The following is a 72,089-nucleotide window of genomic DNA, read 5'->3' as shown; positions in this document are numbered from 1 at the left end:
GATTGTAATAGACCTGGTCTTTATTATAAAAGACCTGACCTGTATTTTGCTAGACCTGGCCTGATGACCTGACCCGTATTATAATATACCTGGTCTGTATTATAATATACCTGGCCTGTATTATAATAGACCTGGCCTGTATTATAATCGACCTGGTCTGTATTATAACAGACATGGGCTGTATTATAATAGACCTGGTCTGTATTATAATAGACCTGGCCTGTATTATAATCGACCTGGTCTGTATTATAACAGACATGGGCTGTATTATAATAGACCTGGTCTGTATTATAATATACCTGGCCTGTATTATAATAGACCTGAACTGTATTATACTAGACATTGTCTGTATTATAATAGACCTGGCCTGTGTTATAAGAGAACTGGCCTGTAGACCTGGCCTGTATTATAATAAACCTGGCCTGTATTATTATTGACCTGGTCTGTATTATAATACTCCTGGCCTGTATTGTAATAGACCTGGTCTTTATTATAAAAGACCTGACCTGTATTTTAATAGACCTGGTCTGTTTTATAATATACCTGGTCTGTATTATAGTAGACATGGTCTGTATTATAAAAGACCTGAACTGTATTATACTAGACCTGGTCTGTATTATAATAGACCTGGCCTGTATTATAATAGACCAGGCCTGTATTATAATAGACCTGGCCTGTATTATAATAGACCAAGCCTGTATTATAATAGACCTGGCCTGTATTATAATCGACCTGGTCTGTATTATAACAGACATGGGCTGTATTATAATAGACCTGGTCTGTATTATAATATACCTGGCCTGTATTATAATAGACCTGGACTGTAATATAACAGACCTGATCTGTAGACCTGACCTGTATTATAATAGACCTGGCCTGTATTATAATAGACCTGGCCTGTATTATAATAGACCTGGCCTGTATTATAATAGACCTGTTGTGTAATATAGTAGACCTGGCATGTATTATAATAGACCTGGCCTGTAATATAATAGACCTGGCATGTATTATAATAGACCTGGTCTGTATTATAATATACCTGGCCTGTATTATACTAGACCTGGCCTGTAGACTTGGAATGTATTATAATAGACCTGGTTTTGTATTAAAATATACCTTTCCTGTATAATAATAGACCTGGCCTGCATTATAATAGACCTGGTCTGTATTATAATATACCTGGCCTGTAATATACTAGACCTGGCCTGTAGACTTGGAATGTATTATAATAGACCTGGTTTTGTATTAAAATAGACCTTTCCAGTATAATAATAGACCTGGCCTGTATAATAATAGACCTGGCCTGTATTATAATAGACCTGACCTGTATTATAATATACCTGGTCTGTATTATAATAGACCTGACCTGTATTATAATATACCCGGTCTGTATTATAATAGACCTGAACTGTATTATACTAGACATGGTCTGTATTATAATAGACCTGGCCTGTGTTATAATAGAACTGTCCTGTAGACCTGGCCTGTGATTTAATAGACATGGCCTGTATTATAATAAACCTGGCCTGTATTATTATTGACCTGGTCTGTTTTATAATATACCTGGTCTGTATTATAATATACCTGGCCTGTGTTATAATAGAACTGTCCTGTAGACCTGGCCTGTGATTTAATAGACATGGCCTGTATAATAATAGACATGGTCTGTATTATAATTGAACTGGCCTGTATTATACTAGACCTGACCTGTATTATAATATACCTGACCTGTATTATAATATACCTTGTCTGTATTATAATATACCTGGCCTGTATTGTACTAGACCTGGCCTGTAAACCTGGCCTGTATAATAATAGACATGGCCTGTATTATAATAGATCTGGCCTGTAGAACTGTCCTGTATTGTAATGTCCCTGGTCTGTATTATAATAGACCTGGCCTGTATTATAATAAACATGGTCTGTATTATAATAGACCTGGTCTGTATTATAATAGACCAAGCCTGTATTATAATCGACCTGCCCTGTATTATAATATACCTGGCCTGTATTATAGTCGACCTGGTCTGTATTATAACAGACATGGGCTGTATTATAAGACCTGGTCTGTATTATAATAGACCTGGCCTGTATTATAATAGACCTGGTCTATATTATAATAGACCAGGCCTGTATTATAATAGACCAGGTATGTATTATAATAGACCTGGTCTGTAATATAACAGACCTGGGCTGTATTATAATAGACCTGGTCTGTATTATAATAGACCTGGCCTGTATTATAATAGACCTGGCCTGTATTATAATAGACCTGGCCTGTATTATAATAGACCTGGTCTGTATTATAATAGACCTTGTCTGTAATATAAAAGACCTGATCTGTAGACCTGACCTGTATTATAATAGACCTGGCCGGTATTATAATAGACCTGGTCTGTATTATACTAGACCTGGCCTGTATTATAATAGACCTGGCCTGTATTATACTAGACCTGGCCTGTAGACCTGGCCTGTATTATAATAGACCTGGTTTTGTATTAAAATAGACCTTTCCAGTATAATAATAGACCTGGCCTGTATTATAATAGACCTGGTCTGTATTATAATAGACCTTGTCTGTAATATAAAAGACCTGATCTGTAGACCTGACCTGTATTATAATAGACCTGGCCGGTATTATAATAGACCTGGTCTGTATTATACTAGACCTGGCCTGTATTATAATAGAACTGGCCTGTATTATACTAGACCTGGCCTGTAAACCTGGCCTGTATTATAATTGACCTGGTCTGTATTATAATAGTCCTGGCCTTGATTGTAATAGACCTGGTCTTTATTATAAAAGACCTGACCTGTATTTTGCTAGACCTGGCCTGATGACCTGACCCGTATTATAATATACCTGGTCTGTATTATAATATACCTGGCCTGTATTATAATAGACCTGGCCTGTATTATAATCGACCTGGTCTGTATTATAACAGACATGGGCTGTATTATAATAGACCTGGTCTGTATTATAATAGACCTGGCCTGTATTATAATCGACCTGGTCTGTATTATAACAGACATGGGCTGTATTATAATAGACCTGGTCTGTATTATAATATACCTGGCCTGTATTATAATAGACCTGGCCTGTATTTTAATAGACCTGGTGTGTAATATAGTAGATATGGCCTGTATAATAATTGACCTGGCCTGTATAATAATTGACCTGGCCTGTATAATAATTGACCTGGCCTGTATTATAATAGACCTGGCCTGTAATATAATAGACCTGGCATGTATTATAATAGACCTGGCCTGCATTATAATAGACCTGTCCTGTATTATACTAGACCTGGCCTGTAGACTTGGAATGTATTATAATAGACCTGGTTTTGTATTAAAATAGACCTTTCCAGTATAATAATAGACCTGGCCTGCATTATAACAGACCAGGCCTGTATTATAATATACCAGGTGTGTATTATAATAGACCTGGTCTGTAATATAACAGACCTGGGCTGTATTATAATAGACCTGGTCCGTATTATAATAGACCTGGTTTTGTATTAAAATAGACCTTTCCAGTATAATAATAGACCTGGCCTGTATTATAATAGACCTGGCCTGTATTATAATAGACCTGGCATGTATTATAATAGACCTGGTCTGTATTATAATATACCTGGCCTGTATTATACTAAACCTGGCCTGTAGACTTGGAATGTATTATAATAGACCTGGTTTTGTATTAAAATATACCTTTCCTGTATAATAATAGACCTGGCCTGCATTATAATAGACCTGGTCCGTATTATAATAGACCTGGTTTTGTATTAAAATAGACCTTTCCAGTATAATAATAGACCTGGCCTGTATTATAATAGACCTGGCCTGTATTATAATAGACCTGTTGTGTAATATAGTAGACCTGGCATGTATTATAATAGACCTGGCCTGTAATATAATAGACCTGGCATGTATTATAATAGACCTGGTCTGTATTATAATATACCTGGCCTGTATTATACTAAACCTGGCCTGTAGACTTGGAATGTATTATAATAGACCTGGTTTTGTATTAAAATATACCTTTCCTGTATAATAATAGACCTGGCCTGCATTATAATAGACCTGGTCTGTATTATAATATACCTGGCCTGTAATATACTAGACCTGGCCTGTAGACTTGGAATGTATTATAATAGACCTGGTTTTGTATTAAAATAGACCTTTCCAGTATAATAATAGACCTGACCTGTATTATAATATACCTGGTCTGTATTATAATAGACCTGACCTGTATTATAATATACCCGGTCTGTATTATAATAGACCTGAACTGTATTATACTAGACATGGTCTGTATTATAATAGACCTGGCCTGTGTTATAATATAACTGTCCTGTAGACCTGGCCTGTGATTTAATAGACATGGCCTGTATTATAATAAACCTGGCCTGTATTATTATTGACCTGGTCTGTTTTATAATATACCTGGTCTGTATTATAATATACCTGGCCTGTGTTATAATAGAACTGTCCTGTAGACCTGGCCTGTGATTTAATAGACATGGCCTGTATAATAATAGACATGGTCTGTATTATAATTGAACTGGCCTGTATTATACTAGACCTGACCTGTATTATACTAGACCTGGCCTGTAGACTTGGAATGTATTATAATAGACCTGGTTTTGTATTAAAATAGACCTTTCCAGTATAATAATAGACCTGGCCTGCATTATAACAGACCAGGCCTGTATTATAATATACCAGGTGTGTATTATAATAGACCTGGTCTGTAATATAACAGACCTGGGCTGTATTATAATAGACCTGGTCCGTATTATAATAGACCTGGTTTTGTATTAAAATAGACCTTTCCAGTATAATAATAGACCTGGCCTGTATTATAATAGACCTGGCCTGTATTATAATAGATCTGGCATGTATTATAATAGACCTGACCTGTATTATAATATACCCGGTCTGTATTATAATAGACCTGAACTGTATTATACTAGACATGGTCTGTATTATAATAGACCTGGCCTGTGTTATAATAGAACTGGCCTGTAGACCTGGCCTGTGATTTAATAGACATGGCCTGTATTATAATAAACCATGCCTGTATTATTATTGACCTGGTCTGTTTTATAATATACCTGGTCTGTATTATAATATACCTGGCCTGTGTTATAATAGAACTGTCCTGTAGACCTGGCCTGTGATTTAATAGACATGGCCTGTATAATAATAGACATGGTCTGTATTATAATTGAACTGGCCTGTATTATACTAGACCTGACCTGTATTATAATATACTTGACCTGTATTATAATATACCTTGTCTGTATTATAATATACCTGGCCTGTATTGTACTAGACCTGGCCTGTAAACCTGGCCTGTATAATAATAGACATGGCCTGTATTATAATAGATCTGGCCTGTAGAACTGTCCTGTATTGTAATGTCCCTGGTCTGTATTATAATAGACCTGGCCTGTATTATAATAAACATGGTCTGTATTATAATAGACCTGGTCTGTATTATAATAGACCAAGCCTGTATTATAATCGACCTGCCCTGTATTATAATATACCTGGCCTGTATTATAGTCGACCTGGTCTGTATTATAACAGACATGGGCTGTATTATAAGACCTGGTCTGTATTATAATAGACCTGGCCTGTATTATAATAGACCTGGTCTATATTATAATAGACCAGGCCTGTATTATAATAGACCAGGTATGTATTATAATAGACCTGGTCTGTAATATAACAGACCTGGGCTGTATTATAATAGACCTGGTCTGTATTATAATAGACCTGGCCTGTATTATAATAGACCTGGCCTGTATTATAATAGACCTGGCCTGTATTATAATAGACCTGGTCTGTATTATAATAGACCTTGTCTGTAATATAAAAGACCTGATCTGTAGACCTGACCTGTATTATAATAGACCTGGCCGGTATTATAATAGACCTGGTCTGTATTATACTAGACCTGGCCTGTATTATAATAGACCTGGCCTGTATTATACTAGACCTGGCCTTTAGACCTGGCCTGTATTATAATAGACCTGGTTTTGTATTAAAATAGACCTTTCCAGTATAATAATAGACCTGGCCTGTATTATAATAGACCTGGTCTGTATTATAATAGACCTTGTCTGTAATATAAAAGACCTGATCTGTAGACCTGGTCTGTATTATACTAGACCTGGCCTGTATTATAATAGAACTGGCCTGTATTATACTAGACCTGGCCTGTAAACCTGGCCTGTATTATAATTGACCTGGTCTGTATTATAATAGTCCTGGCCTTGATTGTAATAGACCTGGTCTTTATTATAAAAGACCTGACCTGTATTTTGCTAGACCTGGCCTGATGACCTGACCCGTATTATAATATACCTGGTCTGTATTATAATATACCTGGCCTGTATTATAATAGACCTGGCCTGTATTATAATCGACCTGGTCTGTATTATAACAGACATGGGCTGTATTATAATAGACCTGGTCTGTATTATAATAGACCTGGCCTGTATTATAATCGACCTGGTCTGTATTATAACAGACATGGGCTGTATTATAATAGACCTGGTCTGTATTATAATATACCTGGCCTGTATTATAATAGACCTGGCCTGTATTTTAATAGACCTGGTGTGTAATATAGTAGATATGGCCTGTATAATAATTGACCTGGCCTGTATAATAATTGACCTGGCCTGTATTATAATAGACCTGGCCTGTAATATAATAGACCTGGCCTGTAATATAATAGACCTGGCATGTATTATAATAGACCTGGCCTGCATTATAATAGACCTGTCCTGTATTATACTAGACCTGGCCTGTAGACTTGGAATGTATTATAATAGACCTGGTTTTGTATTAAAATAGACCTTTCCAGTATAATAATAGACCTGGCCTGCATTATAACAGACCAGGCCTGTATTATAATATACCAGGTGTGTATTATAATAGACCTGGTCTGTAATATAACAGACCTGGGCTGTATTATAATAGACCTGGTCCGTATTATAATAGACCTGGTTTTGTATTAAAATAGACCTTTCCAGTATAATAATAGACCTGGCCTGTATTATAATAGACCTGGCCTGTATTATAATAGACCTGGCCTGTATTATAATAGACCTGACCTGTATTATAATATACCCGGTCTGTATTATAATAGACCTGAACTGTATTATACTAGACATGGTCTGTATTATAATAGACCTGGCCTGTGTTATAATAGAACTGGCCTGTAGACCTGGCCTGTGATTTAATAGACATGGCCTGTATTATAATAAACCATGCCTGTATTATTATTGACCTGGTCTGTTTTATAATATACCTGGTCTGTATTATAATATACCTGGCCTGTACTATACTAGACCTGGCCTGTAAACCTGGCATGTATAATAATAGACCTGGTCTGTTTTATAATATACCTGGCCTGTATTATACTAGACCTGGCCTGTAAACCTGGCCTGTATAATAATAGACATGGCCTGTATTATTATAGACCTGGCCTGTATTATACTAGATCTGGCGTGTAGAACTGTCCTGTATTGTAATGTCCCTGGTCTGTATTATAATAGACCTGGCCTGTATTATAATAAACATGGTCTGTATTATAATAGACATGGTCTGTATTATAATAGACCTGGTCTGTATTATAATAGACCTGGTCTGTAATATAATAGACCTGGCCTGTATTATAATCGACCTGGCCTGTATTATAATAGACCTGGCCTGTATTATAGTCGACCTGGTCTGTATTATAACAGACATGGGCTGTATTATAAGACCTGGTCTGTATTATAATAGACCTGGCCTGTATTATAATAGACCTGGTCTGTATTATAATAGACCAGGCCTGTATTATAATAGACCTGGTCTGTATTATAATAGACCTTGTCTGTAATATAAAAGACCTGATCTGTAGACCTGACCTGTATTATAATAGACCTGGCCGGTATTATAATAGACCTGGTCTGTATTATACTAGACCTGGCCTGTATTATAATAGACCTGGCCTGTATTATACTAGACCTGGCCTGTAGACCTGGCCTGTATTATAATAGACCTGGTTTTGTATTAAAATAGACCTTTCCAGTATAATAATAGACCTGGCCTGTATTATAATAGACCTGGTCTGTATTATAATAGACCTTGTCTGTAATATAAAAGACCTGATCTGTAGACCTGACCTGTATTATAATAGACCTGGCCGGTATTATAATAGACCTGGTCTGTAGTATACTAGACCTGGCCTGTATTATAATAGAACTGGCCTGTATTATACTAGACCTGGCCTGTAAACCTGGCCTGTATTATAATTGACCTGGTCTGTATAATAATAGTCCTGGCCTTGATTGTAATAGACCTGGTCTTTATTATAAAAGACCTGACCTGTATTTTACTAGACCTGGCCTGATGACCTGACCCGTATTATAATATACCTGGTCTGTATTATAATATACCTGGCCTGTATTATAACAGACATGGGCTGTATTATAATAGACCTGGTCTGTATTATAATAGACCTGGCCTGTATTATAATCGACCTGGTCTGTATTATAACAGACATGGGCTGTATTATAATAGACCTGGTCTGTATTATAATATACCTGGCCTGTATTATAATAGACCTGGCCTGTATTTTAATAGACCTGGTGTGTAATATAGTAGATATGGCCTGTATAATAATTGACCTGGCCTGTATAATAATTGACCTGGCCTGTATTATAATAGACCTGGCCTGTAATATAATAGACCTGGCATGTATTATAATAGACCTGGCCTGCATTATAATAGACCTGTCCTGTATTATACTAGACCTGGCCTGTAGACTTGGAATGTATTATAATAGACCTGGTTTTGTATTAAAATAGACCTTTCCAGTATAATAATAGACCTGGCCTGCATTATAACAGACCAGGCCTGTATTATAATATACCAGGTGTGTATTATAATAGACCTGGTCTGTAATATAACAGACCTGGGCTGTATTATAATAGACCTGGTCCGTATAATAATAGACCTGGTTTTGTATTAAAATAGACCTTTCCAGTATAATAATAGACCTGGCCTGTATTATAATAGACCTGGCCTGTATTATAATAGACCTGGCCTGTATTATAATAGACCTGACCTGTATTATAATATACCCGGTCTGTATTATAATAGACCTGAACTGTATTATACTAGACATGGTCTGTATTATAATAGACCTGGCCTGTGTTATAATAGAACTGGCCTGTAGACCTGGCCTGTGATTTAATAGACATGGCCTGTATTATAATAAACCATGCCTGTATTATTATTGACCTGGTCTGTTTTATAATATACCTGGTCTGTATTATAATATACCTGGCCTGTACTATACTAGACCTGGCCTGTAAACCTGGCATGTATAATAATAGACATGGTCTGTATTATAATAGAACTGGCCTGTATTATACTAGACCTGGCCTATAGACCTGGCCTGTATTTTACTAGACCTGACCTGTATTATAATATACCTGACCTATATTATAATATACCTGGTCTGTTTTATAATATACCTGGCCTGTATTATACTAGACCTGGCCTGTAAACCTGGCCTGTATAATAATAGACATGGCCTGTATTATTATAGACCTGGCCTGTATTATACTAGATCTGGCGTGTAGAACTGTCCTGTATTGTAATGTCCCTGGTCTGTATTATAATAGACCTGGCCTGTATTATAATAAACATGGTCTGTATTATAATAGACATGGTCTGTATTATAATAGACCTGGTCTGTATTATAATAGACCTGGTCTGTAATATAATAGACCTGGCCTGTATTATAATATACCTGGTCTGTATTATAATATACCTGGCCTGTATTATACTAGACCTGGCCTGTAAACCTGGCCTGTATAATAACAGACATGGCCTGTATTATAATAGACCTGGCCTGTATTATACTAGATCTGGCCTGTAGAACTGTCCTGTATTGTAATGTCCCTGGTCTGTATTATAATAGACCTGGCCTGTATTCTAATAAACATGGTCTGTATTATAATAGACCTGGTCTGTATTATAATAGACCAGGCCTGTATTATAATCGACCTGGCCTGTATTATAATCGACCTGGCCTGTATTATTGTCGACCTGGTCTGTATTATAACAGACCTGGTCTGTATTATAATAGACCTGGTCTGTATTATAATAGACCTGGCCTGTATTATAATAGACCTGGTCTATAATATAATAGACCAGGTATGTATTATAATAGACCTGGTCTGTAATATAACAGACCTGGCCTGTATTATAATAGACCTGGCCTGTATTATAATAGACCTGGTCTGTAATATAAAAGACCTGATCTGTAGACCTGACCTGTATTATAATAGACCTGGCCGGTATTATAATAGACCTGGTCTGTATTATACTAGACCTGGCCTGTATTATAATAGACCTGGCCTGTATTATACTAGACCTGGCCTGTAGACCTGGCCTGTATTATAATAGACCTGGTTTTGTATTAAAATAGACCTTTCCAGTATAATAATAGACCTGGCCGGTATTATGATAGAGCTGGCCTGTATTATAATAGACCTGGCCTGTATTATACTAGAACTGGCCTGTAGACCTGGCCTGTAGACCTGGCCTGTATTATAATAGACCTGGGCTGTATTATAATAGACCTGGTCTGTATTACAATAGACCTGGCCTGTATTATAATAGACCTGGTCTGTATTATAATAGACCTTGTCTGTAATATAAAAGACCTGATCTGTAGACCTGACCTGTATTATAATAGACCTGGCCGGTATTATGATAGAGCTGGCCTGTATTATAATAGACCTGGCCTGTATTATAATAGACCTGGCCTGTATTATACTAGAACTGGCCTGTAGACCTGGCCTGTAGACCTGGCCTGTATTATAATAGACCTGGTCTGTATTATAATAGACCTGGCCTGTATTATAATAGACCTGGTCTGTATTATAATAGACCTTGTCTGTAATATAAAAGACCTGATCTGTAGACCTGACCTGTATTATAATAGACCTGGGCTGTATTATAATAGACCTGGTCTGTATTATAATAGACCTGGCCTGTATTATAATAGACCTGGTCTGTATTATAATAGACCTAATCTGTAATATAAAAGACCTGATCTGTAGACCTGACCTGTATTATAATAGACCTGGCCGGTATTATAATAGAACTGGTCTGTATTATACTAGACCTGGCCTGTAGACCTGGCCTGTAGACCTGGCCTGTATTATAATAGACCTGGTCTGTATTATAATATAACTGGCATGTATTATACTAGACCTGGCCTGTAGACCTGGCCTGTATTATAATAGACCTGGTTTTGTATTAAAATAGACCTTTCCAGTATAATAATAGACCTGGCCTGTATTATAATAGACCTGGCCTGTATTATAATAGACCTGGCCTGTATTATAATAGACCTGGCCTGTATTATAATAGACCTTGTCTGTAATGTAAAAGACCTGATCTGTAGACCTGACCTGTATTATAATAGACCTGGCCGGTATTATAATAGAACTGGTCTGTATTATACTAGACCTGGCCTGTAGACCTGGCCTGTAGACCTGGCCTGTATTATAATAGACCTGGTCTGTATTATAATATAACTGACATGTATTATACTAGACCTGGCCTGTAGACCTGGCCTGTATTATAATAGACCTGGTTTTGTATTAAAATAGACCTTTCCAGTATAATAATAGACCTGGCCTGTATTATAATAGACCTGGCCTGTATTATAATAGACCTGGCCTGTATTATAATAGACCTGGCCTGTATTATAATAGACCTGGCCTGTATTATAATAGACCTGGCCTGTATTATGAAAGACCTGGCCTGTATTATAATAGACCTGACCTGTATTATAATATACCTGGTCTGTATTATAATCTAACTGGCCTGTAAAGCTGGCCTGTATTATCGTCGACCTGGTCTGTATTATAATAGACCTGGCCTGTATTATAATAAACATGGTCTGTATTATAATAGACCTGGTTTGTATTATAACAGACCTGGTCTGTATTATAATAGACCTGGCCTGTATTATAATAAACCTGGTCTGTATTATAATAGACCAAGCCTGTATTATAATAGACCTGGCCTGTATTATAATCGACCTGGTCTGTATTATAACAGACATGGGCTGTATTATAATAGACCTGGCCTGTATAATAATTGACCTGGCCTGTATAATAATTGACCTGGTCTGTATTATAATAGACCTGGCCTGTAATATAATATACCTGGCATGTATTATAATAGACCTGGTCTGTATTATAATATACCTGGCCTGTATTATACTAGACCTGGCCTGTAGACTTGGAATGTATTATAATAGACCTGGTTTTGTATTAAAATAGACCTTTCCAGTATAATAATAGACCTGGCCTGCATTATAATAGACCTGGCCTGCATTATAATAGACCTGGCCTGTATTATACTAGACCTGGCCTGTAGACTTGGAATGTATTATAATAGACCTGGTTTTGTATTAAAATAGACCTTTCCAGTATAATAATAGACCTGGCCTGCATTATAATAGACCAGGCCTGTATTATAATATACCAGGTATGTATTATAATAGACCTGGTCTGTATTATAATAGACCTGGCCTGTATTATAATAGACCTGGTCTGTATTATAATAGACCTTGTCTGTAATATAAAAGACCTGATCTGTAGACCTGGCCGGTATTATAATAGAACTGGTCTGTATTATACTAGACCTGGCCTGTAGACCTGGCCTGTAGACCTGGCCTGTAGACCTGGCCTGTATTATAATAGACCTGGTCTGTATTATAATATAACTGCCATGTATTATACTAGACCTGGCCTGTAGACCTGGCCTGTATTATAATAGACCTGGTTTTGTATTAAAATAGACCTTTCCAGTATAATAATAGACCTGGCCTGTATTATAATAGACCTGGCCTGTATTATAATAGACCTGGCCTGTATTATAATAGACCTGGCCTGTATTATAAAAGACCTGGCCAGTATTATAATAGACCTGACCTGTTTTATAATATACCACGTCTGTATTATAATCTACCTGGCCTGTAAAGCTGGCCTGTATTATCGTCGACCTGGTCTGTATTATAATAGACCTGGCCTGTATTATAATAAACATGGTCTGTATTATAATAGACCTGGTTTGTATTATAATAGACCTGGTTTGTATTATAATAGACCTGGCCTGTATTATAATAAACCTGGTCTGTATTATAATAGACAAAGCCTGTATTATAATAGACCTGGCCTGTATTATAATCGACCTGGTCTGTATTATAACAGACATGGGCTGTATTATAATAGACCTGGCCTGTATTTTAATAGACCTGGTGTGTAATATAGTAGATATGGCCTGTATAATAATTGACCTGGCCTGTATAATAATTGACCTGGCCTGTATTATAATAGACCTGGCCTGTAATATAATAGACCTGGCATGTATTATAATAGACCTGGTCTGTATTATAATATACCTGGCCTGTATTATACTAGACCTGGCCTGTAGACTTGGAATGTATTATAATAGACCTGGTTTTGTATTAAAATAGACCTTTCCAGTATAATAATAGACCTGGCCTGCATTATAATAGACCTGGCCTGCATTATAATAGACCTGGCCTGTATTATACTAGACCTGGCCTGTAGACTTGGAATGTATTATAATAGACCTGGTTTTGTATTAAAATAGACCTTTCCAGTATAATAATAGACCTGGCCTGCATTATAATAGACCAGGCCTGTATTATAACATACCAGGTATGTATTATAATATACCTGGTCTGTATTATAATATACCTGGCCTGTATTATACTAGACCTGGCCTGTAAACCTGGCCTGTATAATAATAGACATGGTCTGTATTATAATAGAACTGGCTTGTATTATACTAGACCTGGCCTATAGACCTGGCCTGTATTTTACTAGACCTGACCTGTAATATAATATACCTGACCTGTATTATAATATACCTGGTCTGTATTATAATATACCTGGCCTGTATTATACTACACCTGGCCTGTATTATACTAGATCTGGCCTGTAGAACTGTTCTGTATTGTAAAGTCCCTGGTCTGTATTATAATAGACCTGGCCTGTATTATAATAAACATGGTCTGTATTATAATAGACCTGGCCTGTATTATAATAGACCTGACCTGTATTATAATATACCTGGTCTGTATTATAATCTACCTGGCCTGTAAAGCTGGCCTGTATTATCGTCGACCTGGTCTGTATTATAATAGACCTGGCCTGTATTATAATAAACATGGTCTGTATTATAATAGACCTGGTTTGTATTATAATAGACCTGGTTTGTATTATAATAGACCTGGTCTGTATTATAATTGACCTGGCCTGTATTATAATAAACATGGTCTGTATTATAATAGACCAAGCCTGTATTATAATAGACCTGGCCTGTATTATAATCGACCTGGTCTGTATTATAACAGACAAGGGCTGTATTATAATAGACCTGGCCTGTATTTTAATAGACCTTGTCTGTAATATAAAAGATCTGATCTGTAGACCTGACCTGTATTATAATAGACCTGGCCTGTATTATAATAGACCTGGTTTTGTATTAAAATAGACCTTTCCAGTATAATAATAGACCTGGCCCGTATTATAATAGACCTGGCCTGTATTATAATAGACCTGGCCTGTATTATAATAGACCTGGCCTGTATTATAATAGACCTGGTCTGTATTATAATATACCTTGTCTGTAATGTAAAAGACCTGATCTGTAGACCTGACCTGTATTATAATAGACCTGGTCGGTATTATAATAGAGCTGGCCTGTATTATAATAGACCTGGCCTGTATTATAATAGACCTGGCCTGTATTATACTATAACTGGCCTGTAGACCTGGACTGTAGACCTGGCCTGTATTATAATAGACCTGGTCTGTATTATAATTTACCTGGTCTGTAATATAACAGACCTGGCCTGTATTATAATAGACCTGGTCTGTATTATAATAGACCTGGCCTGTATTATAATAGACCTTGTCTGTAATATAAAAGACCTGATCTGTAGACCTGACCTGTATTATAATAGACCTGGGCTGTATTATAATAGACCTGGCCTGTATTATAATAGACCTTGTCTGTAATATAAAATACCTGATCTGTAGACCTGACCTGTATTATAATAGACCTGGCCGGTATTATAATAGAACTGGTCTGTATTATAATAGACCTGGCCTGTATTATACTAGACCTGGCCTGTAGACCTGGCCTGTATTATAATAGACCTGGTCTGTATTATAATATAACTGGCATGTATTATACTAGACCTGGCCTGTAGACCTGGCCTGTATTATAATATACCAGTTTTTTTATTAAAATAGACCTTTACAGTATATTAATAGACCTGGCCTGTATTATAATAGACCTGGCCTGTATTATAAAAGACCTGGCCTGTATTATAATAGACCTGACCTGTATTATAATATACCTGGTCTGTATTATAATCTACCTGGCCTGTATTATACTAGACCTGGCCTGTAAAGCTGGCCTGTATTATCGTCGACCTGGTCTGTATTATAATAGACCTGGCCTGTATTATAATATACCTGGCCTTTATTATAATAGACAAGGCCTGTATTATAATATACCAGGCCTGTATTATAATAGACCTGGTCTGTAATATAACAGACCTGGGATGTATTATAATAGACCTGGTCTGTATTATAATAGACCTGGCCTGTATTATAATAGACCTGGTCTGTATTATAATAGACCTTGTCTGTAATATAATAGACCTGGTCTGTAGACCTGACCTGTATTATAATATACCTGGTCGGTATTATAATAGACCTGGTCTGTATTATAATACACCTGGTCTGTATTATAATACACCTGGCCTGTATTATAATAGACCTGGTCTGTATTATAATACACCTGGACTGTATTATAATACACCTGGCATGTATTATAATAGACCTGGCCTGTATTATAATAGACCTGGCCTGTAAAAAAATACACCTGGCCTGTATTATACTAGACCTGTCCTGTATTATAATAGACCTGGCCTGTAATATAATAGACCTGGCATGTATTATAATAGACCTGGCCTGTATTGTAATAGACCTGGCCTGTATTATAATAGACATGGCCTATATTATAATAGACCTGACCTGTATTATAAAAAACCTGGTCTGTATTATAATAGACCTGAACTGTATTATACTAGACCTGGTCTGTATTATAATAGACCTGGCCTGTATTATAATATAACTGGCCTGTAGACCTGACCTGTATTATAATGGATCTGGCCTGTATTTTAATAAACCTGGGCTGTATTGTAATAGACCTGGTCTTTATAATAAAATACCTGACCTGTATTTTTATAGACCTGGTCTGTTTTATAATAGACCTGGCCTGTATTATAATAGACCTGACCTGTATTATACTAGACCTGGTCTGTATTATAAAAGTCCTGACCTGTATTTGACTAGACCTGGCCTGATGATCTGTCCTGTATTATTATGGACCTGACCTGTATTATAATATACCTGGCCTGTATAATAATAGACATGGCCAGTATTATAATAGACCTGGTCTGTATTATAATAGAACTGGCCTGTATTATACTAGACCTGGCCTGTAAACCTGGCCTGTATTATAAATGACATGGTCTGTATTATAATAGTCCTGGCCTGTATTGTAATAGACCTGGTCTTTATTATAAAAGACCTGACCTGTGTTTTACTAGACCTGCCCTGATGACCTGACCTGTATTATAATATACCTGGTCTGTATTATAATATACCTGGCCTGTATTATACTAGACCTGGCATGTATTATAATAGACATTGTCTGTATTATAATAGAACTGGCCTGTATTATACTAGACCTGGCCTGTAGACCTGGCCTGTATTATAATAGACCTGGCCTGTATTATACTATACCTGGCCTGTAGAACTGTCCTGTATTGTAATGTCCCTGGTCTGTATTATAATAGACCTGGCCTGTATTATAATAAACATGGTCTATATTATAATAGACCTGGCCTGTATTATAATAGACCTGGTCTGTATTATAATAGACCTGGTCTGTATTATAATAGACCAAGCCTGTATTATAATAGACCTGGCCTGTATTATACTAGACCTGGCCTGTAGACCTGGCCTGTATTATAATAGACCTAACCTGTAGACCTGGTCTGTTTTATAATAGACCTGGCCTGTATAATAATATACCTGACCTGACCTGTATTATGATAGACCTGGCCTGTATTATGATAAACCTGGTCTGCTTTATAATAGACCTGGCCTGTATAATAATATACCTGACCTGTAGACCTGACCTGTATTATAATAGACCTGGCCTGTATTATAATATACCTGGCTTGTAGACCTGACCTGTATTATGATAGACCTGGCCTTTATTATGATAGACCTGGCCTGTATTATAATATACCTGGCCTGTATTATAATAGACCTGGTCTGTATTATAATAGACCAAGCCTGTATTATAATAGACCTGGCCTGTATTATAGTCGACCTGGTCTGTATTATAACAGACCTGGTCTGTATTATAATATACCAGACCTGTATTATAATAGACCTGGTCTGTAAAATAACAGACCTGGGCTGTATTATAATAGACCTGGGCTGTATTATAATAGACCTGGTCTGTATTATAATAGACCTGGCCTGTATTATAATATACCTGGCCTGTATTATAATATACCTGGCCTGTATTATAATATACCTGGTCTGTATTATAATATACCTTGTCTGTAATGTAAAAGACCTGATCTGTAGACCTGACCTGTATTATAATAGACCTGGTCGTTATTATAATAGAGCTGGCCTGTATTATAATAGACCTGGCCTGTATTATAATAGACCTGGCCTGTATTATACTAGAACTGGCCTGTAGACCTGGACTGTAGACCTGGCCTGTATTATAATAGACCTGGTCTGTATTATAATTTACCTGGTCTGTAATATAACAGACCTGGCCTGTATTATAATAGACCTGGTCTGTATTATAATAGACCTGGCCTGTATTATAATAGACCTTGTCTGTAATATAAAAGACCTGATCTGTAGACCTGACCTGTATTATAATAGACCTGGCCTGTATTATAATAGACCTTGTCTGTAATATAAAATACCTGATCTGTAGACCTGACCTGTATTATAATAGACCTGGCCGGTATTATAATAGAACTGGTCTGTATTATAATAGACCTGGCCTGTATTATACTAGACCTGGCCTGTAGACCTGGCCTGTATTATAATAGACCTGGTCTGTATTATAATATAACTGGCATGTATTATACTAGACCTGGCCTGTAGACCTGGCCTGTATTATAATATACCTGGTTTTGTATTAAAATAGACCTTTACAGTATAATAATAGACCTGGCCTGTATTATAATAGACCTGGCCTGTATTATAAAAGACCTGGCCTGTATTATAATAGACCTGACCTGTATTATAATATACCTGGTCTGTATTAGAATCTACCTGGCCTGTATTATACTAGACCTGGCCTGTAAAGCTGGCCTGTATTATCGTCGACCTGGTCTGTATTATAATAGACCTGGCCTGTATTATAATATACCTGGCCTTTATTATAATAGACAAGGCCTGTATTATAATATACCAGGCCTGTATTATAATAGACCTGGTCTGTAATATAACAGACCTGGGATGTATTATAATAGACCTGGTCTGTATTATAATAGACCTGGCCTGTATTATAATAGACCTGGTCTGTACTTTAATAGACATTGTCTGTAATATAATAGACCTGGTCTGTAGACCTGACCTGTATTATAATATACCTGGTCGGTATTATAATAGACCTGGTCTGTATTATAATACACCTGGTCTGTATTATAATACACCTGGCCTGTATTATAATACACCTGGCCTGTATTATAATAGACCTGGTCTGTATTATAATACACCTGGACTGTATTATAATACACCTGGCATGTATTATAATAGACCTGGCCTGTATTATAATAGACCTGGCCTGTAAAATAATACACCTGGCCTGTATTATACTATACCTGTCCTGTATTATAATAGACCTGGCCTGTAATATAATAGACCTGGCATGTATTATAATAGACCTGGCCTGTATTGTAATAGACCTGGCCTGTATTATAATAGACATGGCCTATATTATAATAGACCTGACCTGTATTATAATAAACCTGGTCTGTATTATAATAGACCTGAACTGTATTATACTAGACCTGGTCTGTATTATAATAGACCTGGCCTGTATTATAATAGAACTGGCCTGTAGACCTGGCCTGTATTATAATGGATCTGGCCTGTATTTTAATAAACCTGGGCTGTATTGTAATTGACCTGGTCTGTATTATAATAGTCCTGGCCTGTATTGTAATAGACCTGGTCTTTATAATAAAATACCTGACCTGTATTTTTATAGACCTGGTCTGTTTTATAATAGACCTGGCCTGTATTATAATAGACCTGACCTGTATTATACTAGACCTGGTCTGTATTATAAAAGTCCTGACCTGTATTTGACTAGACCTGGCCTGATGATCTGTCCTGTATTATTATGGACCTGACCTGTATTATAATATACCTGGCCTGTATAATAATAGACATGGCCAGTATTATAATAGACATGGTCTGTATTATAATAGAACTGGCCTGTATTATACTAGACCTGGCCTGTAAACCTGGCCTGTATTATAAATGACATGGTCTGTATTATAATATACCTGACCTGACCTGTATTATGATAGACCTGGCCTGTATTATGATAGACCTGGTCTGCTTTATAATAGACCTGGCCTGTATAATAATATACCTGACCTGTAGACCTGACCTGTATTATAATAGACCTGGCCTGTATTATAATATACCTGGCTTGTAGACCTGACCTGTATTATGATAGACCTGGCCTTTATTATGATAGACCTGGCCTGTATTATAATATACCTGGCCTGTATTATAATAGACCTGGTCTGTATTATAATAGACCAAGCCTGTATTATAATAGACCTGGCCTGTATTATAGTCGACCTGGTCTGTATTATAAAAGACCTGGCCTGTATTATAATAGACCTGACCTGTATTATAATATACCTGGTCTGTATTATAATCTACCTGGCCTGTATTATACTAGACCTGGCCTGTAAAGCTGGTCTGTATTATAATAGACCTGGCCTGTATTATAATATACCTGGCCTTTATTATAATAGACAAGGCCTGTATTATAATATAACAGGCCTGTATTATAATAGACCTGGTCTGTAATATAACAGACCTGGGATGTATTATAATAGACCTGGTCTGTATTATAATAGACCTGGCCTGTATTATAATAGACCTGGTCTGTACTTTAATAGACATTGTCTGTAATATAATAGACCTGGTCTGTAGACCTGACCTGTATTATAATATACCTGGTCGGTATTATAATAGACCTGGTCTGTATTATAATACACCTGGTCTGTATTATAATACACCTGGCCTGTATTATAATACACATGGCCTGTATTATAATAGACCTGGTCTGTATTATAATACACCTGGACTGTATTATAATACACCTGGCATGTATTATAATAGACCTGGCCTGTATTATAATAGACCTGGCCTGTAAAATAATACACCTGGCCTGTATTATACTATACCTGTCCTGTATTATAATAGACCTGGCCTGTAATATAATAGACCTGGCATGTATTATAATAGACCTGGCCTGTATTGTAATAGACCTGGCCTGTATTATAATAGACATGGCCTATATTATAATAGACCTGACCTGTATTATAATAAACCTGGTCTGTATTATAATAGACCTGAACTGTATTATACTAGACCTGGTCTGTATTATAATAGACCTGGCCTGTATTATAATAGAACTGGCCTGTAGACCTGGCCTGTATTATAATGGATCTGGCCTGTATTTTAATAAACCTGGGCTGTATTGTAATTGACCTGGTCTGTATTATAATAGTCCTGGCCTGTATTGTAATAGACCTGGTCTTTATAATAAAATACCTGACCTGTATTTTTATAGACCTGGTCTGTTTTATAATAGACCTGGCCTGTATTATAATAGACCTGACCTGTATTATACTAGACCTGGTCTGTATTATAAAAGTCCTGACCTGTATTTGACTAGACCTGGCCTGATGATCTGTCCTGTATTATTATGGACCTGACCTGTATTATAATATACCTGGCCTGTATAATAATAGACATGGCCAGTATTATAATAGACCTGGTCTGTATTATAATAGAACTGGCCTGTATTATACTAGACCTAGCCTGTAAACCTGGCCTGTATTATAAATGACATGGTCTGTATTATAATATACCTGACCTGACCTGTATTATGATAGACCTGGCCTGTATTATGATAGACCTGGTCTGCTTTATAATAGACCTGGCCTGTATAATAATATACCTGACCTGTAGACTTGACCTGTATTATAATAGACCTGGCCTGTATTATAATATACCTGGCTTGTAGACCTGACTTGTATTATGATAGACCTGGCCTTTATTATGATAGACCTGGCCTGTATTATAATATACCTGGCCTGTATTATAATAGACCTGGTCTGTATTATAATAGACCAAGCCTGTATTATAATAGACCTGGCCTGTATTATAGTCGACCTGGTCTGTATTATAACAGACCTGGTCTGTATTATAATATACCAGACCTGTATTATAATAGACCTGGTCTGTAAAATAACAGACCTGGGCTGTATTATAATAGACCTGGTCTGTATTATAATAGACCTGGCCTGTATTATAATATACCTGGCCTGTATTATAATATACCTGGCCTGTATTATAATATACCTGGTCTGTATTATAATATACCTTGTCTGTAATGTAAAAGACCTGATCTGTAGACCTGACCTGTATTATAATAGACCTGGTCGTTATTATAATAGAGCTGGCCTGTATTATAATAGACCTGGCCTGTATTATAATAGACCTGGCCTGTATTATACTAGAACTGGCCTGTAGACCTGGACTGTAGACCTGGCCTGTATTATAATAGACCTGGTCTGTATTATAATTTACCTGGTCTGTAATATAACAGACCTGGCCTGTATTATAATAGACCTGGTCTGTATTATAATAGACCTGGCCTGTATTATAATAGACCTTGTCTGTAATATAAAAGACCTGATCTGTAGACCTGACCTGTATTATAATAGACCTGGCCTGTATTATAATAGACCTTGTCTGTAATATAAAATACCTGATCTGTAGACCTGACCTGTATTATAATAGACCTGGCCGGTATTATAATAGAACTGGTCTGTATTATAATAGACCTGGCCTGTATTATACTAGACCTGGCCTGTAGACCTGGCCTGTATTATAATAGACCTGGTCTGTATTATAATATAACTGGCATGTATTATACTAGACCTGGCCTGTAGACCTGTCCTGTATTATAATATACCTGGTTTTTTATTAAAATAGACCTTTACAGTATAATAATAGACCTGGCCTGTATTATAATAGACCTGGCCTGTATTATAAAAGACCTGGCCTGTATTATAATAGACCTGACCTGTATTATAATATACCTGGTCTGTATTATAATCTACCTGGCCTGTATTATACTAGACCTGGCCTGTAAAGCTGGCCTGTATTATCGTCGACCTGGTCTGTATTATAATAGACCTGGCCTGTATTATAATATACCTGGCCTTTATTATAATAGACAAGGCCTGTATTATAATATACCAGGCCTGTATTATAATAGACCTGGTCTGTAATATAACAGACCTGGGATGTATTATAATAGACCTGGTCTGTATTATAATAGACCTGGCCTGTATTATAATAGACCTGGTCTGTACTTTAATAGACATTGTCTGTAATATAATAGACCTGGTCTGTAGACCTGACCTGTATTATAATATACCTGGTCGGTATTATAATAGACCTGGTCTGTATTATAATACACCTGGTCTGTATTATAATACACCTGGCCTGTATTATAATACACCTGGCCTGTATTATAATAGACCTGGTCTGTATTATAATACACCTGGACTGTATTATAATACACCTGGCATGTATTATAATAGACCTGGCCTGTATTATAATAGACCTGGCCTGTAAAATAATACAACTGGCCTGTATTATACTATACCTGTCCTGTATTATAATAGACCTGGCCTGTAATATAATAGACCTGGCATGTATTATAATAGACCTGGCCTGTATTGTAATAGACCTGGCCTGTATTATAATAGACATGGCCTATATTATAATAGACCTGACCTGTATTATAATAAACCTGGTCTGTATTATAATAGACCTGAACTGTATTATACTAGACCTGGTCTGTATTATAATAGACCTGGCCTGTATTATAATAGAACTGGCCTGTAGACCTGGCCTGTATTATAATGGATCTGGCCTGTATTTTAATAAACCTGGGCTGTATTGTAATTGACCTGGTCTGTATTATAATAGTCCTGGCCTGTATTGTAATAGACCTGGTCTTTATAATAAAATACCTGACCTGTATTTTTATAGACCTGGTCTGTTTTATAATAGACCTGGCCTGTATTATAATAGACCTGACCTGTATTATACTAGACCTGGTCTGTATTATAAAAGTCCTGACCTGTATTTGACTAGACCTGGCCTGTAAACCTGGCCTGTATTATAAATGACATGGTCTGTATTATAATAGTCCTGGCCTGTATTGTAATAGACCTGGTCTTTATTATAAAAGACCTGACCTGTGTTTTACTAGACCTGCCCTGATGACCTGACCTGTATTATAATATACCTGGTCTGTATTATAATATACCTGGCCTGTATTATACTAGACCTGGCCTGTAAACCTGGCCTGTATAATAATAGACATGGCATGTATTATAATAGACATTGTCTGTATTATAATAGAACTGACCTGTATTATACTAGACCTGGCCTGTAGACCTGGCCTGTATTATAATAGACCTGGCCTGTATTATACTATACCTGGCCTGTAGAACTGTCCTGTATTGTAATGTCCCTGCTCTGTATTATAATAGACCTGGCCTGTATTATAATAAACATGGTCTATATTATAATAGACCTGGCCTGTATTATAATAGACCTGGTCTGTATTATAATAGACCTGGTCTGTATTATAATAGACCAAGCCTGTATTATAATAGACCTGGCCTGTATTATAGTCGACCTGGTCTGTATTATACTAGACCTTTCGAGTATAATACTAGACCTGGCCTGTATTATAATACACCTGACCTGTATTATAATATACCTGGTCTGTATTATAAAAGACCTGGCCTGTATTATAAAATCCCTGGCCTGTAGATCTGGTCTGTATATCTGGCCTGTATTACAATAGACCTTGCCTGTATTATAATAAACCTAGCCTGTATTATAATGGACCAGGCCTGCATTATAGTAGACCTGGTCTGTATTATAATAGACCTGGCCTGTATTATACTAGACCTGGCCTGTAGACCTGGCCTGTGTTATAATAGAACCGGTCTGTATTATAATAGACCAGGCCTGTTTTATAATAGACCTGGCCTGTATTATAATAGACCTGGCCTGTATTAAACTAAACATGACCTGTAGACCTGGCCTGTATTATAATAGACCTGGACTGTATTGAAATAGACCTGTTCTGTATTATAATAGACCTGACCTGTATTACACTAGACCTGGCCTGTAGACCTGGCCTGTATTATAATAGACCTAACCTGTAGACCTGGTCTGTTTTATAATAGACCTGGCCTGTATAATAATATACCTGACCTGACCTGTATTATGATAGACCTGGCCTGTATTATGATAGACCTGGTCTGCTTTATAATAGACCTGGCCTGTATAATAATATACCTGACCTGTAGACCTGACCTGTATTATAATATACCTGGCCTGTAGACCTGACCTGTATTATGATAGACCTGGCCTGTATTATGATAGACCTGGCCTGTATTATAATATACCTGGCCTGTATTATAATATACCTGGCCTGTATTATAATAGACCTGGCCTGTATTATAATATACCTGGTCTGTATTATAATAGACCTGGCCTGTATTATAATAGACCTGGTCTGCTTTATAATAGACCTGGCCTGTATAATAATATACCTGACCTGTAGACCTGACCTGTATTATAATAGACCTGGCCTGTATTATAATAGACCTGGCCTGTAGACCTGACCTGTATTATGATAGACCTGGCCTGTATTATGATAGACCTGGCCTGTATTATAATATACCTGGCCTGTATTATGATAGACCTGACCTGTATTATAATAGACCTGGCCTGTATTATGATAGACCTGGCCTGTATTATAATATACCTGGCCTGTATTATAATAGACCTGGCCTGTATTATAATATACCTGGTCTGTATTATAATAGACCTGACCTGTATTCTACAAGACATGGCCTGTAGACCTGGCCTGTATAATAATAGACCTTACCGGTATTAAAATAGACCTGGCCTGTATTAAAATATACCTTTCCATTATAATAATAGACCTGGCCTGTATTATTAAAGACCTGACCTTTACTATAATATACCTGGTCTGTATTATAATATACCTGACCTGTATTACACTAGACCTGGCCTGTAGACCTGGCCTGTATTATAATAGACCTAACCTGTAGACCTGGTCTGTTTTATAATAGACCTGGCCTGTATAATAATATACCTGACCTGACCTGTATTATGATAGACCTGGCCTGTATTATGATAGACCTGGTCTGCTTTATAATAGACCTGGCCTGTATAATAATATACCTGACCTGTAGACCTGACCTGTATTATAATATACCTGGCCTGTAGACCTGACCTGTATTATGATAGACCTGGCCTGTATTATGATAGACCTGGCCTGTATTATAATATACCTGGCCTGTATTATAATATACCTGGCCTGTATTATAATAGACCTGGCCTGTATTATAATATACCTGGTCTGTATTATAATAGACCTGGCCTGTATTATAATAGACCTGGTCTGCTTTATAATAGACCTGGCCTGTATAATAATATACCTGACCTGTAGACCTGACCTGTATTATAATAGACCTGGCCTGTATTATAATAGACCTGGCCTGTAGACCTGACCTGTATTATGATAGACCTGGCCTGTATTATGATAGACCTGGCCTGTATTATAATATACCTGGCCTGTATTATGATAGACCTGACCTGTATTATAATAGACCTGGCCTGTATTATGATAGACCTGGCCTGTATTATAATATACCTGGCCTGTATTATAATAGACCTGGCCTGTATTATAATATACCTGGTCTGTATTATAATAGACCTGACCTGTATTCTACAAGACATGGCCTGTAGACCTGGCCTGTATAATAATAGACCTTACCGGTATTAAAATAGACCTGGCCTGTATTAAAATATACCTTTCCATTATAATAATAGACCTGGCCTGTATTATTAAAGACCTGACCTTTACTATAATATACCTGGTCTGTATTATAATATACCTGTCCTGTATTATAATAGACCTGGCCTTTAGACCTGGCATGTATTATAATAAAACTGGACTGTATTATAATAGACCTGGCCTGTATTATAATTGACCTGGACTGTATTATAATAAACCTGTTCTGTATTATAATTGACCTGGACTGTATTATAATAGACCTGGACTGTATTATAATAGACCTGGACTGTATTATAATAGACCTGGACTGTATTATAATTGACCTGGCCTGTATTATAATTGACCTGACCTGTATTATAATTGACCTGGCCAGTATTATAATTGACCTGGACTGTATTATAATAGACCTGGCCTGTAATATAATAGACCTGGCCTGTATGATAATAGACCTGGCCTGTATTATAATAGATATGGTCTGTATTATAATAGACCTGGCCTGTATTATAATAGACACGGTCTGTATTATAATAGACATGGTCTGTATTATACTAGACATGGTCTTTATTATAATAGACCTGGCCTGTATTATAATAGACATGGTCTGTATTATAATAGACATGGTCTGTATTATAATAGACCTGGCCTGTAGACCTAGCATGTATTATAATAGACCTGGTCTTTATTATAATAGACCTGGCCTGTATTATAACAGACCTGGTCTGTATTATAATATACCTGGCCTGTATTATAATAGACATGGTCTGTATTATACTAGACATGGTCTTTATTATAATAGACCTGGCCTGTATTATAATAGACCTGGCCTGTATTATAATAGACCTGGTCTGTATTATAATAGACCTGGCCTGTATTATAATAGACCTGGCCTGTATTATAACAGACCTGGCCTGTATTATAATAGACCTGGCCTGTATTATAATAGACCTGGCCTGTATTATATTTGACCTGGCCTGTATTATAATAGACCTGGCCTGTATTATAATAGACATGGTCTGTATTATACTAGACATGGTCTTTATTATAATAGACCTGGCCTGTATTATAATAGACCTGGCCTGTATTATACTAGACCTGGCCTGTATTATAATAGACATGGTCTGTATTATAATAGACCTGGCCTGTAGACCTAGCATGTATAATAATAGACCTGGTCTGTATTATAATAGACCTGGTCTTTATTATAATAGACCTGGCCTGTATTATAATAGACCTGGTCTGTATTATAATAGACCTGACCTGTTTTATACTAGACCTGGCCTGTAGACCTAGCATGTATAATAATAGACCTGGTCTGTATTATGATAGACCTGGCCTGTAGACCTGACCTGTATTATGATAGACCTGGCCTGTATTATGATAGACCTGGCCTGTATTATAATATACCTGGCCTGTATTATGATAGACCTGACCTGTATTATAATAGACCTGGCCTGTATTATGATAGACCTGGCCTGTATTATAATATACCTGGCCTGTATTATAATAGACCTGGCCTGTATTATAATATACCTGGTCTGTATTATAATAGACCTGACCTGTATTCTACAAGACATGGCCTGTAGACCTGGCCTGTATAATAATAGACCTTACCGGTATTAAAATAGACCTGGCCTGTATTAAAATATACCTTTCCATTATAATAATAGACCTGGCCTGTATTATTAAAGACCTGACCTTTACTATAATATACCTGGTCTGTATTATAATATACCTGTCCTGTATTATAATAGACCTGGCCTTTAGACCTGGCCTGTATTATAATAAAACTGGACTGTATTATAATAGACCTGGCCTGTATTATAATTGACCTGGACTGTATTATAATAAACCTGTTCTGTATTATAATTGACCTGGACTGTATTATAATAGACCTGGACTGTATTATAATAGACCTGGACTGTATTATAATAGACCTGGCCTGTATTATAATTGACCTGGCCTGTATTATAATTGACCTGGCCAGTATTATAATTGACCTGGACTGTATTATAATAGACCTGGCCTGTATTATAATAGACCTGGCCTGTATGATAATAGACCTGGCCTGTATTATAATAGACCTGGCCTGTATTATAATAGATATGGTCTGTATTATAATAGACACGGTCTGTATTATACTAGACCTGGCCTGTATTATAATAGACATGGTCTTTATTATATTAGACCTGGTCGGTATTATAATAGATATGGTCTTTATTATAATAGACCTGGCCTGTATTATAATAGACCTGGTCCGTATTATAATAGACCTGGCCTGTATTATAATAGACCTGGTCTTTATTATAATAGACCTGGCCTGTATTATAACAGACCTGGTCTGTATTATAATATACCTGGCCTGTATTATAATAGACATGGTCTGTATTATACTAGACATGGTCTTTATTATAATAGACCTGGCCTGTATTATAATAGACCTGGCCTGTATTATAATAGACCTGGTCTGTATTATAATAGACCTGGCCTGTATTATAATAGACCTGGCCTGTATTATAACAGACCTGGCCTGTATTATAATAGACCTGGCCTGTATTATAATAGACCTGGCCTGTATTATATTTGACCTGGCCTGTATTATAATAGACCTGGCCTGTATTATAATAGACATGGTCTGTATTATACTAGACATGGTCTTTATTATAATAGACCTGGCCTGTATTATAATAGACCTGGCCTGTATTATAATAGACCTGGCCTGTATTATAATAGACATGGTCTGTATTATAATAGACCTGGCCTGTAGACCTAGCATGTATAATAATAGACCTGGTCTGTATTATAATAGACCTGGTCTTTATTATAATAGACCTGGCCTGTATTATAATAGACCTGGTCTGTATTATAATAGACCTGACCTGTTTTATACTAGACCTGGCCTGTAGACCTAGCATGTATAATAATAGACCTGGTCTGTATTATAATAGACCTGGCCTGTATTATAATAGACCTGGTCTGTAGACCTAGCATGTATAATAATAGACCTGGTCTGTAGACCTAGCATGTATAATAATAGACCTGGTCTGTATTATAATAGACCTGGCCTGTATTATAATAGACATGGTCTGTATTATAATAGACCTGGCCTGTATTAAAATAGACATGGTCTGTATTATAATAGACCTGGCCTGTATTATAATAGACATGGTCTGTATTGAAATAGACCTACAAGTATAATAATACAAAGCTGAACAAGGAAATTAATGTCCACTCTTCATTGCTATTCAATGCAGATCCCGCCTTCATTCCTATTTGATAATTTTTCTCGAAATATAAAAGCACAACATAGATGTAAGCTAGTGGCTTAAGTAGTTGAACATGTTATTACTCCAACCAAGTGAAAGTGAGAAAAATTACACGTTTTGAATTTCATAAAAAATAACTTTATATCAAACCAATATCAAACGACGGCTTGCACATGCGCAGTTCGGTGCGAGAGACCGTTTCTATCCATGAGTTGAGCCAGACAACACCATGTTAACGCCTTCAAGTGCTGTGAGGTTTTCTATTGGAGAAGCAGCTTCTGCCTCTCTTCATACTGTACTTTCATTGTCTTTCTTTTATAGAGGAGACGGAATGCAATTCGTCCAAAATTAGAAGTACCAGTACGGCGCTCCGGACATCTCCGGCCCAAGTCAAGCACTGGTTACAAGTTGACTACACAGATCTAGCACAGTGTTGCCAACTCCTCAGTAAGGAAAGTAGCTATTGGCTGTCCTTTTTTGAAAATGTGTCACTAGATGGGTCTGAATACTCGCTAAATATAGCGATTCTAGCATCAGCTTTATCCATCTCGATAGACAAGACTGACCGGAAGCTCACCGCCCGGAAGCTCACCGCCCGTTCACTGTGGACATGTTGCCATAGTAACGCAGGTGACAATAACATGTCTGCAAAAGCGAAACAAAGCAACAAGTCAGCGGATAAAAATGCAAACGACAGAAATGACGCTGCGTCCAAAGTAGGAAGATATGTTAAAACCTTATTAATAGTTGATATTATTTGAAATATTTACTACATCATTTGTCTGGTTATTTGGAATATTTGACAAACTGTTATCATAGCTAGAGCTAACCTGGTTTGGCTAGCTAACCAAACCCACTTGTGTTCTGAATCCAATGAATACAGGACAATGATGCTGAAAAAGCCAACCCTCAATGGAAACTTATTAACCATGAACAAATCAACACGCTGTTGGATTTGACAGTGGAACAAGTGCAACTGTACGTAACAGGGATATATAGGCCTACTAGCCCGTTTATATGGAAGTGTTTCATGTATGCTAACCTTTTTGTTTTACTACAGCCAGTTTGAAGTAATACTTGGTTTGAAGAACTACCAGACATGTCTGAAGGAGGCAGCCCTGTTGGACTACTTTGTCTCTGGCTTCTGGTGGGCCAGGGAGATGAACTACACCTGTCAACAGATCTCATTCATCATGGCTCTACTGCAATTGTTACTGGACAATATCAGGGGTAAGTCATAGGATTTATAGGTAACAGACAGTATCAAATCACATTTTATCGGTCACATACACGTGATTAGCAGATGTTATTGCGGGTGTAGCGTAATGCTTGTGTTTCTAGCTCCGACAGTGCAGTAATATCTAACAAGTAATATCTAACAAATTACATAACATATACCCAATACACACAAATCTAAAGTAAATAAATGGAGTTAAGAATATACATATGGACAAGTGATGTCAGAGCGGAACAGACTAAGATACAGTAGTATAGAAAACAGTATATACATATGAGATGAGAAATGCAAGATATGTAAACATTATTAAGTGAATGAGATACCATAGAATACAGTATATACATATGAGATGAGTAATTTACTGTGCAACCTATGATTTTGATTTGTTACCACGAGTGTGCCCCAACCAGGGATGGAGAAACTTTGATTGGGGTGGGGGCCACAAAATCTGAACTCATCATGACCGGCCACAGTGGCTCGCAGGCCTGCATATCCACATCTATACCCACACATGCAGACAGCCTTTTTGTGGGCCCTAAGTAACATTTAGTTTGGGGTCCCACCCCACCTTGCGAAAAATTTTAAGTTGCCCCCCCCGCTTGACAGCAGAGCGAAGAAAATAGACGTTTTATAGTTAATTTCCTCCAAAACTTCACAATTTGAGACGTTGCAGTTTGAAAGCAAGTTTGCTGCAATTCTATTCATTTTGCCCTGGAACAGAGTCATGGAGAGAAGATTGAGCAATTTATAACTAATTTCACGCAATTCTACTCATTTTGCCTTTCATTAGGGGCTGTGTGTTCAACCTCCTAATCATCAAGACCTTCATTAGTGGCTGTGTGTTCACCACCTAATCATCAAGACCTTCATTAGTGGCTGTGTGTTCACCACCTAATCATCAAGACCTTCATTAGTGGCTGTGTGTTCACCACCTAATCATCAAGACCTTCATTAGGGGCTGTGTGTTCACCTCCTAATCATCAAGACCTTCATTAGGGGCTGTGTGTTCAACCTCCTAATCATCAAGACCTTCATTAGTGGCTGTGTGTTCACCACCTAATCATCAAGACCTTCATTAGGGGCTGTGTGTTCAACCTCCTAATCATTAAGACCTTCATTAGGGGCTGTGTGTTCACCACCTAATCATTAAGACCATTAGGGGCTGTGTGTTCACCTCCTAATCATCAAGACCTTCATTAGTGGCTGTGTGTTCAACCTCCTAATCATCAAGACCTTCATTAGGGGCTGTGTGTTCAACCTCCTAATCATTAAGACCTTCATTAGGGGCTGTGTGTTCACCACCTAATCATTAAGACCATTAGGGGCTGTGTGTTCAACCTCCTAATCATCAAGACCTTCATTAGGGGCTGTGTGTTCACCACCTAATCATTAAGACCATTAGGGGCTGTGTGTTCAACCTCCTAATCATCAAGACCTTCATTAGGGGCTGTGTGTTCACCACCTAATCATTAAGACCTTCATTAGGGGCTGTGTGTTCACCACCTAATCATTAAGACCATTAGGGGCTGTGTGTTCAACCTCCTAATCATTAAGACCTTCATTAGGGGCTGTGTGTTCACCACCTAATCATCAAGACCTTCATTAGGGGCTGTGTGTTCACCTAATCATTAATACCTTCATTAGTGGCTGTGTGTTCACCTAATCATCAAGACCTTCATTAGGGGCTGTGTGTTCACCACCTAATCATTAAGACCATTAGGGGCTGTGCTAGTTGTGGAATTCATCAATGTAGCCATCAGAATCCTACTAGACGTTTATTACTTCTCTCTCTAGCCAGGGCGGTGCTCTGCCAGAATGTGGACACCCTAGAGCCGGCGAGAGATATTGCTCGGGAAAACGTACCTTAATCCATGAATGGGAGTTGGGATAATTAGGAATACAGCACATCTCCCATCCTTGGATTAAGGTACATTTTCCCAGACACATCTCACGCTCCTTGCTGTCCTGATCTGGCTGTCCTGATCTGGCTGTCCTGATCTGGCTGTCCTGATCTTGGCTGTCCTGATCTGGCTGTCCTGATCTGGCTGTCCTGATCTGGCTGTCCTGATCTGGCTATCCTTATCTGGCTGTCCTGATCTGGCTGTCCTGATCTGGCTATCCTTATCTGGCTGTCCTGATCTGGCTATCCTTATCTGGCTGTCCTGATCTGGCTATCCTGATCTGGCTGTCCTGATCTGGCTGTCCTGATCTGGCTATCCTTATCTGGCTGTCCTGATCTGGCTATCCTGATCTGGCTGTCCTGATCTGGCTGTCCTGATCTGGCTATCCTTATCTGGCTGTCCTGATCTTGGCTGTCCTGATCTTGGCTGTCCTGATCTGGCTGTCCTGATCTGGCTATCCTGATCTGGCTGTCCACATCTGGCTGTCCACATCTGGCTGTCCTGATCTTGGCACAGCACCGTTCCTGCTAGAGAGGAAAGTAATGAACGTCCAGTCAGATTCTTATGGCTTACGTCAATATGGACGGGCTGTGGCTAATATCTGTATTCATATCTGTCCTCAATGTCCCAGAGAAGCAGATGCCGTTTGTCGATAACCTGAATGAGTTTGCCAAGTTGATATCAGGAACGCGCCAGTCTCCTTCTCCAGAGGTGGACTCACTGTTGGATGCTGAGCAGGCCATGTCCATCACTGACTACCTGAAGTGCAGGTAGCAAGACGCTTCTACGTTAGCCTTTTTTTAGTAGGGCCTACATGATTAATATCACACGAACACTGTCCTTACTTACCTGGTGATAATCCATTCAGAGCAGTGAACCTCATAGTGGATGTTGAAGTTCTGATCTGTTGGTTACTAATCTTGGTTCACCTGTTTTACTATAGTCTCTTTCAGAACTACCAACTCTATGAGTTTCTCCTCAACCGACCTAGAGAGGAGCTGCTCCTTGGAAAGAAGGTGAGACTGTGTGTGTCTGTATGTATGGTCTTCAACCAACCTAGAGAGGAGCTGCTCCTTGGAAAGAAGGTGAGACTGTGTGTGTCTGTATGTATGCTCTTCAACCAACCTAGAGAGGAGCTGCTCCTTGGAAAGGAGTGTATGTACTGGCCCTATACTGCATGTACCGGCCCTATACTGCATGTACCGGCCCTATACTGCATGTACCGGCCCTATACTGCATGTACCGGCCCTATACTGCATGTACTGGCCCTATACTGCATGTACCGGCCCTATACTGCATGTGCTGGCCCTATACTGCATGTACTGGCCCTATACTGCATGTACCGGCCCTATACTACATGTACCGGCCCTATACTGCATGTACCGGCCCTATACTGCATGTACCGGCCCTATACTGCATGTACCGGCCCTATACAGCATGTACCGGCCCTATACTGCATGTACCGGCCCTATACTGCATTTACCGTCCCTATACTGCATGTACTGGCCCTATACTACATGTACTGGCCCTATACTGCATGTACTGGCCCTATACTGCATGTACTGGCCCTATACTGCATGTACTGGCCCTATACTAAATGTACTGGCCCTATACTGCATGTACTGGCCCTATACTGCATGTACTGACCCTATACTGCATGTACTGGCCCTATACTGCATGTACCGGCCTTATACTGCATGTACTGGCCATATACTGTATGTACTGACCCTATACTGCATGTACTGACCCTATACTGCATGTACCGGCCCTATACTGCATGTACCGGCCCTATACTGCATGTACCGGCCCTATACTGCATGTACCGGCCCTATACTGCATGTACCGGCCCTATACTGCATGTACCGGCCCTATACTGCATGTACCGGCCCTATACTGCATGTACCGGCCCTATACTGCATGTACCGGCCCTATACTGCATGTACCGGCCCTATACTGCATGTACCGGCCCTATACTGCATGTACCGGCCCTATACTGCATGTACCGGCCCTATACTGCATGTACCGGCCCTATACTGCATGTACCGGCCCTATACTGCATGTACCGGCCCTATACTGCATGTACCGGCCCTATACTGCATGTACCGGCCCTATACTGCATGTACCGGCCCTATACTGCATGTACCGGCCCTATACTGCATGTACCGGCCCTATACTGCATGTACCGACCCTATACTGCATGTACTGACCCTATACTGCATGTACTGGCCCTATACTGCATGTACTGGCCCTATACTGCATGTACCGGCCCTATACTGCATGTACCGGCCCTATACTGCATGTACTGGCCCTATACTGTATGTACTGGCCCTATACTGCATGTACTGACCCTATACTGCATGTACCGGCCCTATACTACATGTACTGTGCTGAAACAAAGTCAATCACAACAGTTCACTCTGTTCCTCTCACAACATTTATGGAGCCTATAATAACATCAGATCTCATTATCACAACATGTATGGAGCCTATAATAACATCAGATCTCATTATCACAACATGTATGGAGCCTATAATAACATCAGATCTCATTATCACAGCATGTATGTGTCCTATAATAACATCAGATATCATTATCACAGCATGTATGGAGCCTATAATAACATCAGATCTCATTATCACAGCATGTATGGAGCCTATAATAACATCAGATCCCATTATCACAGCATGTATTGAGCCTATAATAATACCAGATCTCATTATCACAACATTTATGTAGCCTATAATAACATCAGATCCCATTATCACAACATGTATGGAGCCTATAATAACATCAGATCCCATTATCACAACATGTATGGAGCCTATAATAACATCAGATCCCATTATCACAGCATGTATGGAGCCTATAATAACATCAGATCCCATTATCACAGCATGTATGGAGCCTATAATAACATCAGATCCCATTATCACAGCATGTATGGAGCCTATAATAACATCAGATCTCATTATCACAACATGTATGGAGCCTATAATAACATCAGATCTCATTATCACAACATGTATGGAGCCTATAATAACATCAGATCCCATTATCACAGCATGTATTGAGCCTATAATAACATCAGATCTCATTACCACAACATGTATGGAGCCTATAATAACATCAGATCTCATTATCACAGCATGTATGTGTCCTGTAATAACAGCAGATCCCATTATCACAGCATGTATGGAGCCTATAATAACATCAGATCTCATTATCACAGCATGTATGGAGCCTATAATAACATCAGATCTCATTATCACAGCATGTATGGAGCCTATAATAACATCAGATCTCATTATCACAGCATGTATGTATCCTATAATAACATCAGATCTCATTATCACAACATGTATGTATCCTATAATAACATCAGATCTCATTATCACAGCATGTATGGAGCCTATAATAACATCAGATCTCATTATCACAGCATGTATGCAGCCTATAATAACATCAGATCCCATTATCACAGCATGTATGGAGCCTATAATAACATCAGATCTCATTATCACAGCATTTATGGAGCCTATAATAACATCAGATCTCATTATCACAGCATCTATAATAACATCAGATCCCATTATCACAGCATGTATGGAGCCTATAATAACATCAGATCTCGTTATCACAGCATTTATGGAGCCTATAATAACATCAGATCCCATTATCACAGCATGTATGGAGCCTATAATAACATCAGATCTCATTATCACAGCATGTATGGAGCCTATAATAACATCAGATCTCATTATCACATCATTTATGGAGCCTATAATAACATCAGATCTCATTATCACAGCATGTATGGAGCCTATAATAACATCAGATCTCATTATCACAACTTGTATGGAGCCTATAATAACATCAGATCTCATTATCACAGCTTTTGTATCCTATAATAACATCAGATCTCATTATCACAGCATGTATGTATCCTATAATAACATCAGATCCCATTGAATCCAAGATGGCGTAGCAGTCAGATGTCCTTTGTCCTCGTCCTGTCCCGTGTATATATTTTTTATATATTTTTCTTCGCATTTCTTTTTATATATATATTTTTTCTTCTTAAAAACTCAACTTCAAAACACTCTCCTGCAACCTACCTCACCAAATGTGGTGCGGATCTGCTTTTTTTCTCCTCAAAGTTATTATTCACCTCGTATCCGAAATCTACAACAGAAGCTAGCCAGTAGTTAGCCAGCTCACAAGCTAACGTGAGTAGTTCAGCTAACCACAGCTAGCGCTTATCAGCTATCCTTTAGCTCGGAAAACTATTGCCAGTTTTGTACAACGCGACTCAGACCAGAGCATACCAGACCTATTTTCTCTCCATATCCCCGGATTTTTACCGCAAGCTCTGGACATTTACACCTGGATCTTGCAGCTAACTAGCTGCTATCCGAGTGACTATTGGCTAACATCAATTCCGGAGCAAACACCAATTATCCCGGAGCTAGCCAGCTGAAGAGTTCCATCAGCCACTCCTGGGCTACAATCACCTATCCGGACCCGTTTTACTGCCGATGCGGAGCCCCACCGGGCCTTCACGACTGGGATACCGACGTTATCTGCCCGAGGGAGTTATTCATCTAGCCAGAAGTTAGCCAGCTCACAAGCTAACGTGAGTAGTTCAGCTAACCACAGCTAGCGCTTATCAGCTATCCTTTAGCTCGGAAAACTATTGCCAGTTTTGTACAACGCGACTCAGACCAGAGCATACCAGACCTATTTTCTCTCCATATCCCCGGATTTTTACCGCAAGCTCTGGACATTTACACCTGGATCTTGCAGCTAACTAGCTGCTATCCGAGTGACTATTGGCTAACATCAATTCCGGAGCAAACACCAATTATCCCGGAGCTAGCCAGCTGAAGAGTTCCATCAGCCACTCCTGGGCTACAATCACCTATCCGGACCCGTTTTACTGCCGATGCGGAGCCCCACCGGGCCTTCACGACTGGGATACCGACGTTATCTGCCCGAGGGAGTTATTCATCTAGCCAGAAGTTAGCCAGCTCACAAGCTAACGTGAGTAGTTCAGCTAACCACAGCTAGCGCTTATCAGCTATCCTTTAGCTCGGAAAACTATTGCCAGTTTTGTACAACGCGACTCAGACCAGAGCATACCAGACCTATTTTCTCTCCATATCCCCGGATTTTTACCGCAATCTCTGGACATTTACACCTGGATCTTGCAGCTAACTAGCTGCTATCCGAGTGACTATTGGCTAACATCAATTCCGGAGCAAACACCAATTATCCCGGAGCTAGCCAGCTGAAGAGTTCCATCAGCCACTCCTGGGCTACAATTACCTATCCGGACCCGTTTTACTGCCGATGCGGAGCCCCACCGGGCCTTCACGACTGGGATACCGACGTTATCTGCCCGAGGGAGTTATTCAACTGGCCCCTCCATCGCGACGTAACCTGAACGCCCATATGCTAACTGCGGCCCGCTAATCGTTAGCTGTCTTGAGCATATCGGCTGCTATCTGAACAGGTCTATCGAACAATCTTACGCCGCGGGCTAGCTTAGTGGAGGCCTCACTGCTCCATCTACGGCTGCCCCCTGGACACTATGATCACTTGGCTACATAGCTGATGCTTGCTTGACTGTCCATTAATTCACGGTACTCCATTCCGTTTATTTGTGTTTTATCTGTCGGCTCTGTGCTTTAACTCAGGATCTGTGTGTAGTTAATCCGACCCTCTCTGCCTAGCCGTCGCCATTTTTACCTGCTGCTGCTGTGTTAACTGACTAGCTGCTGTTATCTCACCTGTTGTTTTAGCTAGCTCTCCCAATCAAGACCTGCAATCACTTTATGCCTTATTGTATGTCTCCCTCAAATATCAATATGCCTTGCATACTGTTGTTCAGGCTAGCTATCATTGTTTTGGTTTGCAATGGACCCCGTAGTTCCACTCTCCGTACCTCTGATACCCCCTTCGTCCCACCCCCCACACATGCGGTGACCTCACCCATTGAGACCAGCATGTCCAGAGATACAACCTCTCTTATCATCACCCAGTGCCTGGGCTTGCCTCCGCTGTACCCACGCCCCACCATACCCCTGTCTGCACATTATGCCCAGAATCTATTCTACCACGCCCATAAATCTGCTCCTTTTATTCTTTGTCCCCAACGCTCTAGGCGACCAGTTTTGATAGCCTTTAGCCGCACCCTCATCCTACTACTCCTCTGTTCCTCGGGTGATGTGGAGGTAAACCCAGGCCCTGCATGTCCCCAGTCACCCTCATTTGTTGACTTCTGTGATCGAAAAAGCCTTGGCCTCATGCATGTCAACATCAGAAGCCTCCTCCCTAAGTTTGCCTTACTCACCGCTTTAGCACACTCTGCCAACCCTGATGTCCTTGCCGTGTCCGAATCCTGGCTTAGGAAGGCCACCAAAAATTCTGAGATTTCCATACCCAACTATAACACTTTCCGTCAAGATAGAACTGCCAAAGGGGGAGGAGTTGCAATCTACTGCAGAGATAGCCTGCAAAGTTCTGTCATACTTTCCAGGTCCATGCCCAAACAGTTCGAACTTCTAATTTTAAAAATTAATCTCTCCAGAAATAAGTCTCTCACTGTTGCCGCCTGCTACCGACCCCCCTCAGCTCCCAGCTGTGCCCTGGACACCATCTGTGAATTGATCGCTCCCCATCTAGCTTCAGAGTTTGTTCTGTTAGGTGACCTAAACTGGGATATGCTTAACACCCCGGCAGTCCTACAATCCAAGCTTGATGCCCTCAATCTCACACAAATCATCAAGGAACCCACCAGGTACAACCCTAAATCCGTAAACATGGGCACCCTAATAGACATTATCCTGACCAACCTGCCCTCCAAATACACCTCTGCTGTCTTCAATCAAGATCTCAGTGATCACTGCCTCATTGCCTGTATCCGCCACGGGTCCGCGGTCAAACGACCACCCCTCATCACTGTCAAACGCTCCCTAAAACACTTCTGCGAGCAGGCCTTTCTAATCGACCTGGCCCGGGTTCCCTGGAAGGATATTGACCTCATCCCGTCAGTTGAGGATGCCTGGTCATTCTTTAAATGTTACTTCCTCACCATATTAGACAAGCATGCTCCGTTCAAAAAATGCAGAACCAAGAACAGATATAGCCCCTGGTTCAATCCAGACCTGACTGCCCTCGACCAGCACAAAAACATCCTGTGGCGAACTGCAATAGCATCGAAGAGCCCCCGCGATATGCAACTGTTCAGGGAAGTCAGGAACCAATACACGCAGTCAGTCAGGAAAGCAAAGGCCAGCTTTTTCAAGCAGAAATTTGCATCCTGTAGCTCTAACTCCAAAAAGTTCTGGGATACTGTAAAGTCCATGGAGAACAAGAGCACCTCCTCCCAGCTGCCCACTGCACTGAGGCTAGGTAACACGGTCACCACCGATAAATCCGTGATAATCGAAGACTTCAACAAGCATTTCTCAATGGCTGGCCATGCCTTCCTCCTGGCGACTCCAACCTTGGCCAACAGCCCCGCCCCCTCCACTGCTACTCGCCCAAGCCTCCCCAGCTTCTCCTTTACCCAAATCCAGATAGCAGATGTTCTGAAAGAGCTGGAAAACCTGGACCCATACAAATCAGCTGGGCTTGACAATCTGGACCCCCTATTTCTGAAACTGTCCGCCGCCATTGTCGCACCCCCTATCACCAGCCTGTTCAACCTCTCCTTCGTATCATCTGAGATCCCCAAGGATTGGAAAGCTGCCGCGGTCATCCCCCTCTTCAAAGGGGGAGACACCCTGGACCCAAACTGTTACAGACCTATATCCATCCTGCCCTGCCTATCTAAGGTCTTCGAAAGCCAAGTCAACAAACAGATCACTGACCATCTCGAATCCCACCGTACCTTCTCCGCTGTGCAATCCGGTTTCCGAGCCGGTCATGGGTGCACCTCAGCCACGCTCAAGGTACTAAACGATATCATAACCGCCATCGATAAAATACATTACTGTGCAGCCGTCTTCATCGACCTGGCCAAGGCTTTCGACTCTGTCAATCACCATATTCTTATCGGCAGACTCAGTAGCCTCGGTTTTTCTAATGACTGCCTTGCCTGGTTCACCAACTACTTTGCAGACAGAGTTCAGTGTGTCAAATCGGAGGGCATGTTGTCCGGTCCTCTGGCAGTCTCTATGGGGGTACCACAGGGTTCAATTCTCGGGCCGACTCTTTTCTCTGTATACATCAATGATGTTGCTCTTGCTGCGGGCGATTCCCTGATCCACCTCTACGCAGACGACACCATTCTATATACTTCCGGCCCTTCCTTGGACACTGTACTATCTAACCTCCAAACGAGCTTCAATGCCATACAACACTCCTTCCGTGGCCTCCAACTGCTCTTAAACGCTAGTAAAACCAAATGCATGCTTTTCAACCGTTCGCTGCCTGCACCCGCACGCCCGACTAGCATCACCACCCTGGACGGTTCCGACCTAGAATATGTGGACATCTATAAGTACCTAGGTGTCTGGCTAGACTGCAAACTCTCCTTCCAGACTCATATCAAACATCTCCAATCCAAAATCAAAGCAAGAATCGGCTTTCTATTCCGCAACAAAGCCTCCTTCACTCACGCCGCCAAACTTACCCTAGTAAAACTGACTATCCTACCGATCCTCGACTTCGGCGATGTCATCTACAAAATAGCTTCCAATACTCTACTCAGCAAACTGGATGCAGTTTATCACAGTGCCATTCGTTTTGTTACTAAAGCACCTTATACGACCCACCACTGCGACCTGTATGCCCTAGTCGGCTGGCCCTCGCTACATGTTCGTCGTCAGACCCACTGGCTCCAGGTCATCTACAAGGCTATGCTAGGTAAAGTGCCGCCTTATCTCAGTTCACTGGTCACGATGGCTACACCCATCTGCAACACGCGCTCCAGCAGGTGTATCTCACTGATCATCCCTAAAGCCAAAACCTCATTTGGACGCCTTTCCTTCCAGTTCTCTGCTGCCTGCGACTGGAACGAATTGCAAAAATCTCTGAAGTTGGAGACTTTTATCTCCCTCAACAACTTTAAAAATCTGCTATCCGAGCAGCTAACCGATCGCTGCAGCTGTACATAGTCCATCTGTAAACTACCCACCCAATTTACCTACCTCACCCCCCATACTGCTTTTATTTATTTACTTTTCTGCTCTTTTGCACACCAGTATCTCTTCTTGCACATGATCATCTGATGATTTATCACTCCAGTGTTAATCTGCTAAATTGTAATTATTCGATTTATTGCCTACCTCATGCCTTTTGCACACATTGTATATAGATTCTCTTTTTTTTTTCTACCATGTTATTGACTTGTTTATTGTTTACTCCATGTGTAACTCTGTGTTGTCTGTTCACACTGCTATGCTTTATCTTGGCCAGGTCGCAGTTGCAAATGAGAACTTGTTCTCAACTAGCCTACCTGGTTAAATAAAGGTGAAAAAAAAAAAAAAAAATTTTTTTTTATCACAGCATGTATGGAGCCTATAATAACATCAGATCTCATTATCACAATATGTATGGAGCCTATAATAACATCAGATCCCATTATCACAGCATGTATGGAGCCTATAATAACATCAGATCCCATTATCACAGCATGTATGGAGCCTATAATAACATCAGATCCCATTATCACAGCATGTATGGAGCCTATAATAACATCAGATCCCATTATCACAACATGTATGTATCCTATAATAACATCAGATCCCATTATCACAGCATGTATGTATCCTATAATAACATCAGATCTCATTATCACAGCATGTATGGAGCCTATAATAACATCAGATCTCATTATCACAGCATGTATGGAGCCTATAATAACATCAGATCTCATTATCACAGCATTTGTATCCTATAATAACATCAGATCTCATTATCACAACATGTATGTATCCTATAATATCAGATCTCATTATCACAGCATTTATGGAGCCTATAATAACATCAGATCTCATTATCACAGCATGTATGTATCCTATAATAACATCAGATCTCATTATCACAACATGTATGGAGCCTATAATAACATCAGATCTCATTATCACAACATGTATGGAGCCTATAATAACATCAGATCCCATTATCACAACATGTATGGAGCCTATAATAACATCAGATCTCATTATCACAACATGTATGGAGCCTATAATAACATCAGATCTCATTATCACAGCATGTATGTATCCTATAATAACATCAGATCCCATTATCACAACATGTATGGAGCCTATAATAACATCAGATCTCATTATCACAACATGTATGTATCCTATAATAACATCAGATCCCATTATCACAGCATGTATGGAGCCTATAATAACATCAGATCTCATTATCACAACATGTATGGAGCCTATAATAATATCAGATCTCATTATCACAGCATGTATGGATCCTATAATAACATCAGATCCCTTTTAAATTGATTTGTTCAACCAGAGCTCTTTTCTAGGAGCTGCAACGTTCCAGAATGTGACATAATAAACTACTCATCATTTCCTGACAGAGAGCTGTAGTATAGTGACTCAACCCTGACAGTCTGGAGCTATTATGAGTCTGTTTGATTTCCCATTGATATCTTTACAAGGTCTGTTACCAGTTCATATGATCCTTAATATATTCACAAATGTGAAGGCAGACATCCAACGTATTCTACTGTAAGATCATGGGTGACATTACAACCTCTCTGTTTCCTGACTGTCTTCCAGAGGACCATAGAGGTGATCAGCTCAGCAGACTGTGGAGCTCCGCTGGAAGAAGGCATGAATACTGATGTCTACCTCCATTACATGACTCCTGTTGACCAGCATGAAGAGGTACTGTACTGTAGGACTACCTCATTACATGACTCCTGTTGAACAGCATGAAGAGGTACTGTACTGTAGGACTACTGATGTCTACCTCCATTACATGACTCCTGTTGAACAGCATGAAGAGGTACTGTACTGTAGGACTACTGATGACTACCTCATTACATGACTCCTGTTAAACAGCAGGAAGAGGTACTGTACTGAAGGACTACTGATGTCTACCTCATTACATGACTCCTGTTGAACAGCATGAAGAGGTCCTGTACTATAGGACTACTGATGTCTACCTCATTACATGACTCCTGTTGAACAGCATGAAGAGGTACTGTACTGTAGGACTACTGATGTCTACCTCATTACATGACTCCTGTTGAACAGCATGAAGAGGTACTGTACTGTAGGACTACTGATGTCTACCTCATTACATGACTCCTGTTGAACAGCAGGAAGAGGTACTGTACTGTAGGACTACTGATGTCTACCTCATTACATGACTCCTGTTGAACAGCAGGAAGAGGTACTGTACTGTAGGACTACTGATGTCTACCTCATTACATGACTCCTGTTGAACAGCAGGAAGAGGTACTGTACTGTAGGACTACCTCATTACATGACTCCTGTTGAACAGCAGGAAGAGGTCCTGTACTGTAGGACTACCTCATTACATGACTCCTGTTGAACAGCAGGAAGAGGTACTGTGCTGTAGGACTACTGATGTCTACCTCATTACATGACTCCTGTTGAACAGCATGAAGAGGTACTGTACTGTAGGACTACCTCATTACATGACTCCTGTTGAACAGCATGAAGAGGTACTGTACTGTAGGACTACTGATGTCTACCTCATTACATGACTCCTGTTGACCAGCAGGAAGAGGTACTGTACCTCATTACATGACTCCTGTTGAACAGCAGGAAGAGGTACTGTACTGTAGGACTACTGATGTCTACCTCATTACATGACTCCTGTTGAACAGCAGGAAGAGGTACTGTACTGTAGGACTACTGATGTCTACCTCATTACATGACTCCTGTTGACCAGCAGGAAGAGGTACTGTACCTCATTACATGACTCCTGTTGAACAGCATGAAGAGGTACTGTACTGTAGGACTACTGATGTCTACCTCATTACATGACTCCTGTTGAACAGCATGAAGAGGTACTGTACTGTAGGACTACTGATGTCTACCTCATTACATGACTCCTGTTGAACAGCAGGAAGAGGTACTGTACTGTAGGACTACTGATGTCTACCTCATTACATGACTCCTGTTGAACAGCATGAAGAGGTACTGTACTGTAGGACTACTGATGTCTACCTCATTACATGACTCCTGTTGAACAGCAGGAAGAGGTACTGTACTGTAGGACTACTGATGTCTACCTCATTACATGACTCCTCCTGTTGAACAGCAGGAAGAGGTACTGTACTGTAGGACTACTGATGTCTACCTCATTACATGACTCCTGTTGAACAGCATGAAGAGGTACTGTACTGTAGGACTACTGATGTCTACCTCATTACATGACTCCTGTTGAACAGCAGGAAGAGGTATTGTACTGTAGGACTACTGATGTCTACCTCATTACATGACTCCTGTTGAACAGCAGGAAGAGGTACTGTACTGTAGGACTACTGATGTCTACCTCATTACATGACTCCTGTTGAACAGCAGGAAGAGGTCCTGTACTGTAATTCAAATCAAATGTATTTATATAGCCCTTCTTACATCAGCTGATGTCTCAAAGTGCTGTACAGAAACCCAGCATAAAACCCCAAACAGCAAGCAATGCAGGTGTAGAAGCACTTAAATTGACTCTACCATGGGCTCTGCTTGGTTGCTGCTCACAGCTGATGTTTTAGTTTGCTGTTTTAGTTTACTACCTGGATTAAAAAGACAAGTAGATGAATAAATCATACAGATTGTATTGTTGTGTATTATTTCTGAGTTAGTATCACTCCTTTTCTAAAACTCCTATTCCAAGTCAGTGATCCTGCTGTTTCCCATAAGACCACAGGTGGGTGCTGTCACACTGTTGAAGACCTCTTCACTGAACTGAAGCCTGACCTTATGACTGATCACTGTGTTACTACTAGTACTATTGATTGAAACATTATAGTAACAGAATGTAAGGGTAGGAGATTGTAGTTACCATAACGGTTGATTAAAACATGTAGTAACAGAAAGTAAGGGTAGGAGATTGTAGTTAAAGTTGTAATGGTATTCTGAACATGCCAGTAGCTTTGCATTCATCTCATTGTTGTTGACCCAGAGACAGACCCAGAGACAGAGGACCAGCCTGTCTGATAGATGGTGTTCTGTTGACCCAGGGACAGAGGTCCAGCCTGTCTGATAGGTGGTGGTGTTCTGTTGACCCAGAGGACCAGCCTGTCTGATAGGTGGTGTTCTGTTGACCCAGGGACAGAGGTCCAGCCTGTCTGATAGGTGGTGGTGTTCTGTTGACCCAGAGGACCAGCCTGTCTGATAGGTGGTGTTCTGTTGACCCAGGGACAGAGGTCCAGCCTGTCTGATAGGTGGTGTTCTGTTGACCCAGAGGTCCAGCCTGTCTGATAGGTGGTGTTCTGTTGACCCAGAGGACCAGCCTGTCTGATAGGTGGTGTTCTGTTGACCCAGAGGACCAGCCTGTCTGATAGGTGGTGTTCTGTTGACCCAGGGACAGAGGTCCAGCCTGTCTGATAGGTGGTGTTCTGTTGACCCAGGGACAGAGGACCAGCCTGTCTGATAGGTGGTGTTCTGTTGACCCAGAGGACCAGCCTGTCTGATAGGTGGTGTTCTGTTGACCCAGAGGACCAGCCTGTCTGATAGGTGGTGTTCTGTTGACCCAGAGGACCAGCCTGTCTGATAGGTGGTGTTCTGTTGACCCAGGGACAGAGAACCAGCCTGTCTGATAGGTGGTGTTCTGTTGACCCAGAGGACCAGCCTGTCTGATAGGTGGTGTTCTGTTGACCCAGAGGACCAGCCTGTCTGATAGGTGGTGTTCTGTTGACCCAGAGGACCAGCCTGTCTGATAGGTGGTGTTCTGTTGACCCAGAGGACCAGCCTGTCTGATAGGTGGTGTTCTGTTGACCCAGAGGTCCAGCCTGTCTGATAGGTGGTGTTCTGTTGACCCAGGGACAGAGGTCCAGCCTGTCTGATAGGTGGTGTTCTGTTGACCCAGGGACAGAGGACCAGCCTGTCTGATAGGTGGTGTTCTGTTGACCCAGAGGACCAGCCTGTCTGATAGGTGGTGTTCTGTTGACCCAGAGGACCAGCCTGTCTGATAGGTGGTGTTCTGTTGACCCAGAGGACCAGCCTGTCTGATAGGTGGTGTTCTGTTGACCCAGGGACAGAGGTCCAGCCTGTCTGATAGGTGGTGTTCTGTTGACCCAGGGACAGAGGACCAGCCTGTCTGATAGGTGGTGTTCTGTTGACCCAGGGACAGAGGTCCAGCCTGTCTGATAGGTGGTGTTCTGTTGACCCAGGGACAGCGGTCCAGCCTGTCTGATAGGTGGTGTTCTGTTGACCCAGTTGACCCAGGGACAGAGGACCAGCCAGGAGGAGGATGGAGAGGGACCAGGTGAAACAGGTCTGCAGCAGGAGAAGGAGAACAAGGCTACAGAGTTTGAAGGATTCAACGTTCAGGATGTCAAAGACGTGCTGGGAGACCTGACCAAAGAGATGCTGGGAGACCTACAGGTAGGATTTCATGATGAATCTGATTCCTTTAAAGCTTATTGAAATGAACAACCTTCATGTGTTTCATACAGTTGAATTTGATCATTGTTCCAAACCAAACAGCCCTGTTACATTCAGAGGTCAGTTATCATCTGATCTCCAATAACCAGTCCAACTATCACCATGCTGACGTCAGCAGAACAAGGGCTTGGGATTGTTGTTGGAGGTTTTCATGTCTTCCACACAAGTTGTCACAAGTTGAATATTTTGGATGTTAAACAGGAAAGGCATGTTTGTATTATAGTAATAGCTGTCGTGTTATTAAACAGTACAAGTGGTTTTCATTATGACAGGTCTAAATAGGACAACAGAGACATGTAGGGCTGTGTTCCAAATGGCACCCTATTCCCTATGTAGCGCACTACGTTTGACCAGAGTCCTATGGGCCTTGGTTGAAAGTAGTGCACTAAATAGTGAATAGGGTGCCAGACGGAACCACAGTAGACAGGCCTGTGTGATAAAGAGCTGCACTCACTCACCGAACGAACGAACGAACGAACGTTATTGAGTGTCTCTGCTGTAATGTGATTCTTCATCCCCAACAGCATCCTGATTCTGAATGATCCAGCACCATACAGCTATTTATAACCATTCTCTCTGTTCTGTCTGCTCTAGGACATATCTCACTGCTACATTTACACTCTGTTCTGTCTGCTCTAGGACATATCTCACTGCTACATTTACACTCTCTGTTCTGTCTGCTCTAGGACATATCTCACTGCTACATTTACACTCTCTGTTCTGTCTGTCTGGAATACATGCAGTCAGGGGAATACATGCAGCCAGGGGAATACATGCAGCCAGGGGAATACATGCAGTCAGGGGAATACATGCAGCCAGGGGAATACATGCAGTCAGGGGAATACATGCAGTCAGGGGAATACATGCAGTCAGGGGAATACATGCAGCCAGGGGAATACATGCAGCCAGGGGAATACATGCAGTCAGGGGAATACATGCAGTCAGGGGAATACATGCAGCCAGGGGAATACATGCAGCCAGGGGAATACATACAGTCAGGGGAATACATGCAGTCAGGGGAATACATGCAGCCAGGGGAATACATGCAGTCAGGGGAATACATGCAGTCAGGGGAATACATGCAGTCAGGGGAATACATGCAGTCAGGGGAATACATGCAGTCAGGGGAATACATGCAGCCAGGGGAATACATGCAGTCAGGGGAATACATGCAGCCAGGGGAATACATGCAGCCAGGGGAATACATGCAGCCAGGGGAATACATGCAGTCAGGGGAATACATGCAGTCAGGGGAATACATGCAGCCAGGGGAATACATGCAGTCAGGGGAATACATGCAGTCAGGGGAATACATGCAGCCAGGGGAATACATGCAGTCAGGGGAATACATGCAGCCAGGGGAATACATGCAGCCAGGGGAATACATGCAGCCAGGGGAATACATGCAGTCAGGGTAATACATGCAGTCAGGGGAATACATGCAGTCAGGGGAATACATGCAGCCAGGGGAAAACATGCAGCCAGGGGAATACGGTCATCTTTTGGAGGACAACGTTGAAGCAGTCTTCATGTGGTAAATAATGAGTAATTATCCAAACTATTATCAATGTCTTTCCTCTTGTGTTGTTACAGGCTGAATTCACAGAGAAGCTGAGAGTCCAGGAGGAGAGCTTCAGTACCAGACTAGACCCACTGAAACAGCCTGCAAATAGCTACACCTCATAGTATAACATATCCACTATGAACTCAATACACCTCATAGTATAACATATCCACTATGGACACAATACACCACACAGTCTATAACATATCCACTATGAACTCAATACACCTCATAGTATAACATATCCACTATGGACACAATACACCACACAGTCTATAATATATCCACTATGAACACAATACACCTCATAGTATAACATATCCACTATGAACACAATACACCTCATAGTATAATATATCCACTATGAACACAATACACCTCATAGTATAATATATCCACTATGAACACAATACACCTCATAGTATAACATATCCACTATGAACACAATACACCTCACAGTCTATAATATATCCACTATGAACTCAATACACCTCATAGTATAACATATCCACTATGGACACAATACACCACACAGTCTATAATATATCCACTATGAACACAATACACCTCATAGTATAACATATCCACTATGAACACAATACACCTCATAGTATAATATATCCACTATGAACACAATACACCTCATAGTATAATATATCCACTATGAACACAATACACCACACAGTCTATAACATATCCACTATGAACACAATACACCTCATAGTATAACATATCCACTATGAACACAATACACCTCATAGTATAATATATCCACTATGAACACAATACACCTCATAGTATAACATATCCACTATGAACACAATACACCTCATAGTATAACATATCCACTATGAACACAATACACCTCATAGTATAATATATCCACTATGAACACAATACACCTCATAGTATAACATATCCACTATGAACACAATACACCTCACAGTCTATAATATATCCACTATGAACACAATACACCTCATAGTATAACATATCCACTATGAACACAATACACCTCACAGTCTATAATATATCCACTATGAACACAATACACCTCATAGTATAACATATCCACTATGAACACAATACACCTCATAGTATAATATATCCACTATGGACACAATACACCACACAGTCTATAATATATCCACTATGAACACAATACACCTCATAGTATAACATATCCACTATGAACACAATACACCTCATAGTATAACATATCCACTATGAACACAATACACCTCATAGTATAACATATCCACTATGAACACAATACACCTCATAGTATAATATATCCACTATGAACACAATACACCTCATAGTATAACATATCCACTATGAACACAATACACCTCACAGTCTATAATATATCCACTATGAACACAATACACCTCATAGTATAACATATCCACTATGAACACAATACACCTCACAGTCTATAATATATCCACTATGAACACAATACACCTCATAGTATAACATATCCACTATGAACACAATACACCTCATAGTATAATATATCCACTATGAACACAATACACCACACAGTCTATAACAAATCCACTATGAACACAATACACCTCATAGTATAACATATCCACTATGAACACAATACACCTCATAGTATAACATATCCACTATGAACACAATACACCTCATAGTATAACATATCCACTATGAACACAATACACCTCACAGTCTATAATATATCCACTATGAACACAATACACCTCATAGTATAACATATCCACTATGAACACAATACACCTCATAGTATAACATATCCACTATGAACACAATACACCTCATAGTATAATATATCCACTATGAACACAATACACCTCATAGTATAACATATCCACTATGAACACAATACACCTCACAGTCTATAATATATCCACTATGAACACAATACACCTCATAGTATAACATATCCACTATGAACACAATACACCTCATAGTATAATATATCCACTATGAACACAATACACCTCATAGTATAACATATCCACTATGAACTCAATACACCTCATAGTATAACATATCCACTATGAACACAATACACCTCATAGTATAATATATCCACTATGGACACAATACACCTCATAGTATAACATATCCACTATGAACACAATACACCTCATAGTATAATATATCCACTATGGACACAATACACCTCATAGTATAACATATCCACTATGGACACAATACACCTCATAGTATAACATATCCACTATGAACACAATACACCTCATAGTATAACATATCCACTATGAACACAATACACCTCATAGTATAATATATCCACTATGAACTCAATACACCTCATAGTATAACATATCCACAATACACCTCACAGTCTATAACATATCCACTATGGACACAATACACCTCATAGTATAACATATCCACTATGAACACAATACACCTCATAGTATAACATATCCACTATGAACACAATACACCTCATAGTATAATATATCCACTATGAACTCAATACACCTCATAGTATAATATATCCACTATGAACACAATACACCTCATAGTATAATATATCCACTATGAACTCAATACACCTCATAGTATAACATATCCACAATACACCTCATAGTATAATATATCCACTATGAACTCAATACACCTCATAGTATAACATATCCACAATACACCTCACAGTCTATAACATATCCACTATGAACACAATACACCTCATAGTATAATATATCCACTATGAACACAATACACCTCATAGTATAATATATCCACTATGAACACAATACACCTCACAGTCTATAATATATCCACTATGAACACAATACACCACACAGTCTATAATATATCCACTATGAACACAATACACCTCACAGTCTATAATATATCCACTATGAACACAATACACCTCATAGTATAATATATCCACTATGAACACAATACACCACACAGTCTATAATATATCCACTATGAACACAATACACCTCATAGTATAATATATCCACTATGAACACAATACACCTCACAGTCTATAATATATCCACTATGAACACAATACACCTCATAGTATAATATATCCACTATGAACACAATACACCTCACAGTCTATAATATATCCACTATGAACACAATACACCTCACAGTCTATAATATATCCACTATGAACACAATACACCTCACAGTCTATAATATATCCACTATGAACACAATACACCTCACAGTCTATAATATATCCACTATGAACACAATACACCACACAGTCTATAATATATCCACTATGAACACAATACACCTCACAGTCTATAATATATCCACTATGAACACAATACACCACACAGTCTATAATATATCCACTATGAACACAATACACCACACAGTCTATAATATTTCCACTATGAACAAGTACTATAAATAAACACATATTATAAATAAACTAGTACTACACTGCTCAAAAAAATAAAGGGAACACTTAACAACACAATGTAACTCCATGTCAATCACACTTCTGTGAAATCAAACTGTCCACTTAGGAAGCAACACCGATTGACAATAAATTTCACATGCTGTTGTGCAAATGGAATAGACAAAAGGTGGAAATTATAGGCAATTAGCCAGACACCCCCAATAAAGGAGCGATTCTGCAGGTGGTGACCACAGACCACTTCTCAGTTCCTATGCTTCCTGGCTGATGTTTTGGTCACTTTTGAATGCTGGCGGTGCTTTCACTCTAGTGGTAGCATGAGACGGAATCTACAACCCACACAAGTGGCTCAGGTAGTGCAGCTGATCCAGGATGGCACATCAATGCGAGCTGTGGCAAGAAGGTTTGCTGTGTCTGTCAGCATAGTGTCCAGAGCATGGAGGAGCTACCAGGAGACAGGCCAGTACATCAGGAGACGTGGAGGAGGCCGTAGGAGGGCAACAACCCAGCAGCAGGACCGCTACCTCCGCCTTTGAGCAGGAGGAGCACTGCCAGAGCCCTGCAAAATGACCTCCAGCAGGCCACAAATGTGCAAAAATACAGGATATCAACCAGTCCTCATTACTGTGGTGAATATTCCCCCTGAAGGGTTTACTAAATATACAGGATATCAACCGGTCCTCATTACTCTGGTGAATATTCCTCCTGAAGGGTTTACTAAATATACAGGATATCAACCGGTCCTCATTACTCTGGTGAATATTCCTCCTGAAGGGTTTACTAAATATACAGGATATCAACCGGTCCTCATTACTCTGGTGAATATTCCCCCTGAAGGGTTTACTAAATATACAGGATATCAACCGGTCCTCATTACTCTGGTGAATATTCCTCCTGAAGGGTTTACTAAATATACAGGATATCAACCGGTCCTCATTACTCTGGTGAATATTCCTCCCGAAGGGTTTACTAAATATACAGGATATCAACCGGTCCTCATTACTCTGGTGAATATTCCCCCTGAATGGTTTACTAAATATACAGGATGTCAACCGGTCCTCATTACTCTGGTGAATATTCCTCCTGAAGGGTTTACTAAATATACAGGATATCAACCGGTCCTCATTACTCTGGTGAATATTCCTCCTGAAGGGTTTACTAAATATACAGGATATCAACCGGTCCTCATTACTCTGGTGAATATTCCTCCTGAAGGGTTTACTAAATATACAGGATATCAACCGGTCCTCATTACTCTGGTGAATATTCCTCCTGAAGGGTTTACTAAATATACAGGATATCAACCGGTCCTCATTACTCTGGTGAATATTCCTCCTGAAGGGTTTACTAAATATACAGGATATCAACCGGTCCTCATTACTCTGGTGAATATTCCTCCTGAAGGGTTTACTAAATATACAGGATATCAACCTGTCCTCATTTCTCTGGTGAATATTCCTCCCGAAGGGTTTACTAAATATATAGGATATCAACCGGTCCTCATTACTCTGGTGAATATTCCTCCCGAAGGGTTTACTAAATATACAGGATATCAACCGGTCCTCATTACTCTGGTGAATATTCCTCCCTAAGGGTTTACTAAATATACAGGATATCAACCAGTCCTCATTTCTCTGGTGAATATTCCTCCCGAAGGGTTTACTAAATATATAGGATATCAACCAGTCCTCATTACTCTGGTGAATATTCCCCCTGAAGGGTTTACTAAATATACAGGATATCAACCGGTCCTCATTACTCTGGTGAATATTCCTCCTTAAGGGTTTACTAAATATACAGGATATCAACCGGTCCTCATTACTCTGGTGATTATTCCTCCTGAAGGGTTTACTAAATATACAGGATATCAACCGGTCCTCATTACTCTGGTGAATATTCCTCCTGATGGGTTTACTAAATATACAGGATATCAACCAGTCCTCATTACTCTGGTGAATAGTCCTCATTACTCTGGTGAATATTCCTCCTGAAGGGTTTACTAAATATACAGGATATCAACCGGTCCTCATTACTCTGGTGAATATTCCTCCTGAAGGGTTTACTAAATATACAGGATATCAACCAGTCCTCATTACTCTGGTGAATATTCCTCCTGAGGGTTTACTAAATATACAGGATGTCAACCGGGCCTCATTACTCTGGTGAATATTCCACCTGAAGGGTTTACTAAATATACAGGATATCAACCAGTCCTCATTACTCTGGTGAATATTCCTCCTGAAGGGTTTACTAAATGCACAGGATATCAACCGGTCCTCATTACTCTAGTGAATATTCCTCCCGAAGGGTTTACTAATTATACAGGATATCAACCTGTCCTCATTACTCTGGTGAATATTGCTCCTGAAGGGTTTACTAAATATACAGGATATCAACCGGTCCTCATTACTCTGGTGAATATTCCTCCCGAAGGGTTTACTAAATATACAGGATATCAACCGGTCCTCATTACTCTGGTGAATATTCCTCCTGAAGGGTTTACTAAATATACAGGATATCAACCTGTCCTCATTACTCTGGTGAATATTCCTCCTGAAGGGTTTACTAAATATACAGGATATCAACCGGTCCTCATTACTCTGGTGAATATTCCTCCCGAAGGGTTTACTAAATATACAGGATATCAACCAGTCCTCATTACTCTGGTGAATATTCCTCCTGAAGGGTTTACTAAATATACAGGATATCAACCGGTCCTCATTACTCTGGTGAATATTCCTCCAGAAGGGTTTACTAAATATACAGGATATCAACTGGTCCTCATTACTCTGGTGAATATTCCCCCTGAAGGGTTTACTAAATATACAGGATGTCAACCGGTCCTCATTACTCTGGTGAATATTCCTCCTGAAGGGTTTACTAAATATACAGGATATCAACCGGTCCTCATTACTCTGGTGAATATTCCTCCTGAAGGGTTTACTAAATATACAGGATATCAACCGGTCCTCATTACTCTGGTGAATATTCCTCCTGAAGGGTTTACTAAATATACAGGATGTCAACCGGTCCTCATTACTCTGGTGAATATTCCTCCTGAAGGGTTTACTAAATATACAGGATATCAACCGGTCCTCATTACTCTGGTGAATATTCCTCCTGAAGGGTTTACTAAATATACAGGATATCAACCAGTCCTCATTTCTCTGGTGAATATTCCCCCTGAAGGGTTTACTAAATATACAGGATATCAACCGGTCCTCATTACTCTGGTGAATATTCCTTCTGAAGTGTTTACTAAATATACAGGATATCAACCGGTCCTCATTACTCTGGTGAATATTCCTCCTGAAGGGTTTACTAAATATACAGGATATCAACCAGTCCTCATTACTCTGGTGAATGGTGAATATTCCTCCTGAAGTGTTTACTAAATATATAGGATATCAACCAGTCCTCATTACTCTGGTGAATATTCCACCTGAAGGGTTTACTAAATATACAGGATATCAACCGGTCCTCATTACTCTGGTGAATATTCCTCCTTAAGGGTTTACTAAATATACAGGATATCAACCGGTCCTCATTACTCTGGTGATTATTCCTCCTGAAGGGTTTACTAAATATACAGGATATCAACTGGTCCTCATTACTCTGGTGAATATTCCTCCTGATGGGTTTACTAAATATACAGGATATCAACCAGTCCTCATTACTCTGGTGAATAGTCCTCATTACTCTGGTGAATATTCCTCCTGAAGGGTTTACTAAATATACAGGATATCAACCGGTCCTCATTACTCTGGTGAATATTCCTCCTGAAGGGTTTACTAAATATACAGGATATCAACCAGTCCTCATTACTCTGGTGAATATTCCTCCTGAGGGTTTACTAAATATACAGGATGTCAACCGGGCCTCATTACTCTGGTGAATATTCCACCTGAAGGGTTTACTAAATATACAGGATATCAACCAGTCCTCATTACTCTGGTGAATATTCCTCCTGAAGGGTTTACTAAATGCACAGGATATCAACCGGTCCTCATTACTCTAGTGAATATTCCTCCCGAAGGGTTTACTAATTATACAGGATATCAACCTGTCCTCATTACTCTGGTGAATATTGCTCCTGAAGGGTTTACTAAATATACAGGATATCAACCGGTCCTCATTACTCTGGTGAATATTCCTCCCGAAGGGTTTACTAAATATACAGGATATCAACCGGTCCTCATTACTCTGGTGAATATTCCTCCTGAAGGGTTTACTAAATATACAGGATATCAACCTGTCCTCATTACTCTGGTGAATATTCCTCCTGAAGGGTTTACTAAATATACAGGATATCAACCGGTCCTCATTACTCTGGTGAATATTCCTCCCGAAGGGTTTACTAAATATACAGGATATCAACCAGTCCTCATTACTCTGGTGAATATTCCTCCTGAAGGGTTTACTAAATATACAGGATATCAACCGGTCCTCATTACTCTGGTGAATATTCCTCCAGAAGGGTTTACTAAATATACAGGATATCAACTGGTCCTCATTACTCTGGTGAATATTCCCCCTGAAGGGTTTACTAAATATACAGGATGTCAACCGGTCCTCATTACTCTGGTGAATATTCCTCCTGAAGGGTTTGCTAAATATACAGGATATCAACCGGTCCTCATTACTCTGGTGAATATTCCTCCTGAAGGGTTTACTAAATATACAGGATATCAACCGGTCCTCATTACTCTGGTGAATATTCCTCCTGAAGGGTTTACTAAATATACAGGATATCAACCAGTCCTCATTACTCTGGTGAATATTCCACCTGAAGGGTTTACTAAATATACAGGATATCAACCGGTCCTCATTACTCTGGTGAATATTCCTCCTGAAGGGTTTACTAAATATACAGGATATCAACCGGTCCTCATTACTCTGGTGAATATTCCTCCTGAAGGGTTTACTAAATATACAGGATATCAACCGATCCTCATTACTCTGGTGAATATTCCCCCTGAAGGGTTGACTAAATATACAGGATATCAACCGGTCCTCATTACTCTGGTGAATATTCCTCCTGAAGGGTTGACTAAATATACAGGATATCAACCGGTCCTCATTACTCTGGTGAATATTCCTCCTGAAGGGTTTACTAAATATACAGGATATCAACCACACAGACTATTTCAAAATGAATGATTTTATTGGATAAAAGGACAGTGGATTGTAGTCAGGGTGGGAAATCAACTCATTTTTACCAACCACATTTTTATCAGGAAAAAATAAATAATGAAGATAAATCACAGAAAACACTTTTACCCCGATTTCAGCTGGTAGCATTGAGATGACACACACATTCACACTCAAATATATATATATCTTTTACATGTGGGCTTTGATTAAACACATTTAACTGTTCCCAAATGCTTTGTGTGAGCACCCGCCAAAGGCCGGTAAGAATACGCATTCTACCAGCCAATGCCAGAATCTAGCACCATTTGGCTGGTAACTGGTAACTGGTGGCTGGTAACTGGTGGCTGGTAACTGATGGCTGGTAACTGGTGGCTGGTAACTGGTGGCTGGTAACTGATGGCTGGTAACTGGTGGCTGGTAACTGGTGGCTGGTAACTGGTGGCCGGTGGCTGGTAACTGATGGCTGGTAACTGATGGCTGGTAACTGGTGGCTGGTAACTGATGGCTGGTAACTGATGGCTGGTAACTGGTGGCTGGTAACTGGTGGCTGGTAACTGATGGCTGGTAACTGGTGGCTGGTAACTGGTGGCTGGTAACTGGTGGCTGGTAACTGATGGCTGGTAACTGGTGGCTGGTAACTGGTGGCTGGTAACTGGTGGCTGGTAACTGATGGCTGGTAACTGGTGGCTGGTAACTGGTGGCTGGTAACTGGTGGCCGGTGGCTGGTAACTGATGGCTGGTAACTGATGGCTGGTAACTGGTGGCTGGTAACTGATGGCTGGTAACTGATGGCTGGTAACTGGTGGCTGGTAACTGGTGGCTGGTAACTGGTGGCTGGTAACTGATGGCTGGTAACTGGTGGCTGGTAACTGGTGGCTGGTAACTGATGGCTGGTAACTGGTGGCTGGTAACTGGTGGCTGGTAACTGGTGGCTGGTAACTGATGGCTGGTAACTGATGGCTGGTAACTGGTGGCTGGTAACTGGTGGCTGGTAACTGATGGCTGGTAACTGGTGGCTGGTAACTGGTGGCTGGTAACTGGTGGCTGGTAACTGGTGGCTGGTAACTGGTGGCTGGTAACTGATGGCTGGTAACTGGTGGCTGGTAACTGGTGGCTGGTAACTGGTGGCCGGTGGCTGGTAACTGATGGCTGGTAACTGATGGCTGGTAACTGGTGGCTGGTAACTGATGGCTGGTAACTGATGGCTGGTAACTGGTGGCTGGTAACTGGTGGCTGGTAACTGGTGGCTGGTAACTGATGGCTGGTAACTGATGGCTGGTAACTGGTGGCTGGTAACTGATGGCTGGTAACTGATGGCTGGTAACTGGTGGCTGGTAACTGGTGGCTGGTAACTGATGGCTGGTAACTGGTGGCTGGTAACTGGTGGCTGGTAACTGGTGGCTGGTAACTGATGGCTGGTAACTGGTGGCTGGTAACTGGTGGCTGGTAACTGATGGCTGGTAACTGGTGGCTGGTAACTGGTGGCTGGTAACTGGTGGCCGGTGGCTGGTAACTGATGGCTGGTAACTGATGGCTGGTAACTGGTGGCTGGTAACTGATGGCTGGTAACTGATGGCTGGTAACTGGTGGCTGGTAACTGGTGGCTGGTAACTGGTGGCTGGTAACTGATGGCTGGTAACTGGTGGCTGGTAACTGGTGGCTGGTAACTGGTGGCCGGTGGCTGGTAACTGATGGCTGGTAACTGGTGGCTGGTGGCTGGTAACTGATGGCTGGTAACTGGTGGCTGGTAACTGGTGGCTGGTAACTGATGGCTGGTAACTGGTGGCTGGTGGCTGGTAACTGGTGGCCGGTGGCTGGTAACTGATGGCTGGTAACTGGTGGCTGGTAACTGATGGCTGGTAACTGGTGGCTGGTAACTGATGGCTGGTAACTGGTGGCTGGTAACGGATGGCTGGTAACTGGTGGCTGGTAACTGATGGCTGGTAACTGGTGGCTGGTAACTGATGGCTGGTAACTGGTGGCCGGTGGCTGGTAACTGGTGGCTGGTAACTGGTGGCTGGTAACTGGTGGCTGGTAACTGATGGCTGGTAACTGGTGGCTGGTAACTGGTGGCTGGTAACTGATTGCTGGTAACTGATGGCTGGTAACTGATGGCTGGTAACTGGTGGCTGGTAACTGGTGGCTGGTAACTGGTGGCTGGTAACTGGTGGCTGGTAACTGGTGGCTGGTAACTGGCGGCTGGTAACTGGTGGCTGGTAACTGGTGGCTGGTGGCCGGTGGCTGGTAACTGGTGGCTGGTGCCGGCGGCTGGTAACTGGTGGCCGGCGGCTGGTATCTGGTGGCTGGTAACTGGTGGCTGGTAACTGGTGGCCAGTGTTAAATTCCAACCCTTATTGTAGTCGTTTAAGATATATCTTTATTGATTTAACTAAGGTAATTAAATCAGAACCACTCTTTAACAGTCAGTGTGCAGGTCAAGTATCTAATTAGGAAGATTATATAAAGTTCACTGGAAGAATTAGCTGACTGAAAGAGCTTCAGCACTGTGGCATCCTGTCGGGCTTTATCACCGCCTGGTACGGAAACCACCACCCACAGCCGCTATGGCTCTCCAGAGGGAAGGTCTGCCCAACGCATCACCGGGGGCAAACTACCTGCCCTCCAGGACACCTACACCACCTGATGTCACAGGAAGGCCATAAAGATCATCAAGGACATCAACCACCCGAGCCACTGCCTGTTCACCCCGCTATCATCCAGAAGGCGAGGTCAGTACAGGTGCTACAAAGCAGGGACCGAGAGACTGAAAAACAGCTTCTATCTCAAGGCCATCAGAATGTTAAATAGCCATCACTAGCCAGCTACCACCTGGTTACTGAGCTCTGCACCTTTAGAGGCTGCTGCCCCATATACATAGACATGGAATCACTGGTCACTTTAATAATGGAACACTAGTCACTTTAATAATGTTTACATACTGCTTTACTCATCTCATATGTATATACTGTATTCTACTGTATTTTAGTCAATGCCACTCCAACATTGCTGGTCCTAATATTTATATATTTCTTAATTCCATTATTTTACCTTTAGATGTGTGTGTATTGTTGTGAATTGTTAGATATTACCGCGCTGTTGGAGCTAGAAACACAAGCATTTCGCTACAATAACATCTGCTAACCATGTGACCCATAACATCTGCTAACCATGTGACCCATAACATCTGCTAACCATGTGACCAGTAACATCTGCTAACCATGTGACCCATAACATCTGCTAACCATGTGACCCATAACATCTGCTAACCATGTGACCAGTAACATCTGCTAACCATGTGACCCATAACATCTGCTAACCATGTGACCGATAACATTCTATTTGGTTTGATTTGAACCCTCTGCCACCCACAGAGTATCTGAGTGGCCACATACAGACATCTATTATTTAAGATAAATAGGACCTGGACGCTGCATTTGAACGAGTCACTAAATCGACCTGAAACAACTAGAACTACTCACTGCTGTATATGAAAAAGAATGCTGATAAAATGGTTTCATTAACTTATTTATCTATCTGTCTGTCTGTCTTCTGTAGTGTTGTCCCAGCAGATTGAGATCTGTCTGACACAGAGTGTCAGGTTTTGGCCAGGACTGTTTAGGTTTTGTTCACTAGATGTCCCCCTTGCACCTTTTTTGTACCTTTTGTTTTTCTTGCCCTAATTATTGTTTGCACCTGTAAGTCATTCCCTTGTTAGTATTTAAACCCTGTGTGTTCCTTAGTTCCTTGCTCAGTGTTTGTAAGTTAGCACCCAGCCCCAGCCCAAGCCTTGTTTTATATAGACTTTTCTCTTGTTGGATTTTCCAGAGGTTCTCTGGTTTTGTTCTTGTTTATTATTTGAGTAGTCTTTTGAGGTTTGTTTTTCCCTGCTGTTTTTTACCACTTTGTGGATTTTTCGTTGTATTTTGGAGGATATCCATTTTTCATTAAACCACCATCTCTAGTACTGCTGTGTCTGCCTCATCTTCTGGGTTCTGCCAATTATTAAGTGACTGTTTCTCGCACCGGGTCCTGACACAGAGGCTGTTCCTCTCAGGGTCTCTGGCTCCTCTATCTGACACCTCTATTTACCTCCTCAGCAGATATCATGTTTACCTCCTCAGCAGATATCATGTTTACCTCTTCAGCAGATATCATGTTTACCTCCTCAGCAGATATCATGTTTACCTCCTCAGCAGATATCATGTTTACCTCCTCAGCAGATATCATGTTTACCTCCTCAGCAGATATCATGTTTACCTTCTCAGCAGATATCATGTTTACCTTCTCAGCAGATATCATGTTTACCTCCTCAGCAGATATCATGTTTACCTCCTCAGCAGATATCATGTTTACCTCCTCAGCAGATATCATGTTTACCTCCTCAGCAGATATCATGTTTACCTCCTCAGCAAATATCAGCAGATATCATGTTTACCTCCTCAGCAGATATCATGTTTACGTCCTCAGCAGATATCATGTTTACGTCCTCAGCAGATATCATGTTTACCTCCTCAGCAGATATCATGTTTACCTCCTCAGCAGATATCATGTTTACCTCCTCAGCAGATATCATGTTTACCTTCTCAGCAGATATCATGTTTACCTTCTCAGCAGATATCATGTTTACCTCCTCAGCAGATATCATGTTTACCTCCTCAGCAGATATCATGTTTACCTCCTCAGCAGATATCATGTTTACCTCCTCAGCAGATATCATGTTTACCTTCTCAGCAGATATCATGTTTACCTCCTCAGCAGATATCATGTTTACCTCTTCAGCAGACATCATGTTTACCTCCTCAGCAGATATCATGTTTACCTCCTCAGCAGATATCATGTTTACCCCTTCAGCAGATATCATGTTTACCTCCTCAGCAGATATCATGTTTACCTCCTCAGCAGATATCATGTTTACCTCCTCAGCAGATATCATGTTTCCCTCCTCAGCAGATATCATGTTTACCTCATCAGCAGATATCATGTTTACCCCTTCAGCAGATATCATGTTTACCTCCTCAGCAGATATCATGTTTACCTCCTCAGCAGATATCATGTTTACCTCTTCAGCAGATATCATGTTTACCTCCTCAGCAGATATCATGTTTACCTCCTCAGCAGATATCATGTTTACCTCCTCAGCAGATATCATGTTTACCTCCTCAGCAGATATCATGTTTACCTTCTCAGCAGATATCATGTTTACCTTCTCAGCAGATATCATGTTTACCTCCTCAGCAGATATCATGTTTACCTCCTCAGCAGATATCATGTTTACCTCCTCAGCAGATATCATGTTTACCTCCTCAGCAGATATCATGTTTACCTCCTCAGCAAATATCAGCAGATATCATGTTTACCTCCTCAGCAGATATCATGTTTACGTCCTCAGCAGATATCATGTTTACGTCCTCAGCAGATATCATGTTTACCTCCTCAGCAGATATCATGTTTACCTCCTCAGCAGATATCATGTTTACCTCCTCAGCAGATATCATGTTTACCTTCTCAGCAGATATCATGTTTACCTTCTCAGCAGATATCATGTTTACCTCCTCAGCAGATATCATGTTTACCTCCTCAGCAGATATCATGTTTACCTCCTCAGCAGATATCATGTTTACCTCCTCAGCAGATATCATGTTTACCTTCTCAGCAGATATCATGTTTACCTCCTCAGCAGATATCATGTTTACCTCTTCAGCAGACATCATGTTTACCTCCTCAGCAGATATCATGTTTACCTCCTCAGCAGATATCATGTTTACCCCTTCAGCAGATATCATGTTTACCTCCTCAGCAGATATCATGTTTACCTCCTCAGCAGATATCATGTTTACCTCCTCAGCAGATATCATGTTTACCTCCTCAGCAGATATCATGTTTACCTCCTCAGCAAATATCAGCAGATATCATGTTTACCTCCTCAGCAGATATCATGTTTACGTCCTCAGCAGATATCATGTTTACGTCCTCAGCAGATATCATGTTTACCTCCTCAGCAGATATCATGTTTACCTCCTCAGCAGATATCATGTTTACCTTCTCAGCAGATATCATGTTTACCTTCTCAGCAGATATCATGTTTACCTCCTCAGCAGATATCATGTTTACCTCCTCAGCAGATATCATGTTTACCTCCTCAGCAGATATCATGTTTACCTCCTCAGCAGATATCATGTTTACCTCCTCAGCAGATATCATGTTTACCTCTTCAGCAGACATCATGTTTACCTCCTCAGCAGATATCATGTTTACCTCCTCAGCAGATATCATGTTTACCCCTTCAGCAGATATCATGTTTACCTCCTCAGCAGATATCATGTTTACCTCCTCAGCAGATATCATGTTTACCTCCTCAGCAGATATCATGTTTACCTCCTCAGCAGATATCATGTTTACCTCCTCAGCAAATATCATGTTTACCTCCTCAGCAAATATCATGTTTACCTCCTCAGCAGATATCATGTTTACCTCCTCAGCAGATATCATGTTTACCTCCTCAGCAGATATCATGTTTACCTCCTCAGCAGATATCATGTTTACCTCCTCAGCAGATATCATGTTTACCTCCTCAGCAGATATCATGTTTACCTCCTCAGCAGATATCATGTTTACCTCCTCAGCAGATATCATGTTTACCTCCTCAGCAGATATCATGTTTACCTCCTCAGCAGATATCATGTTTACCTCCTCAGCAGATATCATGTTTACCTTCTCAGCAGATATCATGTTTACCTCCTCAGCAGATATCATGTTTACCTCCTCAGCAGATATCATGTTTACCTCCTCAGCAGATATCATGTTTACCTCCTCAGCAGATATCATGTTTACCTCCTCAGCAGATATCATGTTTACCTCCTCAGCAGATATCATGTTTACCTCCTCAGCAGATATCATGTTTACCCCTTCAGCAGATATCATGTTTACCCCCTCAGCAGATATCATGTTTACCTCCTCAGCAGATATCAGGTTTACCCCTTCAGCAGATATCATGTTTACCTCCTCAGCAGATATCATGTTTACCTCCTCAGCAGATATCATGTTTACCTCCTTAGCAGATATCATGTTTACCTCCTCAGCAGATATCATGTTTACCTCCTCAGCAGATATCATGTTTACCTTCTCAGCAGATATCATGTTTACCTCCTCAGCAGATATCATGTTTACCTCCTCAGCAGATATCAGGTTTACCCCTTCAGCAGATATCATGTTTACCTCCTCAGCAGATATCATGTTTACCTCCTCAGCAGATATCATGTTTACCACCTCAGCAGATATCATGTTTACCTCCTCAGCAGATATCATGTTTACCTCCTCAGCAGATATCATGTTTACCTCCTCAGCAAATATCATGTTTACCTCCTCAGCAGATATCATGTTTACCCCTTCAGCAGATATCATGTTTACCTCCTCAGCAGATATCATGTTTACCTCCTCAGCAGATATCATGTTTACCTCCTCAGCAGATATCATGTTTACCTCCTCAGCAGATATCATGTTTACCTCCTCAGCAGATATCATGTTTACCTCCTCAGCAGATATCATGTTTACCTCCTCAGCAGATATCATGTTTACCTCCTCAGCAGATATCATGTTTACCTCCTCAGCAGATATCATGTTTACCTCCTCAGCAGATATCATGTTTACCTCCTCAGCAGATATCATGTTTACCTCTTCAGCAGATATCATGTTTACCTCCTCAGCAGATATCATGTTTACCTCTTCAGCAAATATCATGTTTACCCCTTCAGCAGATATCATGTTTACCTCCTCAGCAGATATCATGTTTACCCCTTCAGCAGATATCATGTTTACCTCCTCAGCAGATATCATGTTTACCTCCTCAGCAGATATCATGTTTACCTCCTCAGCAAATATCATGTTTACCTCCTCAGCAGATATCATGTTTACCCCTTCAGCAGATATCATGTTTACCTCCTCAGCAGATATCATGTTTACCTCCTCAGCAGATATCATGTTTACCCCTTCAGCAGATATCATGTTTACCTCCTCAGCAGATATCATGTTTACCTCCTCAGCAGATATCATGTTTACCTCCTCAGCAGATATCATGTTTACCTCCTCAGCAGATATCATGTTTACCTCCTCAGCAGATATCATGTTTACCTCCTCAGCAAATATCATGTTTACCTCCTCAGCAGATATCATGTTTACCTCCTCAGCAGATATCATGTTTACCTCCTCAGCAGATATCATGTTTACCTCCTCAGCAGATATCATGTTTACCTCCTCAGCAGATATCATGTTTACCTCCTCAGCAGATATCATGTTTACCTCCTCAGCAGATATCATGTTTACCTCCTCAGCAAATATCATGTTTACCTCCTCAGCAGATATCATGTTTACCTCCTCAGCAGATATCATGTTTACCTCCTCAGCAGATATCATGTTTACCCCTTCAGCAGATATCATGTTTACCTCCTCAGCAGATATCATGTTTACCTCCTCAGCAGATATCATGTTTACCTCCTCAGCAGATATCATGTTTACCCCTTCAGCAGATATCATGTTTACCTCCTCAGCAGATATCATGTTTACCCCCTCAGCAGATATCATGTTTACCTCCTCAGCAGATATCATGTTTACCTCCTCAGCAGATATCATGTTTACCTCCTCAGCAGATATCATGTTTCCCTCCTCAGCAGATATCATGTTTACCTCCTCAGCAGATATCATGTTTACCTCCTCAGCAGATATCATGTTTACCTCCTCAGCAGATATCATGTTTACCTCCTCAGCAGATATCATGTTTCCCTCCTCAGCAGATATCATGTTTACCTCCTCAGCAGATATCATGTTTACCTCCTCAGCAGATATCATGTTTACCTCCTCAGCAGATATCATGTTTACCTCCTCAGCAGATATCATGTTTACCTCCTCAGCAGATATCATGTTTACCTCCTCAGCAGATATCATGTTTACCTCCTCAGCAGATATCATGTTTACCTCCTCAGCAGATATCATGTTTACCTCCTCAGCAGATATCATGTTTACCTCCTCAGCAAATATCATGTTTACCTCCTCAGCAGATATCATGTTTACCTCCTCAGCAGATATCATGTTTACCTCCTTAGCAGATATCATGTTTACCTCCTCAGCAGATATCATGTTTACCTCCTCAGCAGATATCATGTTTACTTCCTCAGCAGATATCATGTTTACCTCCTCAGCAGATATCATGTTTACCTCCTCAGCAGATATCATGTTTACCTCCTCAGCAGATATCATGTTTACCTCCTCAGCAGATATCATGTTTACCTCCTCAGCAGATATCATGTTTACCTCCTCAGCAGATATCATGTTTACCTCCTCAGCAGATATCATGTTTACCCCTTCAGCAGATATCATGTTTACCTCCTCAGCAGATATCATGTTTACCTCCTCAGCAGATATCATGTTTACCTCCTCAGCAGATATCATGTTTACCTCCTCAGCAGATATCATGTTTACTTCCTCAGCAGATATCATGTTTACCTCCTCAGCAGATATCATGTTTACCTCCTCAGCAGATATCATGTTTACCTCCTCAGCAGATATCATGTTTACGTCCTCAGCAGATATCATGTTTACCTCCTCAGCAGATATCATGTTTACCTCCTCAGCAGATATCATGTTTACCTCCTCAGCAGATATCATGTTTACCTCCTCAGCAGATATCATGTTTACCTCCTCAGCAGATATCATGTTTACCTCCTCAGCAGATATCATGTTTACCTCCTCAGCAGATATCATGTTTACTTCCTCAGCAGATATCATGTTTACCTCCTCAGCAGATATCATGTTTACCTCCTCAGCAGATATCATGTTTACCTCCTCAGCAGATATCATGTTTACCTCCTCAGCAGATATCATGTTTACCTCCTCAGCAGATATCATGTTTACCTCCTCAGCAGATATCATGTTTACCCCTTCAGCAGATATCATGTTTACCTCCTCAGCAGATATCATGTTTACCTCCTCAGCAGATATCATGTTTACCTCCTCAGCAGATATCATGTTTACCTCCTCAGCAGATATCATGTTTACCTCCTCAGCAGATATCATGTTTACCTCCTCAGCAGATATCATGTTTACCTCCTCAGCAGATATCATGTTTACCTCCTCAGCAGATATCATGTTTACCTCCTCAGCAGATATCATGTTTACCTCCTCAGCAGATATCATGTTTACCTCCTCAGCAGATATCATGTTTACCTCCTCAGCAGATATCATGTTTACCTCCTCAGCAGATATCATGTTTACCTCCTCAGCAGATATCATGTTTACCTCCTCAGCAGATATCATGTTTACCTGATGAATAAAAACCATACAGCTTTACAAGTCATTATTGGTCTACACTTTACATACTTTAATATGGATGGATGTCATTATACTGAAAGCTGCAGTTTGATGAATACTATGTCAAACATGATCTAATTAACTGAGTTACAACATCCGCCCCATTCAGAGACGTATTTCTTCCCCATTGTGGGTTTGATTGAATGGCAGCTGGGCCGTTCACGAGGCCAGATGTCGAACGTTCCTTTTAAGCTGGAAGTTATGATGCTTTGGGTTGAGGATGCCTCTTGGCTCTCTCCACACATTCCCTGATTACCATGTCATTCTTGACCTTGTTTTCATTGGCTCTCTCCACACATTCCCTAATTACCATGTCATTCTTGACCTTGTTTTCATTGCAAAATACTGGAATGCTTCATTCCATTCAGAGCGGCCGCAGTTGTGTTATAGGAAACACGAAACTAATATTCCCGTTGGTAGATAAAAACCCATTAACTTCAGAATGGAGTCACTGCACTACTGTACCTGTCTGGTGGGTTAAAAATAATTGTAGACTTCATGTGGTGTAAATCAAAAGGACAGTAAAACTGAACATGACAGGGGTGTAACGCTCGTCGTCGTAAGGTCAGGGCGTGACAAGGGGTTTGTTTAAATCAATGTAAAGTCAGGAAGATCAACACGAAGCTCATACTCCACGTTTGTCCGCTGTTCCGTCGGTCACATGAACATCCGGAGAAACCAGAGACGTTTAACCGCTAACATTCAGTATGTTTCTTCTCTCTCAACAAACCAGATGAAATAAAAACCAGCCCTCTGGTTCAGACCATTACCATATTAATTTAAATACCTGGTAGGACACCATGACTGTTGCTTACATAATGCCATTCATTCTCTCTGTAGGGCTCCTTGTAGAAACCATTCATTCTCTCTCTGTAGGGCTCCTTGTAGAAATCATTCATTCATTCTCTCTCTGTAGGGCTCCTTGTAGAAATCATTCATTCTCTCTGTAGGGCTCCTTGTAGAAATCATTCATTCTCTCTGTAGGGCTCCTTGTAGAAACCATTCATTCTCTCTCTGTAGGGCTCCTTGTAGAAATCATTCATTCATTCTCTCTCTGTAGGGCTCCTTGTAGAAATCATTCATTCTCTCTGTAGGGCTCCTTGTAGAAATCATTCATTCTCTCTGTAGGGCTCATTGTAGAAATCATTCATTCATTCTCTCTCTGTAGGGCTCCTTGTAGAAATCATTCATTCATTCATTCTCTCTGTAGGGCTCATTGTAGAAATCATTCATTCATTCTCTCTCTGTAGGGCTCCTTGTAAAAATCATTCATTCATTCATTCTCTCTGTAGGGCTCCTTGTAGAAATCATTCATTCTCTCTGTAGGGCTCCTTGTAGAAATCATTCATTCATTCTCTCTCTGTAGGACTCCTTGTAGAAATCATTCATTCATTCATTCTCTCTGTAGGGCTCCTTGTAGAAATCATTCATTCATTCTCTCTCTGTAGGGCTCCTTGTAGACATCATTCAGTCATTCTCTCTGTAGGGCTCCTTGTAGACATCATTCATTCATTCTCTCTCTGTAGGGCTCCTTGTAGAAATCATTCAGTCATTCTCTCTCTGTAGGGCTCCTTGTAGACATCATTCATTCATTCTCTCTCTGTAGGGCTCCTTGTAGAAATCATTCAGTCATTCTCTCTCTGTAGGGCTCCTTGTAGAAATCATTCATTCATTCTCTCTCTCTGTAGGGCTCCTTGTAGACATCATTCAGTCATTCTCTCTCTGTAGGGCTCCTTGTAGAAATCATTCATTCTCTCTCTCTGTAGGGCTCCTTGTAGAAATCATTCATTCATTCTCTCTGTAGGGCTCCTTGTAGACATCATTCATTCTCTCTCTGTAGGGCTCCTTGTAGAAATCATTCATTCTCTCTGTAGGGCTCCTTGTAGAAATCATTCATTCATTCTCTCTCTCTGTAGGGCTCCTTGTAGAAATAATTAATTCTCTCTGTAGGGCTCCTTGTAGAAATCATTCATTCATTCTCTCTCTGTAGGGCTCCTTGTAGAAATCATTCATTCATTCTCTCTCTCTGTAGGGCTCCTTGTAGACATCATTCATTCTCTCTCTGTAGGGCTCCTTGTAGACATCATTCATTCTCTCTCTGTAGGGCTCCTTGTAGAAATCATTCATTCATTCTCTCTCTCTGTAGGGCTCCTTGTAGAAATCATTCATTCATTCTCTCTCTGTAGGGCTCCTTGTAGACATCATTCATTCATTCTCTCTCTGTAGGGCTCCTTGTAGACATCATTCAGTCATTCTCTCTCTGTAGGGCTCCTTGTAGAAATCATTAATTCTCTCTCTCTGTAGGGCTCCTTGTAGAAATCATTCATTCATTCTCTCTGTAGGGCTCCTTGTAGACATCATTCATTCTCTCTCTGTAGGGCTCCTTGTAGAAATCATTCATTCTCTCTGTAGGGCTCCTTGTAGAAATCATTCATTCATTCTCTCTCTCTGTAGGGCTCCTTGTAGAAATAATTAATTCTCTCTGTAGGGCTCCTTGTAGAAATCATTCATTCATTCTCTCTCTGTAGGGCTCCTTGTAGAAATCATTCATTCATTCTCTCTCTCTGTAGGGCTCCTTGTAGACATCATTCATTCTCTCTCTGTAGGGCTCCTTGTAGAAATCATTCATTCATTCTCTCTCTCTGTAGGGCTCCTTGTAGAAATCATTCATTCTCTCTGTAGGGCTCCTTGTAGAAATCATTCATTCATTCTCTCTCTGTAGGCCTCCTTTTAGAAACCATTCAGTCTCTCTCTGTAGGGCTCCTTGTAGAAATCATTCATTCATTCTCTCTCTGTAGGGCTCCTTGTAGACATCATTCATTCATTCTCTCTCTGTAGGGCTCCTTGTAGAAATCATTCATTCATTCTCTCTCTGTAGGGCTCCTTGTAGAAATCATTCATTCATTCTCTCTCTGTAGGGCTCCTTGTAGACATCATTCATTCATTCATTCTCTCTGTAGGGCTCCTTGTAGAAATCATTCATTCATTCTCTCTCTGTAGAGCTCCTTGTAGAAATCATTCATTCATTCATTCTCTCTGTATGGCTCCTTGTAGAAATCATTCATTCATTCTCTCTCTGTAGGGCTCCTTGTAGACATCATTCATTCATTCATTCTCTCTGTAGGGCTCCTTGTAGAAATCATTCATTCATTCTCTCTGTAGGGCTCCTTGTAGACATCATTCATTCTCTCTGTAGGGCTCCTTGTAGAAATCATTCATTCATTCTCTCTCTCTGTAGGGCTCCTTGTAGAAATCATTCATTCAGTCTCTCTCTGTAGGGCTCCTTGTAGAAATCATTCATTCATTCTCTCTGTAGGGCTCCTTGTAGAAATCATTCATTAATTCTCTCTCTGTAGGGCTCCTTGTAGAAATCATTCATTCATTCATTCTCTCTGTAGGGCTCCTTGTAGAAATCATTCATTCATTCTCTCTCTGTAGGGCTCCTTGTAGAAATCATTCATTCATTCATTCTCTCTGTAGGGCTCCTTGTAGAAATCATTCATTCAGTCTCTCTCTGTAGGGCTCCTTGTAGAAATCATTCATTCAGTCTCTCTCTGTAGGGCTCCTTGTAGAAATCATTCATTCATTGTGATAATATTTACATCATAGCATTGTGATAATATTTACATCATAGCATTGTGATAATATTTACATCCTACATTGTGATAGTATTTACATCATAGCATTGTGATAGTATTTACAGCATAGCATTGTGATAATATTTACATCATAGCATTGTGATAGTATTTACATCATAGCATTGTGATAATATTTACACCATAGCATTGTGATAGTATTTACATCATAGCATTGTGATAATATTTACAACATAGCATTGTGATAATATTTACATCATAGCATTGTGATAATATTAACAACATAGCATTGTGATAATATTTACACCATAGCATTGTGATAGTATTTACATCATAGCATTGTGATAATATTTACATCATAGCATTGTGATAATATTTACAGCATAGCATTGTGATAGTATTTACATCATAGCATTGTGATAATATTTACATCATAGCATTGTGATAGTATTTACATCATAGCATTGTGATAATATTTACAGCATAGCATTGTGATAATATTTACATCATAGCATTGTGATAATATTTACAGCATAGCATTGTGGTAATATTTACATCATAGCATTGTG

The 72,089-nt window shown here is 40.2% G+C and overlaps 1 protein-coding gene across 3 annotated transcripts; it reads left to right on the top strand.

Annotated features, from left to right (window-relative positions):
- The first annotated feature begins 29,882 nt into the window (after positions 1 to 29,882).
- cabcoco1 (ciliary associated calcium binding coiled-coil 1) lies at positions 29,883 to 49,295 on the top strand. Of its 3 annotated transcripts, none has more exons than XM_071394763.1 (8): positions 29,883 to 30,394; positions 30,562 to 30,656; positions 30,739 to 30,908; positions 33,448 to 33,586; positions 33,760 to 33,832; positions 43,575 to 43,682; positions 47,217 to 47,375; positions 49,029 to 49,295. In XM_071394763.1, the coding sequence occupies exons 1-8, from the start codon at positions 30,320 to 30,322 to the stop codon at positions 49,119 to 49,121; spliced, it is 912 nt and encodes a 303-aa protein (XP_071250864.1). In that variant the 5' UTR covers positions 29,883 to 30,319; the 3' UTR covers positions 49,122 to 49,295. The 3 variants fall into 3 exon arrangements, with proteins under 3 accessions (XP_071250864.1, XP_071250865.1, XP_071250863.1); XM_071394762.1 differs by having other exon boundaries at positions 29,884 to 30,394; positions 47,208 to 47,375; positions 49,029 to 49,282; XM_071394764.1 differs by lacking the exon at positions 43,575 to 43,682 and having other exon boundaries at positions 47,208 to 47,375.
- The last annotated feature ends 22,794 nt before the right edge of the window (positions 49,296 to 72,089 follow it).

This window comes from Salvelinus alpinus, chromosome 3, assembly GCF_045679555.1.
Source record: "Salvelinus alpinus chromosome 3, SLU_Salpinus.1, whole genome shotgun sequence".
NCBI classification, from domain to species: domain Eukaryota; kingdom Metazoa; phylum Chordata; class Actinopteri; order Salmoniformes; family Salmonidae; genus Salvelinus; species Salvelinus alpinus.
This window is presented reverse-complemented; position numbering and strand designations above follow the sequence as displayed.

What these genes read in the sequence shown, in the direction of transcription:
- cabcoco1 (XM_071394762.1), top strand. Translation starts at nt 30,320, where the DNA reads ATGTCTGCAAAAGCGAAACAAAGCAACAAGTCAGCGGATAAAAATGCA. An exon ending in AGCTGCTCCTTGGAAAGAAG is followed by an intron (nt 33,833 to 43,574) that starts GTGAGACTGTGT and finishes ACTGTCTTCCAG; the next exon opens with AGGACCATAGAGGTGATCAG. An exon ending in CTGTTGACCAGCATGAAGAG is followed by an intron (nt 43,683 to 47,207) that starts GTACTGTACTGT and finishes CTGTTGACCCAG; the next exon opens with TTGACCCAGGGACAGAGGAC.